Raw genomic sequence first — 61,011 nt, forward strand, 5'->3', positions numbered from 1 at the left:
AATGCTGCCAAATTATTCTAATTTTCTTTGAAATCAGTCTTTAGCCATTTTCACAACTTATTAATTCCCGATGAATTTCCTAAATGAATGTTATGACTGATATAACATAGCCCTCATGACTATTGGATCTAACTCCGATGAATTACTGGTAATAACGGAAAAGGAGTTCCCGCCTTTCACTACCATACTTCACAATCGCCGAATTCCTCTCTTTCGCAAAACCGTGTAGGCCAATGTCGTCCTAATTGATATCTACCTATAATTGACACATAGCCCTCATGATTATTGGATCTAACTCTGATGAAAAAGAGTTCCCGCCTTTCACTACCATACTCCACTATCGTCGAATTCCTCTCTTTTGCAAAACCGTGTAGGCCAATGTCGTTGTAATTGATATCTAGCTATAGGGAAATATTTTATTTATACTCGGTCGGCTCCTTATCAAATCTAGTCCATTTTACACATTAGCTGATATCACGAGCACCTGCTGGAAGCTATTGCTATTGTCTTAGAGACCAGTTTAGATCACGATTTATAGCTTTCATTGTAACAATAGGTTTCAAAGAGGAATTTCTCTAATGTTCTTCATAATCTAGATATTCTGTCTGGAATCTAGCCAGCATGTACAATATAGCAATCCAGCTAAATTTCGCAGAATCTAGCAAATGATAACGTTGAATGTTAATTACAGAAGTCCCTTTCATCATAGATTAAAATGGAATTGATTGCCACGTCGAAAGGCCATTTAGCAGTTCTTGGATCGATAAAAGGGTTAGGTTAGTTTTAAAGGAGAATGTGTGGTTGGTTTTTCAAACACATGTGGGCCCCTTTGTGATACCTGTAAATAGATTTAGAAAGATAAATAGGAATATGGAAGTTATAGTAAGACACAACAGTAGGAGACAAGGAAATGAGTGAAAGAGTTAAGAGATTAATAGTTAAAAGATGAAGGATGAAAATTGTGATAGGGGTTTGTTTCATCAAATCAGCTGCAATCTAATTTAGATAACTCTGAAGTGTCCTCCATAAATCGTTGTACCAGATCGGAGGCAGATGTCTTCACATAAAAGATGGCTGATTTCTCTTCTTCCTCACCTTGACAGCTTCTGCAGTAGTTATTGTAAGGTATTCAAAGTCTTATAGCATGGTTATCAAACTTACAGTGCCCTGTGATTAAAGTTTTCATTTTGGGAAGTTGGGATTGGCTTTGTTTCAGAAGATAGTCCGTGCGCTTCTTATAATGCTTTGACCATATCTTCCTCGTTTGAATGCAAGTTCGTAGAACATATTGTCTATGAGTCTTTTGCATACTCCTGAGTGCCACAGAAATGGTCTATGTCCCAATCGGACATTTGTGAACCTATTTTCCCGGGCTCATTTGTCCTCGTACCCATGCGAGTACGTGTTTGTATGTCCTGGACTAGTCGCAATGTAAAATATACACCTATCAGGGACTTGATTGCAGCTTGACTGTCGGCAGAGATTAGGATATCGCTGTTCAATATCCTATGATACCCGCACCAGTTTTCTGTTTCTTTTTATAGCTGATATTTCTACCTAAATTGGACTACAATTATAGTTAATTGTGAAAGTAGTTCTGATTCCGAATTCTGAAGTGAAAATAACCACCCTTCCCCCTGCTAATTCTCCTCGTTTAGAGCCATGGTGGAGAGCGACCAGTTCCGCATTTTCGAAATGACGAAACCAACGTTTCTTTGATGGAAGGGCTGGGGATGCAATAGTCAATATTATCCATAAGGTTAACTATCATATCGGTTATACTTACATACATGTCCTTAAGATCTGTACAACGATGCGTTTATTGCATTCAATCTGAATGTCGTTGTGAGTGCCATTATTCTGGTGAACAAGCATCGAAAATAGATATTTCGGCTTCTATTGGCAATGTTGTGCAATAATTTACATGGAATAATGGTCCATGAAGATATAATCGTTCAATGCTCAGAATCTCATTTTCCTGAACGTAGTTTCCAAGACATTTGTGATGACAAAGAAAAGATGGTGATGACAAAGAAAGTGTCTCAGATTTTCACTGCTCTACTATAAGTAGTCTGAATCCGTTAGTCCAATTTTATATACTATCATGCTAACCTCGGATTTGCTTATTCAGAGCATGTTTTCAATATGTTCTCGTTAGCGTCAACCAACCGATGGTTCATTCATTTTCAATTCAGCCCAATTTGTGTCGAACGCTTTTGCATTCATCAGGTTAACTTCCACGAAGATTTTCAATAGGTGGATCCAAAGCTCACATCGGTTAAGAGTTTTTTGACAGTTTAATGCAATGTTGGATTTAACCGTATTACCAGATATCGCTTTAATTGCCTTCTGGATAAGTTACCTGCGTTAGTGTTATATTTATTGAAATTCAGTTTACGCATTGCTGATTTCCGAGTTCTTAAATTAGATTACTAGGTTAGAATTCCCAGGATGTACACAAACTAACTAGCACAACCCAACTTTTAAAGTACTTAATTGGGATTATGAAAATTAGTTAGAATTGAGCTTATAAACTTAAAATTGACCAAGTATCAAACTCTTAAATATTTTGAAATGCTTAGTAGATATTTCATTCGATCGGTTTAGTCACATTCTAGACTTGATATATAGAGACTAAGCTACTTTTTACTACATAATAATCAAGAATTGTTATTTATGAAAATCAGATATTCAAATCGCAGCCAAAATGATAAATTATGATAGGGAGTTCTAACGATGGTTATGCAGATAAAATTCCCACAAATTATAATAACTCTTTTTAAATTATAAAACAAATATCTTGCGGAACGATTTAATTCCGTTAAACTCTGACTGTCTAATAAATAATACACACCAAAAGAAGGAAACTACTACTGCTGTTGGCTAAAATAATGACTGACTAACTAACTTGGCTGATTTGTTGGTTAAATGATGAATGGCTTGACTGAAAGACTGGCAGGCGTGCAGGCAGGCACAAAGAAAAACGACAGACAAATGTACGTTTTGCTATAAATGAAATGCTTCTGTGTAAAATAAAGAAACATAAAAGTTTGTTTAAGTTTTTCTTTCAACATTTGTTGGATGTATTTTTTTTGCGAATTTTCGGTGTAAAAGCGGATCTTTTTTCATGAATTTTGTTTTTGTTCATTCTACTGGTTCTTGAGTTTTCCTAATGAGCTTTTTATTCTACTGGTACTTGCTGTTTGAGAAATAATTTATAATGAAGAAATTAATTATATGTTTTCATATTTAAAAAAAAAGAAGAGGAATATTATGAAATTAAATAATTACTGATGTATAAATAATTCATGCCATTATAATGTTAAGAGTAGTAGTGGTGGCAGTATGTAAGTGTTGCTACTTGTACGCTTCATCCTACCCACACTCTTTCACACATACACTTACACTCACTCCTTCTGTTTGTAAATATTAATTTCTTTGGCTTAAATACGTATTTTTTTTATAAATATGTTTAAATTTTTCAGCCAAAAGAGGCTGAGGTGGGTAAAATTGCTCTTTAAAGCATAAACATCCTTTTAACTGCGTGTCGAAGCATAATTAAGCTGCTTTTATTTCTTCTTCAGCATTCTTCCTTTTATATTTACCATGCCATATCACATACAAAACACTTAAACATATTACCATATGTATATGTGAGTGTATACCCGGCAGTTCGTAGTGGATACAAATGATAGCTCTTACTTACTTTTAGATTCCTTAGAGACATTAAAGTGATGATTGATTTGCTGTTTGCATCACAAGGAGTCATTAAAGTCGTTTGACATTTTGAAATGATTCTGTGTAAAAGGAACGCTTTGTGTCCTTATAAAACTGCTAGAACTGTATTTCTGCATACATACAAAAAAAAAAAATACTCGAATATACTCATTTACACATATAAACAACTACAACACATAGAGAAAGAGTTTTTAAAACTTTTTTTCTCTTTTAAGTGCGTAGTTAACAGAAAATAAGTTTTACTACCGTAATGGAACAAAGTCGACTTTAAATTGTACTATTTTTTCAATATAAATAAAGTCTCAGTTCATCAAAATAAAACAATGGAGTTTATGCCCACAATCAAAAAATTGATTCACAAGAGATCATTGTAGATATCGTTTAAAGGGAAAGGGTTTCAATACCAAACAAACTTTAGCCTTAAGAAAATTTCACACCTTCAGCTTTTGTTTTCTTGAACCAGCACTCATCGAAAGTGAGAGGGAATGCCTGTGTAGCAATTCTGTCCGTCTGTATGTGGAACAGACTTGAAGAATGAAATTTCTCTATAAAGTGTTACGTGATCCACTGGCTAATCGATCACAAATGGGTATCGGGAACAAGTTCCGTAATATCAGAGGAACTTGTTGTGAATCAATAGAGTTGTATACTCTACTGTCACCAATGAGTACATTCGACCTTTCCTGTGCGCGGTCGAATAATAAAATAGACTTTGAAGCACCGGCTCATATATGGGAGTTCTATTCTATTTTTGGTCGATCATAAGTGATGTAAATATTAAGATCAGATCAGACAGAGTGAAGTATGTCTTACACAGTTTTAAAAACCTTTGACAATTGAGTGCTTATTTTGACAACTGAAAAATATGTTTAGTCCAGCGGATATCACACTGTATTCTCATGCCCAGAACATCAAAAGTTTCTGATTCCTTATTATAACACCACTCAAAAATATGGTTGGAAAAACAGCATCAGCTTTTTTAAGTTAAGACGCAACACTGAGTCTTACGGTCATTGAAATCGACTCTATTAGCTCGATAGCATTTAGTAGTGGTTGAGTGATAAATTCATGTTGTGCCTCATTGTCCCAATCTTCAAAGGGCTTGGTCTATAATTGAATGTATAAGGATAACAGTATGACGGGGAAAAGAGGTGCTACCAATACCTCAAGTCTGCCGGGACAATAAACTGGCGATGATCAAATGTATTCACGGCCTTTGCTTGGAGTGATTTGACATGCATTCTAACCATAGCTCCAGATAATCTGGTACTACGGGTGGCCAGTTGCCTGCACTACTTGTCGTAACAGGTCAGTTGGTTGACGTTCCTTCGGGATCCACGTAGTGGCTGCGGTTGAAACCAAACAAATTCGCGGGGAGAGAATGTTGGTTTAAGGATATATCGAAATGCCATATATATCTGGATTCTCTCTCCGCTGCTGTTGCCATCTCAACAAATTTCACTGGGTGATGTGACAGAGCAACTTATGCTGGATTCCTGAACCCGTTGAGTATCTCTTACTCTTCGCGTAGTACTTAGGGCGCCAGTATAGGTTGGGGAATTCTCAGGTTGACACTTGGTAGTTGCCTATCATTCCGGAGATCGTTCTTTATCGTCTGAGAATGGAACTGATGTAATTGGTGAACGATCGGAAATTATTCCTCTGGCCGACAGGAGACTAGTACTGAGTTAGTAGACCTTTTACTTTAGGGAAGTTTTTGGTGCTGTTGCCATCTCAATAGAATTCGTATTATTTCATTCTACGCGACTTCGAATTGACTTTGGAAATTCCTATATCCTGTGTCACATTATCTGATATATCCTGATTTATTGCCTTAATTTCGGACTACCAAATACGTCTCCACGAGCTGTTGCCGAATCAACAGAGCCATCTCAGTAGTATGGTTGAGCGGGCTTTAAAAGGTTAAGGAATACACTGGATTGGGTCATTAGTTGATGGGGATTGCATTTTAAATAATGCAATCTTTCATGACATCAGAAGGGTTACCACCTTTCGGTATGCCGGAAGATTGATTTCACCTGATGTTAGGGTAGTATTGACTTTACACAAGTGATTGCTTTTTCCTTGTCGTGGTTTGCATTGGGATTGATTTCATGCTGCCTGTCATTCCGCACGGGGCTACTGTGGCAAGAGATTAGATAGCTCCATGGACCGACTTTGTCATGTACAAAAATTGCCGCCTGAGTTCTTCATAGAAGGATTCAGAGGCGCGTGGTAGATCGTCGCAAGTCTACCCAGTGGATAAAAAAGAACACATTGAAATAAGGCCGTCAAATCAGGTGTTCACGTTAAGCACTTAGACATCTGGTACCCCTGAATTTATCTCGTTGAACTCGTTGAATGAAATCCCATCTATAACAAATCGTATAGTGCGATATCTAAGAATGCTCGAAATAAATCCCGATAAATTATTACTAACACCCAAATACAATTACATAGTTTTGAACGAAGTGCATTCTGTCGCAATCTATTGAAAACTTAGGGAATATCCAGAGGCACCACTTATATTCTCTTTTCCAAAATGGTGAATGGAGTAACACAATTTTCCGATAAGAATGCTAGATCTTCCTCTCCGAATGCTATACCCTCGATTGTTACTAAATTCTTGGAACCTAAATATTTGACAAGATGGAAATTTATCACACTTTCCATGACTTTGAAAAGTGCTGAACATATTGCAATTAGGCGGAAATTATCTCTTTTTAGGAACTGGCGTTACATTAGCAACCGTCAGGAAATTTGTCGCAAGATATATAATGCTAATAAGATTGGCTAATGGACCAGCTAGCGTCGAAAAGTACTGCAATCTGATACCTAAACCCCAGTGATTGGTCGCTTACCGGCAAGCAATAATTACTTTCGAATATTCATACGTATTGCGCAAAAAGGAGAGAACTTCTTGTGCCAGCGTGCTAAGACAATAAGAAGCTCTAAACAAGTAGCGTCTTACCGCAGTAAAACATTTGTGTCATTCGTTAAAAGTGTAAACGATAATGCTTCATTAAGAAATTTTTTAAGCGGATTTAGCTGAGTTGCGAATTTTTGGCATTGAACATTTCAACTAAAGAAAAACGATTCAACTAAATTTCATATAGCCTGTTCTAAAGTGATTAAGTATTTCGGTAGGAGTTTTATGCATAGATCGGGCAAAGTCTGAAGTGTAAGTTGGTTAAATATTTTAATATTAGTATTTCTAATCTGATATTAGACATGAATGTGTAAAATATAAAATGTTACCAAGTGGTGTAATGAAACCAAAATACATGACAATTTATGTTTAGCGAATTAATTTACACTGAAACAAATTCCCATTAAAACACATTGAAATAAACGTTTATAGACAATATAGGCAGCTCTTTATTGGATCACATGATCCGTTTTGTAGTCCTATGTAATTCAGGCATGGATCAATTTGAAAACAACATGGTCACTACCTGCATTACATAGGACCATTTTGCGGATCATAAACTCCCACAATGTTAGCGAGGGAGTAGTTTTGGGATTACTCCCTTCCTATGGTATGCATGAATTACGTGGTCCTTTGAGGAATACTCTTTAAACGTGTGTGCGAAGAAGTCTCAATATTTTGAGAACCTCCAAATCTAACTCATATCAAAATTTCTTAAAGTGTACTCGTATGACTACAGAGAACAACTGCCTGATTGTAAACTTTACTTAGAACAATTTCATCATTATTTTCATACTGACTCTTTATAACAATGTTTCCTTTGTTCAACCAACATTAGAGCCTTAACTTTTTATACTTTCTTCTTTTTTATTCCATTTTGCTAGAACAAAATTTCGAACAACACAACTAAAAGTTAAATTGTTCGAAAATTGTATTATTTACACATACTGATACATATGTTAACAAATAAACACAAACGCACTTATATAAATATATGTACATATGTATAAGTATGATTAATTAGCTAAAGCCCTTTACAAATTTAAAGGAGTTTTAGTCTTTAATTTATTTTTGAGATGAAATTTCAACAAAAATGCTCCTCAACAAGTTACAAATTTAGTTTTAAGTTTTTGAATCATATATACCGATTTTAGAGCGTTCTTTTGCTAGGTATTGGGATCATAATTCTGATTTTGTATCGATTTAAAACAATAGTGTTTTAAAAAAATTCGAATCTATTTACGAAATTTCATAAAGATCGGCCTATAATTGACCATATACCTCTAATACAATTCCTCTTACAGTTTATTGTTAATAAATAGTTTAATTGGTTTCAAATTCTGTAGATTTTGTTCCATAGCTCCCTGATTTATATACCTAGGCTCCATGGATATTACTCGGCTGGTTGGCTTGGTTTCAAGTAATGATTTGGGACAAAAATGCTGCTTGAAGCATTTCGGACTTGCAAAATCAAGGTCTCTCCGATTTATTTCGGATGGTACCCAATTCATAAAAGATATATCATAAATTTTTGCATTTTCAAGCTATACACCTAATAATATCCGAAATACGTTAGTAACACATCGAATTATTGGTTATAGACCCACAAAAGTATACTGGGTCCTTATTAAATTCTAAGACGATCTAGCCATGTCCGTCCGTCTGTCTGTTGAAATCACAGATTGAAAATGGGCAATATCGGCCGATGTTTTCACCGAGCCCCCATACAAGTGGCCCCCCAGATTATAGTTTAAGCAGACATAGCTATTATAAAAGAACGAATATTGAGACTAAATTCGACATAAATTAGTTTCGTATGACCAAAAATCTTTCTAGCTAATTTTATAAGGATCAGCTCATAATTAACCCTACCCCATATGAGGTCTACTTCAGAAAATTACTTAAACGCTCATTACTGAATTCAAAATACGAGTATAGCGACGAAATTAGACATAAATAAGTTTAATATGAAACAAGTAAGAATTTATAGTCGGGCGAGGCCGACCATATAATACCCTACACCTGTTACAAAAATAATATGTGATTTAGTTTTCATAATGAAGCATTTCAGTTGAATTGTACTTTGTCTCAGATATACATAAGCCATTCATTGTGAAATAAAATTGTAGACATTTGAGTGTAATTTTGAAGGGGGCTTTTTGTAGGGGCCCTAAAATTATAAAATTATAAAATTCATGTGGGTTATTAAGGCTAGAATAGAACATGGTTTTACAGCTTTTTGTCGAGATAGGAGTATATTGAACATAATTAATAACTTAAAAGGCCTATTCGGCTAGGTGAAATAATGGACCGATGTTAACCATTTTCAGTAGGCTTCGTTTCAGGTACCATAGAAGATCATGTACCAAATTTTCGTTGAATTATCTCCAAAATTGCGGCCTGAAGTTTGATTACAAGGTTTACAAGCCCTATTCGGCGGTTCAGTTGTATGGGGGTTAGTTGAAAAAATGGACCGATCTTAACCATTTTCAATAGGCTTCGTCTCTGGGACAACGGAAGATCATTGACCAAATTTCATTGAATTATCTTCAAAATTGCGACCTGTATTTTGATTACAAGGTTCACATGGACAGACAGACAGACAGACAGACAGACGGACATAGCTAAATCTCACTCAGAAAGTGATTCTAAGCCGATTGGTATACTTTAAGGTGGGTATAGAGCCAATATTATTGTGCGTTACAAACATCAGCACAAACCCAATATACCCTCCCCACGAATGTGGTGAAGGGTATAAAAAATCTCCTTCTTATTTTAAATACGAGAATAGCGATGAAATCTTTCAACCGAATTTTACGACAATCGATCTATAATTGACCCTAGCGGCCATATGTATATATTATTTATGGTTTAAAAATTGTACAAAAATGTTTTGTTAATTCGAATGAGCTAGGTTCATAATTGACTTAAGCCCTATTTCAAATACTGCCCTGATGTTTATAGGGGACATTCCTTTTACGGTATACGGTTTGATGGTGATTAAACTTATAAGAGTCGGTATAGCCGAATATAACCCTCTTACTCGTTACTATTTAAATATCTAGTCCTCAAGTTTGAAACCCCTCGGTTTTAGCCATATATGAGATGATTCAGTAGTGCTAGCATTCGGTATCTTAATACTTAGTTAAAATAGTATACTTTGGTTTCTGAGTTTATTTTTCTTCAAATTTTATTGTTAATAGTCACAGAATTCAAAACATAAAACATCTGTAACCACTGTAAACCACAAAACTTTGAAACAATAGCACAAATACCTAGCAAAAACTGGGTAATGACTTTCAGTTGTAATTACTTACCTATCAATGACTAGGTACTACATATCGTTTGGATTACATAGAAGTAGTCTGATAATGTCTTACTAATAATGTGTTATATAACTAATTTATAATTCAGTAGTAATCTTGCCAGTAAAGATATAGAAGCTGTATACGTTTTTTCATGCGATTTACAATGACTACTTTTTCTAATTACTTGTAATCGTTTGTGGTAAGTACTTGCCTCCAATGACTTCACAATGTTAAAATAATGACTTAAAATGCTATTGTGTAAGTGAATTTTAGCATTTTAATCCCTTACATGGTAATGAAAGTTTTTACTGGGTATGTATATGTACCTAATGTTATATTTGCTTCTTTTTAAGTATTTGACTACTTTTGTATTCGATTCATTATAAATTTTAACTTTGACATTTGACTTCGAACCATTATTTATAAAAAAGGCATATGTATGCATACATACTCTCTTATCTGGCCTTATTTTTACAAACATTTTAAGTCATTTATATTGTAACCATTATAAGAAAACATAGAAGATAAATAAAATATTCGACTCTAATACTTGTTTTTTAACTAAAAAAAATATATATAAAATACAAATTTAACGGTTAGTTAATTTTTATTATTTTCTAAATATTTTTTTTCTTGTAAACATATTACACATTGTTCAAATTTTAGGTTGTTGCCGGTTTCCTGTTGGTTTTTGGTGTTTTTCGTTTTTTTATAAAGTTTTGCCTCAAACAAAAGTGTTATTTGTAAATTACATTTATGGCTTCCAAAAATAAAAAAGAGGTGGAAAAAAGTAAATTAAAAAACGAAAATATAAAATATGGTTAATTAATTAAAATAACAAGCTTAAATGTTATAAATCATGTTTATGCTATAATTAATTGTTTTTGTATGGTTAAACAGACATTTGCATGAAAAATGTAACACATTTTATGCTAAAATTTGTAAATTTCTTCGTGTACTTTATTAATGTTGTTTTATTGTTGCTTCCATATGATAGTAAATTAATTAAAATTAAATCATAAGAAACATTTATTTACACATAAACATAGACAAAATATATAGAATATATAATATATTTAAATAAATTTAATTTCGGTGATAAATGATAGCAGAACTTATATGTTAAAATAAAACAAATTTTGTCAGGCAGATTCATATTGTAACCCACTGGTAAGGAACTATGTATTAAACATGTTAGTAATTAATCTTAACCAAATTTTTTGGCACTTTACATTGAGTGACTTTTAAAGAAAACTAATTACTATTTTGTTAGCAAATAGTTTATTATACATATTATTGTGACACTTGTTTGAAAAGTTTCAGAATGAAAAGACCTCAAAATGTGTTGTATACTATAATTAATATTGAAATTAATGTAGTCTTTTAAAATGTTCCCCAAAAATTCAGTCATTAGTATTAAAATATGTGTCTTTAGTTTTGTCAGCAACCCTTTATGGGGTTTTCGGTAAATTTCTTTATTTAACAAGTGAGAAATGATGGCTCGACCAATAATATCCTACACCAGTGGTTTCCAGAAGGCTATTCACCCCACACATAATTTCATAAAGTATTTGTATTTAATTTCATTTCAAAACCTTGGAAAGGATAGCATGGTCAAAAGTAGAATACAAGACAAAAACCTCAAAACTATGCAGCATGTTTATGAAAAGGATGTAAACAGCATTGCATGAATTTGTCCACTAGACAGGTGAATCATTCGATAGCAGACAGATACTCTTATCCAATCCATGGACCAGTTTTTATCTGGCCCTCCGTAACGGTATCAACTACATATGGATAAGTTGAGAGATGTACGTTCAGGAAAAGAATACTTCTCAGTACAGCACAGGGTGACATTTAGTCCTTTTTACTTGAGATAACCACCATTAAAAGCCTATGAACCCTAACATAGAATGGTCTAAAACTTAACGCGAACTGACCAAAGACGGTTATATGATAATCCATGAAATGTATACTGGACACTGGACACAGAACTTGTTGAGAACTTTAAAATACTGATTCCACATAGAATATAATGGTCAAGCAGAAGATTGGAGCGAATGCCCGTAGTAATGAACTGGGGTGTTAGTACTAGTGTCCTTTGCTAAGAAGTTGAGATGAGTTTCTCTCGCCATCTTCCCAACAACAGTAGAGAAGTACGATCAGGAAAAGGATACTTCGCGGTACAGCATAGGGTGACATTTAGTCCTTTTTACTTGGGATAACCACTATTAAAAGCCTATGAACCCTAACGTAGAATGGTTAAGACTTAACGCGAACTGACCAAAGACGGTTATATGACAATCCATTAAATGTATACTGGACACATTGGATCGCATATAAGACACAGAACGTGTCGAGAACTTTAAAATACTGATTCCAGATAGAATATAATGGTCAAGCAGAACATTGGAATGAACGGGGATGTTGGTACTGGTGTCCTTTGCAAAGAATTTAAGATAAGTTTCTCTCGCCGTCTTCCCAACAGCTGTAGTGCTTTCTAGGCTGAAACATTTGCGACAATGTTGGTCTGTAGAACACTATATGATCTCAATATTCGGTGCAATATAGGAATTTTTGGGATAGACAAGCGACATATCTTTCATTAAAACACCCTCCTCCTATTAGTCAGACAATATAAGAAGAATCTGCCAAAGCTGGGTTGTCTGTGTGACATTATCCTAATATGGGTCACTGCTTATAGGGACTACTTTGGCAATGAACAGGCAGATGAGCTAGCCGGAACAAGATATCTCCAACGCCGTTTTAGTAGCAACACCCATAGTTTCTATAAAACGTAGTATTCTCCGGTTATTTCTTCAAAAGGCTGAAAATATATGGAATAAGCTTGACACAAGTAGAGGGGCCAAGTTATTTTGTAGACTTCTTTCAATGAGAAACACACTAGACAGCTAATGAACCGGAATATGCAGGATATATCGAGATTACTGGCAGTAATAATGTGAAACTGGACCTTAGGAATACCCTTTAATGTCGCAGTTGCAAAGACTGGGAAAAGGAAGAAACGGTTTTCCATCTTCTCTATGAATACCCTGTTATAGCCGCCAAGAGAAATAGATTCCTCGAAAATTACTTTATATCCAACCTTGATGAGTTATCAAGGTTAGGTTGATAGGAGGATGTATCTACAGCAAATCCGAAGAAATACACGTATGCCACTACCGGGCCTATTGTGCGCTCCTTTTCATGGAAAATGTTTGTTGGTAAAAACAAAAACCTTATATAGTATTCACTAAATGTATTATCGTCCGATGTTCAGAAACTCAGTTTTCTAGACGTAATTCCTAAGAATTTTCTAATCAGTGTTAATGAGGGATATTATATCCGGAATAATGTCACTCTCAAGATATTTGGATCTAATTTCGGCGAAAGCCTGATAATGGCAGAGAAAGTGCCAGAGTTTCACTATCCTCTCTACATGCTCCACATTCGTCTGAATCTGCACATCCAATTTAGTATAGGTGTGCCCGTATTCCAGTGTGTTCACTCAGAATGACTTGTCAAAACGGAGTTTATTCAACTCTACTTGACTGTTGGTGCGCAGTGAACTACCACGTTAACCAATCAACAAGTAGGAATCCGTTGCTAGACCGATGGCTATTAACTGATCACAATACTAGCAACCTAGAATGAGTAAACTGGATTATAATATTTATGGCGCCAACAGGGGATAACATCATATGGGTACAAGGCTACTCGGAATAATCAGCAACGAAGAAACAAATGTACTTGCTAAGGAAGTTAACCACAAACACAACAAAGATTGAATTAAAAGTATGAATTGCCCCTCTAGAGATTGGGGCAATGAGGTGCAATGTGAATGAATCGCTCAGTCACGACTTGATAAAAATCTCTGAATGGGATCGTGTTAACAGAGTAGATTTTAACGCTCGCAAGACTCAATGTTGTTTTTTAACACATAAACGTATGGCAGATAATGCTGGTCCATCTATATTTAGAAGTGGTGTAAATATTAAGAAATCGGAAACTCTTGATGTTCTTGGCATGATGTGCGATGTCCGATGGACTAAACATATTTTTCAAGTGTCTCGGTTTGTTGAAACGGTGTAAGACATGCTTCACTTAATCTGATCTTCTTACTAATTACACCACTTATATCCGACCGAAAATGTAATACAACTCTCATGTATGGGCCAGAGCTTCGAAGTTTATTTTGGAGATACTAGACCGCGTACAAGAGAGGTCGAAGGTACTTATTGGTGACAATAGGGTATCCAACTCTATTGATTCATTGGAGCACCGTCGCAACATGGGGTGTATTTCACTGTTCTATTCAATACTATAATGGAATGTGTTCCTCTGAAATTAGGAAACTCGTTCCCCATACCCGTATATCTTTACGCAGCACACGACTCTCATCAAGAACACACCCATTTGTGGTCGATTGGCCTGTGGACCGCACCACACATTACAGGAAAAAATAATTTTTCAGCCGTACTATTTGTGTGTGGCATGAAAATACAGTGTGATGTCCGATGGACTAAACACATTTTTCAAGTGTCTCGGTTTTTTGAAACGGAGTAAGACATACTTCCATCTGATCTTCTTACTATTTACACAACTTATATCCGACAGAAAATGGAATACAACTCTCATGTATGGGCTAGAGCTTCGAAGTTTATTCTGGAGCTACTCCAACGCGTACAAGAGAGGGAGAAGGTACTTATTGGTGACAATAGGTATCCGACTCTATTGATTCACTGGAGCACCGTCGTAACGTGGGGTGTATTTCACTGTTCTATCGATACTATAATGGAATGCGTTCCTCTAAAATTAGTGATCTCATTCCCGATACCTGTATATCTTTACGCAGCACATGACTCTCATCAAGAACACACCCATTTCTGGTCGAATGGCTAGTGGAGCGCACCACACATTACAGGAAAAATTCATTCTTCAGCCGCACTATTTGTATGTGGAACAAACTTCCTGCAGAAGTATTCACAGCCACTTTCGATGTGAAAAGGTTTAAATCAAATGTCCACAAAACCCCTATATCCTCCCTCCCACAACCTATTTTCCTAGTTCCAGCACAATGCACTGCATGAGTAGGGGACATCCCCTGAGTGCTGGTCCAAGAATAAAAAAAGAGATTTCCTACAAGAGGCCAAATATGGAGATTTTGAAAAAGAAATTTCCGTCTACATCAAAGTTATTTATGTAGAATTTCATCGTGTTATTCGTGTTTGGAAGTGAATTTTGACCTTAAGTCATTTTCTGAAGGGGAGTTTGTATGGGGGCTACATACAGACAGATGGATGGACGTACAGACGGACATAGCTAAATCGACTCCCCACTATAGTGGTGTAGGGTATAAATATAGTCGAGAGAATCCATAAGGCAATTTGGAAATGTGAAACGGTGGGTAGATCCTATGGGTTTATCCTAATAAGTGGAGGACGTGAAGCTTCCTTAGAATGAGGTAGACCGAGGTTAATAATTGAAAGTAGAAGTATGAGTTGAATGCTAATAGTGTTAAGGTATTTTTACCCTGAACTAAGCACTTACAAAAATATCACTATGACATCAAAGTCTCAATAAATAAAGTGATTTATACAATTTTAAAATAGTCAAGAAACTTGAAATTTCAAAGTTTCAATCTGCATTTTTATAGCAACTATTACACCCACTACCAGTTAATTCATATAGAATTCTAGAATCATTCATATAATTAATTAGCACATTTTCAAGGCAGTTCTTCGTTGAACTGTTATATTAAAAAACTTTATATAATTATATAACACTTCAAAATGTCCTTATAATCTGACAATCCTTTTTAATATCATTTAATTAGCTAAGTATTTATATTGAAATAAATACATACACACAGTTATGAGAGTTTAGTTTAAAAGAAGTCGCTCCCTTAGTCATTTTGTTTCAATTATTTAATTCAATCAACCATAAAATCTAAAGAATTCAACAACATGAAAGAAGATAAAACTGCCACTACATAGAGACTACTTAAATCCTTTTTTAGTTTAAACCTGATCTTTCTTTTAGTCTTTCATTTCCTCGACTTTTTTGTTTTAGTTTTTTTTTTTTTTGTTTTGTTATAATTAAACGCGCTGTTAAATATAAATTCTAAACACACTAGTTTAGAAATGAGTGCGTGTGTATGGATAGATGAATGGTTGAATGAATCTATGATATAAATGATAGAATCAAGGAAGAAACATCTTTGCCAACATGCAACACGATTAGCAAAAAAATAAATATAACTATAAACTGAAACATGAACAAAAAAATGGAAAACATCAAAGGGATCCTAATAAAACTTAAGAACATTATTTAATCTTCACACTATAAAATTAAAAAAGGCGTGTAATGAACACAGAGAAGACACAAACAAACAGACAAACAATACAAAAAAAGTGGAAATAAAAAAACAGGAAATCATGTTAAAGCTCAAAATGACACAAAAAGCAGAGAGAGAAAATGAAAAGGGAAATAAACTGAAAAAAGGCTGCTCCAAAGCGTCAACAAGGCGGAAAATAAAATGTTCATGTGTTGCCTTTATACTATAGTAAGAGTCATTAAAAGGGATTGAAAGCGTTTGTTTTCTTTAGTTTTAGTTATTGCGTTGAAATTGACTTTTAAATTCATAAACAAATTTAATTATTTGATGGTTATCTAATGATAGATTTAAGAGCAGAATTTTATTTATAGAAGTTGTAAGACCTACAAATCTGACGAAGGGTATTACTGAATCAAGTGGATATAAAGACTTATAGGCTAATTAAAATAACGAAGAATGCATTTTTAGTCCTTAAGTGAAGGACTACTGGTCTTCAAATAATATTTCAAAATGTCCTTCGAATAGAATCCTGACAATAGACTAGACTATATTATATTCTATAATTTGGATTATAGTTTAGTACATTGTCTGGACTAAATATCAGACACTATAAATTCATTTCCCAGTTCAAAGATTTTTTCCCGAATAATGTTAGTGAAAGTAGGACCCTATTCAGTATCAATGGTAACATTATCTCCTATGATAGAATATAGAATTTCTCCTCATTTAAGTCTCCTGGGCCAGATGGTATATTGTAATTCCCTTGAAAAAAGAATATAGAAAGAAGACACGAATGTCGAAGTACTTTACGTGAACATCTGCCATTTTGGCCTATTTCACGGTGGTCTTTTTCAACCACTGGCTGAGCTTTCGTGACGATTCACCACCTCCCATTGTGCTTGTTACACGACGGTGGCAATTTACGTATATGGAAGTTCCGGTCCAGCATACCCGCACTTTGCTCATATATTTGAGCTATCTAATCTCTGACCATTACTGCACCGTTGCTTAACTTCCGAGATGTAAAGCATCACTTTCGTTTACAACCACGCAGACGAGTTGGCTTCTGTTGAGTCGGCAACAGCGCCTAGAGACGTAACCGGTAGACCGAAGTACGAATCCATCATATAAGAAGAAACTTTGTTCTTACTCACAGTGACACACTGTGGTCAGGGCTGCCAGATGAATTTTTGAAAAAATCGTCAATTTCCCGATAAATTTTTAAATAATCGTCATTTTGGTTTTAAGAAATCGTAAAGAAAATCGGAGAATATGAAAAGCTTAAAATTTTTATAAAATATTAAAAATATTGTAATATTTTAAGATGAAATATATTTAAAAATATATTATATTAATACATATTTATGTAAAATTTGAAAAATACGGAATATTATTGCTCAAGATTCAATAAACTTTGAGTTTTGAAGAATATTCGACAGTAATGTTAATTCTTTTCTAATGTTCTCATAATGTTTTCAATGTTCTGGCATTTTTAAAAATATCAAACATAAATACTGCTAAAATTACATAGTGTTCACATATAGTTTTTAGGTATAGAAACTTGTTCATCTTTTTCCTTAAATTTCTCAAAGTTTGTTGCATCAAAATATTGCTTGTTTTGGTGCACAAGGAATATTTTAATCTTTTTAAGCATAAAACTGTTTGTAAAATTTTTTAAAGTTTTCTGTAAACAAGTACTTATCCAACAAAAAATATTCTTGATTTGGAAGCAATAAATATAACTACTGCATCTTTAACTCCTTCTTCTAATGCATCTTAAAATTATTGCCTTACAAAAAAGATTTTGGAAGGCATAAATTCAGCAATTATTGTTTGTGGTGTAGAAATTTGCTTCTCAACAGCTCTAAAATCACGTAATTTTTGCATCTTTCTAAATTTAAATCAATGTTCAGTGTTGAAAAATAATATTAATTCACTGAAATTAGCGCAATTTCAACAATATGAAATATGCACATTTTGGATTCCTTAGGCAGAGCCTCTACGAGAGGAATCCCATATAAAAATCATATATTCTTTTATAACAAGTGGAAGCAGTAACAACTGCTCTCTGCCTTACAAATCTGCTTCAGAGGATGCACTATTTTTTGCTGGGTAGATATAAAAAGAATAAACTTGGTGAGATTTCTTCGTAAAATTTAGTTCTTTTACAAAACTTGTTTGTACTGGATTTAACTTATACAGTGTGAAAATTTGGTTCAGATCTGTTGATCTCTTCAAAAGTTATAAGAAATAATGTACATAGCATACACATTTAGATGTAAAATATGTTTAAGCTTTGAGAGCTTAAAACTCAAAACACACTTTTTCGACTTGTGAATGTTTTATAATATAATTTAACTTCTAGTTTTCATTATAATATAAATTCTATTTTTACTGAATTCCAAGTTTAATATTAATTTCCTTTTTTTCACTGTAAAATAAAAAAAAAATAAAATCTTTAATTTTTTTAATTTTTCAGAAATCGTCAGTTTCAAGGAAAAAATCGTCAAATCGTCACTTTGCTATTTTTGAAGCGAAGAATCGTCAAAATGACGATAAATCGTCAAATCTGGCAGCTATGACTGTGGTAATTCTGGTAACAACAGAGTTTACTCTGAACATGGAACATGGTATCATTTGTACATGTCATTCATCCGACACACTCATAAGAGAACAACATACGACACACTTATTCTAGGTATACGGGTGGGTCGCATACCCCCACATTCATCACGTATCATATGCAATTAACACCAACTCATTTCCAACGCTTAGTCCCACACTCACTCCTTAGTGGGCTATCTGTTGTCTTTTGCAACAGCACCGAACTTATCCCGAATTATAGACTGCATCAGTCCTTTAACCGCCACTTACTCTCCCCGCGTATTTTGGGTTTAAACCACAGTTCTCTATAGGCCCCAATTTCGTAATGACTCCTACTAAAGTACTTATACTCTTCATGTCGAATTCTTATATTGTTTTTGAGTTTAACTTTGACCATAGAGTCTAAGAAATCGTGCAATACATCCTACTGTTCTAGAATAGGTTGGTAGAGTTTTTGAATTTCCCGGAGATTAGTCTATAATAACAGATAGGAGGTTTCACAGACTTACATTTACTAATAAGGACCAGATCCGAACCCTATCTGGTCAATTCATCTGCGATCTCCTGTACATCACAGTGTCGCGTTAACCAACAAAACCTAATAGTGTGTATAACCCGACTAGCACTTCCAGGGCCCTTCTGCAGTTAGTTATCATGCAGTAATGAAATTTAAGACAATTTTATATCGCTATTAACCAGATAAACTCAGGCCCCTGTGACGCATTCAATCATGGATGCATCATCATTCCTACTAGAAAACACTATTAAAGGTGTAACTCCTTGGACCGAGGTCATAACCAAATTGTAAGAAATACAATCTGCATTTCCTTCAATTCCTGTTAGATCTACGTCATACAGTATTCTAGTGTGGCTACCCGCTTTGACCTTATTGGAGCTAATTCACACAATCTAGACATATTTCTCAATGGGAAGCAGATTTAAAATAATGTCATTGTCGTGCACACCTTTGAGCCTTATTGCGTATTAGTTTATAGCTGCGTTTCCTCATTGGTACCCACCACATGGTACAACCATAGGTAATGTGATAGGCCTTACTAGCGGCGTGTAAATCCAGATTACCATATCTGGTAGTAAATTCCAATTCTTACAGAGTTTTTATACTTTTAGTATGCATTGGGATCCTTTTAAGCATATCCTGTATATTTTTGCCTAGATGCTTGGCTTCTTCTGATAAAATCAGTCTAACACCGTTTAATTTCCGCAAGCTACTAAAAACTCTTTACTTTATATTTCCTAGTGAAGATAATTGATTCACACTCAACCAAATCCATCACATTCCCATTAGCCCATCTTGATAAAACACTTAATGCTATCATCATGATTTCACTGATGGTCGGTAGAAATTTACCTGATAAACATTATCCACATAAGCGACTATCTTCCACCTTTGGATGTAAAGATTCTGAGGGTAGAGTTAGGGGTGATAAAACTCTACCAATTGTTGTACCCCTGGTAACATGTTTTCAAATCCTGAAGTCCTCTAAGGTTGAGTTTATAATTCTCACAACTCACTAGGAAATCCTGAACCCTGAGTGCGACTAGCGACTTCCTGATGGCCTCTATTTAATGCCCTCTATGCGAATAAAGCAACCACCTCATGTGGCGCACTCGCAACCGTCTTACCCATAAGGTTGAGTATTGCTAATAAGCCTTTACTGCTCCTGATATAAAGATATATCAAAAGCTCTAAGGTCTTAAGTAGAAAAAACGATGGGCTGATAGACCTAAATTCCATTGGTTTTGAGTGGTATTCCTTCCGGCCATTAGAATAAAGATTGCTCTGACCTCTTACCAACTTCTAGTTAGGTATCCCGTAAGAAGACACTTCTTGAAAATAACACCCAAAATTGCTTATGCGTCTTCAAGAATATTGCAGAGTATGATCGGAAAAATACCACTGGGCGATTTATATGAGTCAAATGTGTTCAGCACCAAGCTCAATTTATCGATGTGACTAGACGAATAACTACAATCCCCAGGTCGTTAGACTCCTTGTATTAAGTCCCTATCATTTATGTCAGCATAACCGAAGAGTTAGTTTCCATAAGCAAGGAGAGTGTCTCCGTGGTAAACTCCCGTCCATGTTTATCCATATCAAGGGGCCTCAAAATCTCTGATTGATCCTGATTGAAGAGTTTTATTCAGTTTGTTTTCTTAACTCTGGAGGTTGTATCAAATATATAAGCAACGAATAGAAGGCCCAACCTGCTCTCTCGAATTTATCCTGAGAGCCTTCCTAGATAGACTAGAAGGCCTTCAATATCATTAGTAATTCAGCAAGCTTTTAATTAACAGGATGCTGAAGAGCGCTTTAACAACTGGTTAGTATCAATGTTGAAAACAGGATAAGTTATTACAAATCTTGGTAATAGCTTTAAGTTTAAGAAATTGGAACTTGACACACCCTGCTCTAGCTTGCTGACTTCACTGATTGTCGGGAGAAATTTAACTGATTAACATCATCCACATAAGCGACTATCTTCCTACCTTTGGATGTAAAGACTCTGAGGATAGAGTTGACCGCTAAGGTTGAGTTGATAATTCTGCTATCAAACACCGATACTATCCAACTCACTAGAAAATCCTGAACCCTGAGTGCGACTAGCGACGTCCTGATGGTCTCTATAGAATGTAAAAAAAAATTGACTTGATGAATAACTACAATACCCAGGTCGTTAGACCCCCTTTATTAAGTGCATATCATTTATGTCAGCATAACCGGAAAGTTAGATTCCATAAGCAAGTAGAGTGTCTCCGTGCTAGACCCCCGTCCAAGTTGTCCCTTCTTCACGTTGAATGTAGCCTTAGGTCTTTGGCTGAAATTCTACGGGACCTAAACAGTTTATACACTCACCCTTTACCTCTCTCTGTTCATAAGGGTGGGACCAATGGTGTTACAAAGTGCAAAAAGTATATGATCACTAGCTTCATAGAATACTGACGCTTAGCTTCTTTTTTTAATCATGTTCAGGCGCAATGGGGAAAGGTTAAGGTAATATTCATTCCCAAAATCGAACAAAAGAAATCATGGGAATTCAAAGGATTTCCATCCAATTTGTCTTTAGTCTTCTTAACTTAAAACTCTGGAGATTGTATCAAATATATAAGCAACGAATAGAAGACTCAACCTGCTTTACAGAAACAACTCTTCCTGAGGTTGTCAGAGTTATAAAAAGTTCTCTCGAATTTATCCTGAGAGCCTTCCTAACCTATCTAGGAGGCCTTCAATATCATTACTACTTCTGCAATTCAGCAAGCTCTTACTAAACAGGATGCTGAAGAGTGCTTTAACAACTGGTTAGTATCAATGTTGAAAACAAGATAAGTTATTACAAATCTTAGTAATAGCTTTAAGTTTAAGAAATTGGAACTTGACACACCCTAGGGCAACGTGAACTCTGCTCTAGCTTGGTTCATTATTGTAATTTCGATTCTTATTGAACTGGTGATATTAGTTCAGGAACAAAATTAAAATGTATATGTTTTATTTAACTGAATACTCTCCCAGAGGTAAGGTTCACATCATATGGGTACCAGGCCACTCGGGAGTAATCGGCAACGAAAGGGCGAATGTAATAGCTTTAAAGGGAAGGGAGCTCGATGTAGTTAACCTGACAAACACAAAACCATTCGACGCAACAAAAGCTGAATTAAAAATATGGATGAGAGAATCTCATAAGGCCTCTTGGAATAATGAAACGGTGGGTAGAACCACAAAGATTCTATGGGGTGACCCTGATGAGAGCAAGACGAGAAATCTTCTCAAAATGAGCAAGTCTGAGGTTAGTATGATGGTACGTATTCTCAGTGGACACACAGGATTACGAGCACATCTATACAAAATTGGACGTGCGAATTCAGACGAATGTAGAGCATGTGGAGAGGACAGTGAAACTCTGGAGCACTTTCTTTGCCATTGTCAGGCATTCGTCGAAGTTAGATCCAAGTATCTTGGAAGTGATGTTATTCCGGAAATAACATTCTTAACCAACACCGATTGGAAGATTCTTAGGAATTACGTCCAGGAAACTGAGTTTCTGAACATGGAAAAATAATACATTCAGTGAACAATTTTTTTTTTTTTTTTCTTGAATGGAGCGCACAACAGGCCCGATAGTGGCCTAGGTGTATTTCTTCGGATTTGATGTAGTATACATCTTCCTATCAACCTAACCTAACCATATGTTTTATTATTGGGAGAAGTTCGTATTTAACGAACTTCAAGTTAAACAGCAGTATTTCAAAATTATTTTTTAAAGTTAAGGCAACTTTTCACCTAGAATTTTATAATTATTTAATTAAACTTTGTTAAATTCAGATATACATACATATTTAATTTATAGGTATAATAAATCAATATGAACATTCTATGTATTTTAATTATAATGCTCTCTCGCCCATCGATTTGTTTTCGAAATTGTGGGAAATATTGAAAAATACACCTGTTTTAAATGCAATGTAACAAAATTGAAAAAAAAGTTATAAATTAATATTCATGATAGTTAAAAACAGCACGTTTAAGTTTATATTTATCTTTTCAAAACCAAAATCTGTGAAATGAATCTATGAAATCTATTTGCAATTCTAAACATGAGTGAGGCGATTTTTTTCTCATTTCTTTCTAAACATATTTAGTTGTCGTACATAAATACATAAAATTACTATTAAATGTCAATAATTTAATTAAAGGTATTTAAAATAAATACATAAATATTTGCTCGTACACATTTTGTTTAGAGAGAAAAACAAAAATAGCAAAACGATTTTAAATGACCAACTTTGAAATCCGTTAGTTAATCTGTGTAAACATCTTTAGAAAATTAAAGCCAAATGAACAGCAAAATAACCAGTCAAGTCAGCCAGTCAGCCAACATCCAATACGAGTATATTTTCCCACCATGTTGTGTTTCAGCAAGTTGCCAATTAATTTCTATGATTTCTGTTGGTTTGGTTTTTTTGTTCACATAATTATGCCAATACATAAATTAAGAAAAAATATATATAAATTTATAAATTAAATAACAACAAATTTAACATAAAAAAACAACATAGTCTGTTTTTTGCTGTGTGTAACGAAAAACATGATAAATTTATGTGGGTTTGTAATATTGGCAATGATAAAAATATCTAAAAAAAAACAATTTACGAAAAAACAAATAATTTATTTAAAAAGACAAACAAAAACAGCAGCAATCACAAACAAACAAAAAACAGATAAATTTGACTTAAAAACTCTGCGGGTGAATTCTTAACTCTTTTTTTTTTTGGAAATACAGTTTTTTTATTTAAATCTTATTTTACAAACTTAATTGCAAACAATTCACATAAATTCAAATTTATTTTAAATTTAAACTGAATTTTCGATTACAAATAGCTTTAAGAGAAACTTATCAGTTCTAGTGGTTCAATTATGAAGCGATTCTTACAAAATATTTAATGTAAAACTAATATTGTATTTCAAAGATTATAAATTACAACTAATTAAGAAATTTTATTAGCATATTAAGGAGTCTATCTAGTCTAGTCTAGTCTAGTACATCAAATCCGAAGAAATACACCTAGGCCACTATCGGGACTGTTGTGCGCTCCTTTTCATGAAAAAAATTGTTCACTAAGTATATTATTCCTCAATGTTCAGAAACTCAGTTTCCTGGACGTAATTCCTAAGAATTTTTCAATCAGTGTTAGTCAGGAATGTTATTTCCGGAATAACATCACTACCACTATAGTTGGATCTAATTTCGACGAATGCTTGACAGTAACAAAGAAAGTGCTCCAGAGTTTCACTGCATCTCCACATGCTCTACATACATACGTCTGAATCCACACGGCCAATTTTGTATAGATATGCTCGTAATCCTGTGTGTCCACTCAGAATACGTGCCATCATACTAACTTCAGACTTGCTCATTTAATTCTAAGACGGTCTAGCCATGTCTGTCCTTCTGTCTGTCTGTTGAAAGCACGATAGAGTCCGAATGGAAAGAGCTAGAGCGTTGAAATTTCACATAAATATTTCTTATAGGTAAGGTTTGTTTGGTATTGAAAATGGGCAATATCGGTCCACGTTTTCGGATAGCCTCCATACGAGTGGCCCCTCGAAAAGCAGCTTTAACAGCCATAACTTGTTTAAAAATACGAATATAACGATGAAATTCGACATAAATAAGTTTCTTGTGATCCAAAATCTATGTTATGAGGATCGGTCCATAATTGACCCTACCCCCCATATAAGGTCCCCTTCAGAAAATGTCTTTAACGCTCGTTACTGGCTTAAAATACTAGTATATAGATGAAATTCGACATAAGTAAGTTTCATACTAGTCAAAATCTATCTAAAAAATGTTATGTTGATCGGTCCATGATTGACCCTACCCCCCATATAAGGTCCCCCTCAGAAAATGACTGCAACGCTCATTAATGGCTTAAAAATACGAGTGTAGCGATGAAATTCGACACAGATAAATTTAATACGAACCAAATTCTATCTACCAAATTTTATGAGGATCGACCCATAATTGACCCTACCCCCCTATATAAGGTCCCCTTCAGAAAATTACTTTAACGCTTATAACTGGCCTAAAAATACGAGTATACAGATGAAATTCGACATAAGTAAGTTTCATTCGAGTCAAACGAGGTTTGATGGTGGGTATATAAGATTCGGCATAGCCGAATATAACACCCTTACTTGTTAATTCAGCTTTTGTTGCGTCGAATGGTTTTGCGTTCGTCAAGTTAACTACCTCGAACTCCCTTTCCTTTCGTTGTCGACTACTCCCGAGTGGCCTGCTACCCATATGATGTAAGCCTTACCTCTGGAACAGTATTGAGGTAAAACAAACTATGATAGTTCATGACCCCTTGTGCTAAAACAATCCATAAAAGAAGAGTAAGGTAGCATAAGAGGTAATAAAGGTCGCCCTTGTCCAGAGCAACTACCGTTAGTTCACGGTATCTGCAAAAGGACAAAAGGCAAAATTTTATATATTTTCTAATCGAAATACACACCATTACTTTTCCTTTTTGATATTTTTGATTACATCCTAAGAGGGTTCCAGGAAAAAGTTGTACTATGTACAGATTCCAATCCTCGGGTGTCGTCATTAAAATGCAATTTTTCTTAAGCAGTCCATTATGGCTTAAGGTGGCGTGTCATAATGTCCATAGACCTTATGACACACTAAATTGAGTCATAATGTTCATGGACATAATGACAATTTCAAAAGTGTCACAATGTCCAAGAGCAATGCGACAGAAAGTCCATGGATTTGAAAGAGTCCATTTATCAATATTGAGTGCAGAAAGTCTGTTCTTCAGTCATAAGTCTTTTGTATTTCTATCCTCTTTTCGTTAAGGTATTAATATCAATCTGGAGCTTTAGCAATTAACGCTAATCTTCAATTTTATGAAATCTTCGGCCATATTCTGATTCGTTTAGGTTGTGCTGACCCAAGCTTCTATATGTGATAAGAATGTCCGTGGTAAATTTCTGATAAATTAAAGCGCTAGTTCTCGTACTTAATAGAATTAATTATTTCCTACCGAAGGGGTAGTCAGTGCCATCTTTCAAGTTCAAACTGTCTTGTCTAATCAGACTACAACATCCAGACGCTCATAGCATATGAAGATTAGAGCTGGATAGTGAGGTAACTAAGAAACCTCGTTTGATATAGGGAACACACGCCACTTAGTCAAGTTTAGAAAGCGAAGAAAAGTAAAGGCCAGACGTTATGAATTAAATCAAGAACACCTTGAAATAGGTCGAATGGCCAACCACAGGGTCAGCTTTAGACGACTCATCATCGAACCCTGTAAAGAATATGTAGGTTGCAATTTGTGTACATGCGCAAGCTCTTAGTTCTTGTACTAGAGCTATCTAGTCCCTGACAATTGTTTATCTTCCGAGATGTAAAAAACATCAGTTCCATTTACAAGCAATCAGATAGATTTGTCTCTATTGGTTCGGCAACAATTCCTCCTAGAGTCGTATTCGGACCAAAATGCGAATCATTCAAATAAGTTATATAGAAGTTCTTGCAGACAGAGAACACACTGTGGTAAGTCTGGTATTGACAGAGTACCCTACCCTAAATATACCAAGTCAAGGAATGGAAATTTAATTGTGTCACTTTTATAAGATACCATTAAATCCAGCACACTTCTAATTTGTCCGACACATTCATTCTAGGTATAAGGGAACCTAGAAAGCTGAAAAGCTGCCCTGCGGTCTACCGGTTCACTTAGTTCCAGATAAAATAGGTTCGACGCCAGGTAAAATCATTCCCAGGAAAGGCCGATGATACATAGTATGACCCCACCAGTTCATAATCCCGATAGATTAGAGATACTGTTAGCACCTTTTTAACCCGAGAATTGCAATCACTTCAAGAGGGGATAAGTTGTAAGATTGTTAAACTTCTTTCTATAAATGGAAAGATGCCATTGATTTAATCGAGCATATGAGATATGGATTAGCATTTTTCAATTTGATTATATTTTTGCAAAAATAATGTAATAAATATTAAATTAAATTTCGCTCACTGTAGACATATTTTTCGCTTAGAAAATATTATTAAAATGCTTTTAGACTTGTTTTTACATTTTAATAAACATCTTTTAATAATCCATCTATATTAAAAATACGTTTACAAAGCATTTTATGACTCTTCTACGTAGTATTGCCCGTAGTTGTTTTCGGTGCCATAATAAAGTGCTTGTTTAATATTGGCTGTGATTATGGAGTATTTGCTATTGTTGCTGTTCAAGGAGCAACTATTAAAAGCACCTAGACTTTATTGCAAACAACTGAATAATAAGAATAGTGTAAATACACAATAGGGTGGTAACTAGTTTAGCAAAACAAAAATATGTATTTCAAAATTCGTTGGTGTTAATTTACCTACTCCTGAAAAATGGGACTAGTGTAAAGTTTCTGCTAAGCTTTCTCGATTCTATTAGAAATCCCAAAAACGCCAGAGCCACCTTAATGTGCAACAAGCTTATGCATCAAAGTTGTATCAAAAGTAGTTTGTGTAAGAAAACCAGTTTGTCAAGAAAACTTTATGGTTTTTGTTATTAATTTCGTTGCAACCTGCCTCAATAAAAACCAGACAGACAGATTACTTTTTTTTTAAGAATCATTAGACAACAATAATAATAATTAAGTTAGTGTTATTGTTACTATTAACTGAAGTTTAACCCACTAATTGTTCAATAACATGTTTGTAAATTTATGGAAATTATTAGTTTTTGCACAATCACTAAAATAATTTCAAAACAAAACGATATTTTGAAGAAAACTAGTGGTATTGAAGCAAAGTATGCTAACTCCTTTTTCATAAAGGTATCTTATTACTTATATAGAAGGGCCAATACCAAATTCTTTTTTAGTCAAGAGAATGGTCAAGCCCTCTTGGCATAGTGCATATTAAAACGATAAATCTCAGATATAGAAAATGAGACCGTGTGAAGTTTTTGAATATCCAATTTTGACTATATCATGAATCCTGGGGTTGAAAATGAAGGCTCCTTTTTGGAGCACCACGCAGCTTCTCTAATCTACATAAGTGAATTAGTCAGTTCCATTTTTAGTATGAGAAAATTTCCGTTAAACTCTATAAGTCTACAGCGCAAGATGGTATATTCTCAGCACTACTCCAAAAATCGATCACCACCATCATGCCATGGCTAACTATGATATTTAGGAGCAGCCTGGAAAAAGGATATATCCCTAAAGTAAGGAGAGAGGTTACAGTGGTATTTATCCTCAAAACGGAAAAAGTGAACATTGGTCGACATCCATGTCAGGAAAATGGGATAATTTCTGTAGGACACAACGCGCATACCTGAAAGGGAGGTCGGTTTGGGCATCCTTACATGACGTTGTCGGAACTATAGAAAAGGCACTTGACATAAAAGAATATGTTATGTCATCTTTCTTAGACATTGAGGATGCGTTTAACAAAGTGAACATATCCGCAATAGTCGATGCACTGGATGACCTAGGTGCTGATCAGCGGACAAAAAGTTGGACAGAAAACATGCTTAAGAGTTAATGGCCTTACTCTAATATGGGTATTGGCAAGGCAAAGAAAGTTGTGACAAGGGGCACACCACAAGTTGGTGACATCACTCCACTCCTGTGGAGTATTGTCGTAAATAAAATCCTATTCAGACTCAGTAGGATGGGCTTCAAAACAGTCGCATATGCTGACGACGTTGTGCTTCTTATTCAAAGGAAATTTCTTCCCACAATAAGTCAATAGGCCAAGAAAAACAGTCTGGGTGTCAACCCGGCCAAAACTGAACTGGTTCTTTTCACCAGGAGGTATAAAATTCCAGAATTCAGAACTCCGCATTTGGATCGTACCATTCCGAATACCTCAAGCGAAGCCAAATACCTTGGCGTAATCTTAGACTCTAAGCTCACATGGAAACGTAATGCTGAGAGTTGAATGAAGAAGACATTATGTGCCTTCTATATATATGTAAGAAAACCTTTGGGAAAAGATGGGGTCTTAAACCATACATTGTGCAGGTCAAAATAGGTTTGTTTGGTGGAGAGCGGTGGATACTAAGACTTACCTCTCTATTCTAATTAAGGTACAAATATTAGCATGTCTTGCAATCCTGGCTGTTTGAGCTCCACCTCTCAGGCTAGTGTAGAGACGATGCTTTCTGCTAATGCATTTCTGCTAAATCTGCTCTACGACTTAAAAAGTCGAAGCACGACCGCATTGGTCATGGCACCATCCTACAAAAGATGGACAGGCCAATCATGGGGCTATCTACACTGAATTTTAATAGGTCATTCAAGACCAGAATACCGACAAGGGGTGATTGGGCCGCGAACACTGTCTTAAGGGACGACGTGATCTCAATTTATACTGATGGCTCAAAGACAGAAAGGCGCGATATTATTGAGCCATTCTCAACATCTTTCCAGCTAAATTTTCATTTGAATTCAGATTTCAACAAAAGTCTAGTCAAACCACTGAAAGTCTAGTTTAATTTCATAGAAACATTTAAAAACAAATATGAATGTATAGTTGGGCATGGCTGAACATATGATACCCTACAACACTGAGTATGTTAAAAATTTGGATTATTTTTGATTTTTACTTTAATTTCGGAATATTATTACAAATTATCTTGAAAATTGCGACCTGTAGCATCGCACGGACAGACTGACGGACGGACATAGCTAAATCGACTCTGAATGTGAGAAAGAGCCGATTGGTTTACTTTAACGTGGGTGTTTTCGGTTTTACAAACATCAGACCAAACGCATAATAATTTCTTCTCTATAGCAGTGTAGGGTATAACAACAAAACATTATATTGGACATATTTATGCAATCAATATAAAAGATTTAAATCAGTAATTGACTTAAAAATGTGTAGGTTAATATCTAATGGTTCTTTTTTTATTAATTTAAAAATATTAACAACAACATGTATACTTTTTATACAGTTCTCATAAACAAATCGAAAATTCTACTCATGTTAAAGATTTTAACAAAATATAAAAAAAAACTGCTGATTAATGATTTTGTATTTTGTGACAACAATGCCATCCATACCTGACCTAAGTTTTCACAGGCACACATGTGACGGCTGACGTGTGTAGGTGTTCCTGAACGCGTGCACGGAATATTTATGAACATATGGATAATCTACATTTGGATGTGAAAAAGATAAAAAAAACATTTAAGTTTGTTAAGAGATGATTGTTTTTTACTAGAAACTACACAAAAAATATAAAATAAAAGTGTTTCTCAAAATATACATAAAAACGAGTTAATCAGGTATAATTCTGGAAATTTTGTATAAAGATAGTTAACTTTAAGTTAAAGTCAGTAAAATTATAAATTTTTCTTGTTTAAAACAATAACTATTTCAGTAGAAAATCTTTTAATCTTTTAAAGGCGTTAACATTTTTACTTTTAAATATTTGATACAATTGCTCATAAGGTCACAATTGGGCGATTTTGGGAATACTGTGGTACTCGAGAGAAGCAACCGGTACTAACAAATGTAATTAGTTATGTAGTGATATATCTTTGAGATAGTCCAGTATAACGTTACGAGATTTAAGTTATTGTTGAAAGGAAGATGTACAATACATCAATACGGATCCGAAAAATTATAACAATTTTCAGGGTTCAGAAACTCAGTTTACACAACGTTTATAGTTTAGGTTACGAGGGCAGCTGCTTCATAAGCAGCTCACTTGGGTTCATTTAAGTTGGTCCCGTTGTGTTACCTTTGTGGTCGCAGGAGTGTATTTTGATGTCACTCTCTGCTTCCAGAACTACTCCAACCGTTTCATTTATAAAGCATACGATATTCTCCAGACCTATGCCAGAAGGCCCCTCCTGCCTGACAAAAAGAGAGGTCCAAAATGATGTTTCCTGATATTAGTTTACGAAGGGCAATAGCAAAGTAGATGCGATATCGTCTCATCTTATTCCTCATTATGAAAACTTCTGCAGTAGTCATTATATCCAAGGCCTAATTTCCTGGCATTAAATTACTGACACAAGCATTCTTATCTGCTCTCTTCGAAAGCCTCTAAGCATTCATTATCTGAGAGCATCATATAGAGGCCAGATAGACCTTGAGATCTGACAAGTGGTTTCACTGAACCACCTGATTTCGGCTTTCCCATATAGTTCATTAAGAACAAGTTTCTTACAGTTCGTAAGAGAGATAACAGTAAAGGCTTCGACATGTTCCTCATCTAAAATCGTACCTTTTACTGCTAATTCATTAGCTATACAGTTACACTGACATTTATCATGACCATATTAGCGTTATCCTAGAATGTCTCGTTATCTCATTTAGAGATACCCGGCATTCTTTGTTTAACCAAGATGTCGTGAAGACACCCGCTAGATTTTTACTTATATCCCCTGATATGTGATAATACCTTAGCCAATTCGCTGCTCGTTTGATAGCAGATATTTCAGCCTAAAGAACACTACCGTAGTTAGGCTGTCTAAAGGATGATTTAATACCAAATCCTTCAATAAAGAAACCACCACCCACTTTTCCACTCCTCTTGATGATATCAGTGTAAACTCTCATTACACCTGGAAATCCTTTTGCGAAAGCGATTATCGAAGTTAGGTTTCGTAATGCAATAGTCAACATTTAAATGCAGCGATTTATAAGTCAAAAGTGCCCGTAATTTCTGTAACCAAACCACGAGCCACAGGCATATAGTCTGATCACAGAGTTAACGGCAAGTTGAACGGCGATTAAGTCAGCTGGTAACCAGTTCAACATGGTTAGCTGTGCTTTGGTAGGCGTTATGTTCATTGCTACTGTGATGAGGATGGTAATGTTTCTTATAGTGCGATCAATGGTTGCACAGTGTGAAGTATGTTCCATTGCTTGCCACCATACTATAACTCCATTGAATAGTATGGGTTTGACGATTGTTTTGAAAATCCAGTAAATACAATTCGGGTTTATTCTCCAGGTTGTACCAACTGCCTTCATACAGGTATATATAGCTACATTGGCCTTGTTAACCCGGTTCGGAATATTTAGAACCCAGGATAGTTTATTATCTAAGATTACGCCAATATAGTTTGCGTGATCCGAAGTTTTCAATCTAATATCATCCATGGAAGAATAATTTTAATTATCGCACTGCTTTTGTTGGTGTCATTCTATAAGATTTTAATGGTCCTACCCACAGCTCTGTTATTCCAAATGACTGTATGATTCTGTATTTCGCCCCCGTTGCGTCAAACAGTTTAACGATCGTCGAGTTAATTTCATCAAGTTTTATTCCCTTTATAGCAAGAACATTTGTTCTTTCATTGGCGATTATCCGCGAGTAGACTAGCAGCCATATGATGCAGCGCTATCATACCATCTAGCAGCCTTAACCCTACCCTTTCACGCAAAAAACTAAACCGCTGGATATGTTATGAATATGAGTTCACTACATGCTTTAATATGAGTTAAACATGCTTTTAATTTGATCATTTATTATGAAAAATGGAAATAAATCGCACTATATAGTCTTGATTGTACCCCTTGACTAAGCCAGTTGTAAAGATTGTATCGGTTCTCTGCGGTACCCGTTATACCAAGTGGGAAATGAGAGTACATAAGAAGTTTAATGATCTCTTCCATGTCCACCAATCCCTTGTGCATGTCATCGGGAATAAAATTTTTTCCAGGTTTCTCGTTTGGCTTTTTGAGCGATTTTCTTATCTTCATTCTATGCGATTTGTATGTTGTAACCGGTTGAGTTTGCGAAGGGTTTTCATAAGATTCGGAACTCCCATGTTATATCATAACAGATCTGCGCTATTTAGGGGGCTGCAGTCCTCGAACGATTTCAACAAGGTATATTGGCTTCTATATTCTCTATATCTCGTATCTTGTCGTGATGGGTTGATGAGTTTGTGAAGGGTTTTCATAAGATTGGGTTGGTTGGTTGGTTGCCCAGTCTCTTACTAGAGCAGATCTCTGCTATTTGGGAGGACGCACTCTTCGAACGATTTCAACAAGGTATTGGCGCCTATATTCTCTATATTTCGATAGTGATAGGCGGTCATTAGATTTAATTCCTGGATTCTGCTTGTATACATATCGATGACTTTGATTGATTGTTAATATCCTAATTCGGAAGATCGTATTAAATCTTGGTGTATCATATAGCCCATCTTCTATATATTTTGTTCATATCGCTTGCATCCCACTTTTTAAGTCTAAGAGCATATTTAGAAAAAAGGACAGCCTCGTCCGACATTATTACCAGAAGTTGATAATAATTTTGTGCATTTACTTAGTTTAGGATTTTCTTTGATTTTGGATATGTTATTCCTAACTTCCTAAATATTTTCGTTTTTAACAAAAATAACATTCATGTAAAGCGTTCCCTATTTGTATTAAATAAAATATACAGAAATTACTAACTATACATAAATATTAGTATTAATTCTAAGTTTCAAATATAATTGAAATCAGGTCCTTTAGAAAATCAAATATTCGTTTTATTAGAGCAAGATATGCTACAGTTTTTAAAAATATACAATTCGACATAGTGTAATACTATGTAAACGAGCAAGTCATTTTGTAGTTTTTTTTATTTTTAACAAATTTTAATTTCAATTTAATTATGTAAATTTTTATGCTGCTTTTTTATAGGAATTTTATTTTGCATTTAAGTTAAATCTCTGGAAAAATAAATGAAAAAAAGAAGAATTTCGAGGGTCCTAGAGCAACAGAAAAGAGGAGAAGCAGAAATTTTAACAACGAAATTAAAATAAAATAAGAATAAATTTGTACATTTCGGCATATAAACGATGCTATAATGAGCATTAAAGTGGCATTTAATGCATTAAATAATAGTGTCTTAAACTCATATATTATTCGTTAAGAACATTACAAATACATACATACATACTTACATATTTATAACGAACGGTATAAATTCTTAAAACTCTTACATTCATACAATAGTGAAAAAGGACTACAGGAAACACATCACGCTTACAACTTTATATACAATACTTAGACATACATGCGTATGAACGAAAACATGTAGAATAAATGAAGGATATGAATGAACAAAATTCAATGAAATTTTCAAAAGAAACATACCAACATGTAATATACCATTAAATTACACTATCAACATTCATTAATTTCTTCTTTCTCTCACTTCTTCATTTCTTAATTCATTTCAGTCAGAAAAAAGGGAAGTAAGAACAATTTATTTGATACTTAAATTTGAAGCTTATTGTAATTTTGTTTAATCCATGGATAGCGAAAAGATTGGATGTTATGAAGATCATTTCATTTTCATCGAATGTTGAAATTCTAGGAGAAAAGCATTTTTGATTTCAAATATTTGCATTGATCAGTCAGTTAATTTATCATTGAATAAATATCTGTCTTTACCAGAAACATATTTTGATGTTCTGACGACTTAATAGAATGTCCGAGGCTTGACAAACCGTAAAACCATAAAAACCTTTTGACTCGGATCGCATTTATCGAGATAATTGGAAAGATCGATTGATTTCTATATCAAAAATTTCCAGACTGCTTGTACCTTTCGCGAGACACAACAAATGGCGATGGGCAAAGCCAACGACAATCTTGACGGTACTATTGAGGAACTACGTAACTGGAAAAAATATGCACTGACATTCGTTACATTTAGATAAATACCTGCGCACTCGACACCTATGTATACCAAGAGCATTTCTACCGATATTAGGGTGCCCCACAGATCCAGTGTGAATAATAATGTGCTCCCCTTCAAAAGGCACCATTTTTCCAACTATATCATAGAATGAGCCTTAGTGAACTATTAATGGGGTCCAGAAAAACAATCTAGAGCCAAGGGCAAAAACCGAAGTGGTAATTTATACCAGAAGATATAAAATCTGAGATTTTAGAACTTCTTTATGGTTGTGGTTTATGTTAAAACATAATGCTGAGAATCGGATAAGTAAGGCTATCTGAGCTTTTTCATTAGACTTCAAGTCTATTTCACGGTGATCTTTTTCAATCCCTGGGTGAGGTTCTGTGATGACACACCACCACTCCATTGTTCATGGCTGTGCCGATCCATATACAAGCACTTTGCTGAAGTACTTGAACTATCTAATCTCTGACCATTGAACTATCTGATCTCTGATCATTGCTGCCCCGTTTCTTAACTTTTGACATGCAAAATAATCACTCCCATTACAACCTCGCATATACGATGGCCTCTGTTGAGTCAGCAATAGCACCTAGAGTCGTAGCCGATAGACCGAAGTAGGAATCCATCAAATAAGCCGAAGATTTTATTTTTACTCACAGAGAACACATCGTGGTAAATCTAGTATGAACAGAGTTTTCCCTGAATATACCTGGACAAGAAAGGAAAATTCAATGGTATCACTTGTATAAGATACTTTTCATCCATCATCATTCAAGCCTGCACACTCATAAGAGAACAACATACGACAGACTCACTCTAGGTATACGGGTGGATGAGATCCGTAACTTAAACATTCCAACGCTTAGTATCACAGTCACTCCTCTATGGGGTATCTGTTGTCATTCGGCAACAACGCCGAACTTATTCCGAATTATAGATTTCACCGTTCATCAGTCCTTTAACCGCCACTTTCTCTTCCCGCGAATTTGGGTTTAAACCTCAGTCACTACGTGGATTCCGAAGAATCCTCAACCATCTGACCAGCCACCAGTAGTACCAGATTATGTAGTTCTCTGGTTCAAGCCCATGTTAAATCATTCCGAGGAGTACATTGACATCACCAGTTCATAGTCCCCGCAGACTAGAGGTACTGGTAGCACCTCTTTACTCCGGGTTTGCAATACACTAAGATCGGGTCTTCATCAAGGAAAAATGTTCCTGGGGGTCATGGTGTGACTGTCTTAATGATAATGAATGAGCTGAATCCGAATGAATATACCGAAAACCATGGGTTTTCGAGCATTAGGAGAAGATATCTGGAAAAAGAAAGAAAATATGCAAGGAATACAACATTTGATAAATAAAGTTTTTTTTGTAGATTTTATGTTGTTTAAAGAAGAACAGAACACGACAGATTTCTGGGATACTCTTATAAGTAATACAACTAAACTAGATTAGAGAGGTGACTTTCATAATTTTTGGAAAAGTATTAACTTTAATGTTGGTTCTATGGACATCATATTTAGTTGAGATAAACTTGGAGTAAAGGATATACAGTGTTCTTAATTTATAGGGTCATTGGAAATAACTTTGGACTTAATTCTACAATTTAAAATTGATTATGTGACAATTGCCATATCAATTATCATCATCAATGAAAATTCTAATAAAAATTCTTCTAATGTGTACTTCCCTTAAGAGTTTTTTTGCAGCAGGCATTGTACTTTCATGAAAAACTTATACTTTAATATATGAGGAAGCTTAAGCCTTGTATCTATTAAGATTTGTTTTTTTTTTTTTCGTTGTACAATATTTTTTACAGTTTTTCATTTGAAATTGGATGGTATTACAAACTACTCGAATGTCGATTTAAATTGATGGTTTCGTTGCTTGTTTTTTTTTTTATACTTCTAGCAGTTGTATACACTTAGTGTCAAAAAAAAAAAAAAAACGATGCGGGTACAAAATATTGGCGTTATACTGCAATCCAACAACCATTTATTAATTTACGTTGTAGGATGGGGACTGGCCCAAAACTAATCTAAATATAAGAACAAACGTGTCCATTTAACGGTCAGAAACACGTAATCCACACATCCAATTAAACAACTCTCTTGCTACATTTATAGAAATTTTCCAAGGAAGGGGAATTTCAGTCTAGTCTATAGTCTAGTCTATAGTCTAGTCTATAGTCTAGTCTATAGTCTAGTCTATAGTCTAGTCTATAGTCTAGTCTATAGTCTAGTCTATAGTCTAGTCTATAGTCTAGTCTATAGTCTAGTCTATAGTCTAGTCTATAGTCTAGTCTATAGTCTAGTCTATAGTCTAGTCTATAGTCTAGTCTATAGTCTAGTCTATAGTCTAGTCTATAGTCTAGTCTATAGTCTAGTCTATAGTCTAGTCTATAGTCTAGTCTATAGTCTAGTCTATAGTCTAGTCTATAGTCTAGTCTATAGTCTAGTCTATAGTCTAGTCTATAGTCTAGTCTATAGTCTAGTCTATAGTCTAGTCTATAGTCTAGTCTATAGTCTAGTCTATAGTCTAGTCTATAGTCTAGTCTATAGTCTAGTCTATAGTCTAGTCTATAGTCTAGTCTATAGTCTAGTCTATAGTCTAGTCTATAGTCTAGTCTATAGTCTAGTCTATAGTCTAGTCTATAGTCTAGTCTATAGTCTAGTCTATAGTCTAGTCTATAGTCTAGTCTATAGTCTAGTCTATAGTCTAGTCTATAGTCTAGTCTAGTCTAGTCTAGTCTAGTCTAGTCTAGTCTAGTCTAGTCTAGTCTAGTCTAGTCTAGTCTAGTCTAGTCTAGTCTAGTCTAGTCTAGTCTATAGTCTAGTCTAGTCTATAGTCTAGTCTAGTCTAGTCTATAGTCTAGTCTAGTCTATAGTCTAGTCTAGTCTAGTCTATAGTCTAGTCTAGTCTATAGTCTAGTCTAGTCTAGTCTAGTCTAGTCTAGTCTAGTCTAGTCTAGTCTAGTCTAGTCTAGTCTAGTCTAGTCTAGTCTAGTCTAGTCTAGTCTAGTCTAGTCTAGTCTAGTCTAGTCTAGTCTAGTCTAGTCTAGTCTAGTCTAGTCTAGTCTAGTCTAGTCTAGTCTAGTCTAGTCTAGTCTAGTCTAGTCTAGTCTAGTCTAGTCTAGTCTAGTCTAGTCTAGTCTAGTCTAGTCTAGTCTAGTCTAGTCTAGTCTAGTCTAGTCTAGTCTAGTCTAGTCTAGTCTAGTCTAGTCTAGTCTATAGTCTAGTCTATAGTCTAGTCTAGTCTAGTCTAGTCTATAGTCTATAGTCTAGTCTATAGTCTAGTAGTCTATAGTCTAGTCTATAGTCTAGTCTATAGTCTAGTCTATAGTCTAGTCTATAGTCTAGTCTATAGTCTAGTCTATAGTCTAGTCTATAGTCTAGTCTATAGTCTAGTCTAGTCTAGTCTAGTCTAGTCTAGTCTAGTCTAGTCTAGTCTAGTCTAGTCTAGTCTAGTCTAGTCTAGTCTAGTCTAGTCTAGTCTAGTCTAGTCTAGTCTAGTCTAGTCTATAGTCTAGTCTATAGTCTAGTCTATAGTCTAGTCTATAGTCTAGTCTATAGTCTAGTCTATAGTCTAGTCTATAGTCTAGTCTATAGTCTAGTCTATAGTCTAGTCTATAGTCTAGTCTATAGTCTAGTCTATAGTCTAGTCTATAGTCTAGTCTATAGTCTAGTCTATAGTCTAGTCTATAGTCTAGTCTATAGTCTAGTCTATAGTCTAGTCTATAGTCTAGTCTATAGTCTAGTGTAGTCTAGTTCTAGTCTAGTCTATAGTCTAGTCTAGTCTATAGTCTAGTCTAGTCTAGTCTATAGTCTAGTCTAGTCTATAGTCTAGTCTAGTCTAGTCTAGTCTAGTCTAGTCTAGTCTAGTCTAGTCTAGTCTAGTCTAGTCTAGTCTAGTCTAGTCTAGTCTCGTCTAGTCTAGTCTAGTCTATAGTCTAGTCTAGTCTAGTCTAGTCTAGTCTAGTCTAGTCTAGTCTAGTCTAGTCTAGTCTATAGTCTAGTCTAGTCTAGTTAGTCTATAGTCTAGTCTATAGTCTAGTCTATAGTCTATAGTCTAGTCTAGTCTATAGTCTAGTCTATAGTCTAGTCTATAGTCTAGTCTAGTCTATAGTCTAGTCTATAGTCTAGTCTAGTCTAGTCTAGTCTAGTCTAATCTAGTCTAGTCTAGTCTAGTCTAGTCTAGTCTAGTCTAGTCTAGTCTAGTCTAGTCTAGTCTAGTCTAGTCTAGTCTAGTCTAGTCTAGTCTAGTCTAGTCTAGTCTATAGTCTAGTCTAGTCTGTAGTCTAGTCTATAGTCTAGTCTATAGTCTAGTCTATAGTCTAGTCTAGTCTAGTCTCTAGTCTATAGTCTAGTCTAGTCTAGTCTAGTCTAGTCTATAGTCTATAGTCTAGTCTAGTCTATAGTCTAGTCTAGTCTATAGTCTAGTCTAGTCTAGTCTAGTCTAGTCTAGTCTAGTCTAGTCTAGTCTAGTCTAGTCTAGTCTATAGTCTAGTCTAGTCTATAGTCTAGTCTAGTCTATAGTCTAGTCTAGTCTATAGTCTAGTCTAGTCTAGTCTATAGTCTAGTCTATAGTCTAGTCTAGTCTAGTCTATAGTCTAGTCTAGTCTAGTCTAGTCTAGTCTAGTCTAGTCTAGTCTAGTCTAGTCTAGTCTAGTCTAGTCTAGTCTAGTCTAGTCTAGTCTAGTCTAGTCTAGTCTAGTCTAGTCTAGTCTAGTCTATAGTCTAGTCTAGTCTATAGTCTAGTCTAGTCTCGTCTAGTCTAGTCTCGTCTAGTCTAGTCTAGTCTAGTCTAGTCTAGTCTAGTCTAGTCTAGTCTAGTCTAGTCTAGTCTATAGTCTAGTCTAGTCTATAGTCTAGTCTAGTATAGTCTACTCTAGTCTAGTCTAGTCTATAGTCTAGTCTAGTCTATAGTCTAGTTTATAGTCTAGTCTAGTCTAGTCTATAGTCTAGTCTAGTCTAGTCTAGTCTATAGTCTAGTCTAGTCTATAGTCTAGTCTAGTCTAGTCTAGTCTAGTCTAGTCTAGTCTAGTCTAGTCTAGTCTAGTCTAGTCTAGTCTAGTCTAGTCTAGTCTAGTCTAGTCTAGTCTAGTCTAGTCTAGTCTAGTCTAGTCTAGTCTAGTCTAGTCTAGTCTAGTCTATAGTCTAGTCTAGTCTAGTCTATAGTCTAGTCTAGTCTATAGTCTAGTCTATAGTCTAGTCTATAGTCTAGTCTAGTCTAGTCTAGTCTAGTCTAGTCTAGTCTAGTCTAGTCTAGTCTAGTCTAGTCTAGTCTAGTCTAGTCTAGTCTAGTCTAGTCTAGTCTAGTCTAGTCTAGTCTAGTCTAGTCTAGTCTATAGTCTAGTCTATAGTCTAGTCTAGTCTAGTCTATAGTCTATAGTCTAGTCTAGTCTAGTCTAGTCTAGTCTAGTCTAGTCTAGTCTAGTCTAGTCTAGTCTAGTCTAGTCTAGTCTAGTCTAGTCTAGTCTATAGTCTAGTCTAGTCTGGTCTAGTCTATAGTCTAGTTTAGTCTATAGTCTAGTCTATAGTCTAGTCTATAGTCTAGTCTATAGTCTAGTCTATAGTCTAGTCTATAGTCTAGTCTATAGTCTAGTCTATAGTCTAGTCTATAGTCTAGTCTATAGTCTAATCTATAGTCTAGTCTAGTCTAGTCTATAGTCTAGTCTAGTCTATAGTCTAGTCTTTAGTCTAGTCTACAGTCTAGTCTATAGTCTAGTCTATAGTCTAGTCTATAGTCTAGTCTATAGTCTAGTCTATGGTCTAGTCTAGTCTATAGTCTAGTCTATGGTCTAGTCTATAGTCCAGTCTATAGTCTAGTCTATAGTCTAGTCTATAGTGTAGTCTATAGTCTAGTCTATAGTCTAGTCTATAGTCTAGTCTATAGTCTAGTCTATAGTCTAGTCTATAGTCTAGTCTATAGTCTAGTCTATAGTCTAGTCTATAGTCTAGTCTATAGTCTAGTCTATAGTCTAGTCTAGTCTAGTCTAGTCTAGTCTAGTCTAGTCTAGTCTAGTCTAGTCTAGTCTAGTCTAGTCTAGTTTAGTCTAGTCTAGTCTAGTCTAGTCTAGTATAGTCTACTCTAGTCTAGTCTAGTCTAGTCTATAGTCTAGTCTAGTCTAGTCTATAGTCTAGTTTATAGTCTAGTCTAGTCTAGTCTAGTCTAGTCTAGTCTAGTCTAGTCTAGTCTATAGTCTAGTCTAGTCTAGTCTAGTCTAGTCTAGTCTAGTCTAGTCTAGTCTAGTCTAGTCTAGTCTAGTCTAGTCTAGTCTAGTCTAGTCTAGTCTAGTCTAGTCTAGTCTAGTCTAGTATAGTCTACTCTAGTCTAGTCTAGTCTATAGTCTAGTCTAGTCTAGTCTATAGTCTAGTTTATAGTCTAGTCTAGTCTAGTCTAGTCTAGTCTAGTCTAGTCTAGTCTATAGTCTAGTCTAGTCTAGTCTATAGTCTAGTCTAGTCTATAGTCTAGTCTAGTCTATAGTCTAGTTCTATAGTCTAGTCTAGTCTAGTCTAGTCTAGTCTAGTCTAGTCTAGTCTAGTCTAGTCTAGTCTAGTCTAGTCTAGTCTAGTCTAGTCTAGTCTAGTCTAGTCTAGTCTAGTCTAGTCTAGTCTAGTCTAGTCTATAGTCTAGTCTATAGTCTAGTCTATAGTCTAGTCTATAGTCTAGTCTATAGTCTATAGTCTATAGTCTAGTCTAGTCTAGTCTAGTCTAGTCTAGTCTAGTCTAGTCTAGTCTAGTCTAGTCTAGTCTAGTCTAGTCTAGTCTAGTCTAGTCTAGTCTAGTCTAGTCTAGTCTAGTCTGGTCTAGTCTATAGTCTAGTTTAGTCTATAGTCTAGTCTATAGTCTAGTCTATAGTCTAGTCTATAGTCTAGTCTATAGTCTAGTCTATAGTCTAGTCTATAGTCTAGTCTATAGTCTAGTCTATAGTCTAGTCTATAGTCTAGTCTATAGTCTAGTCTATAGTCTAGTCTATAGTCTAGTCTAGTCTAGTCTAGTCTAGTCTAGTCTAGTCTAGTCTAGTCTAGTCTAGTCTAGTCTAGTCTATAGTCTAGTCTAGTCTATAGTCTAGTCTTTAGTCTAGTCTACAGTCTAGTCTATAGTCTAGTCTATAGTCTAGTCTATAGTCTAGTCTATAGTCTAGTCTATGGTCTAGTCTATAGTCTAGTCTATAGTCTAGTCTATGGTCTAGTCTATAGTCCAGTCTATAGTCTAGTCTATAGTCTAGTCTATAGTGTAGTCTATAGTCTAGTCTATAGTCTAGTCTATAGTGTAGTCTATAGTCTAGTCTATAGTCTAGTCTATAGTCTAGTCTATAGTCTAGTCTATAGTCTAGTCTATAGTCTAGTCTATAGTCTAGTCTATAGTCTAGTCTATAGTCTAGTCTATAGTCTAGTCTATAGTCTAGTCTATAGTCTAGTCTATAGTCTAGTCTATAGTCTAGTCTATAGTCTAGTCTATAGTCTAGTCTATAGTCTAGTCTATAGTCTAGTCTATAGTCTAGTCTATAGTCTAGTCTATAGTCTAGTCTATAGTCTAGTCTATAGTCTAGTCTATAGTCTAGTCTATAGTCTAGTCTATAGTCTAGTCTATAGTCTAGTCTATAGTCTAGTCTATAGTCTAGTCTATAGTCTAGTCTATAGTCTAGTCTATAGTCTAGTCTATAGTCTAGTCTATAATCTAGTCTATAGTCTAGTCTATAGTCTAGTCTATAGTCTAGTCTATAGTCTAGCCTATAGTCTAGTCTATAGTCTAGCCTATAGTCTAGTCTAGTCTAGTCTATAGTCTAGTCTATAGTCTAGTCTGTAGACTAGTCTAGTCTATAGTCTAGTCTGGAGTTGTTTTGGTATTACCTAAGTGGATCATGTACTCCAATAATTTTTGCAAGGTAATAGTCATTGAGACTTTTATTTGTCGTTAACTATATATTTAAATGTAGTCTATTACAGTGTGGAAGCATCAGCGATAGCTGTGGCAGTACTATAAAATTGGTTAGAGTTTTAATGTCTTTTTTCCTTTTCCTTTTAAAACTTCCTTTATTTAGCATTGGAGTTTGGTTTGATTTGATAGTAACACGAATACACACACTTTAACACTTTTTGTAGATACAAAGTGTGTTTCGGTGTTAGTACTACAATGGTTGTATAGTCTCGGTAGTGATGACTTTGGTATTATTGGCGTTTTTTTACAATTTTTGCATTGGTTAACATTTTACGGAAATTACATTAAAATTTATTAGCACTTGTAGAGAGGAAAACAAACAGGACACGATTTGTTTTGGTTTTTGAAATGTAACGAGAAAACTACTAAATAAATAAATATAAAATACAAAAACAACAACGGATAGCTAAAAAATTTTTAAAATTGAATTCGAAATACTACGAGGTTTGTAGATGATGCTGTTATAGATTTAAAAATTTTTCTTTCTGAATAAATTGAAAAATTGAATAAGTTGAAAAAAATATAAATTTACACGAGAGCCTTAGCAACTGCACATGATAATATTGGAGTTCCTTTTAACCATATTTTATATGGTTATATATATCGTATATCTATTGTAACATACACATGAAGGTAATAATGTTCAATTCAAAATCGATTTTGAATTGTTGTTTTTGTTGTAACTGTTCGACTGTGACCGATTGTTCTTTCCTGGGGAAAAACTTTCGGTTGATACAGTTGCCGCTAAGTTGGCGGAGTAAGACTCCGATCGTTTTGGAGCGAGGATCTAATTGTCATGGATCTACGTCATTGAACTGTAGTATGTGATTCTTTAAAGCATGTTAACTTGAAGAATATTTTCTCATCTTGGTGTTATTGCAATCCGGGAAAATCGATGCTAACAGTATAAACTGGTGGGGTCAAATGTATTCTCGACCTTTCCTTGGAATTATTTGACTTGGGGTCGAACAAGAGCACCTATCTTATTTGGTACTACGGGAACCGGCAGCCCGCAGGATGTAATGGACTTTGTCTTGTTTCGGTTATTGGAGAGAACAATTCCGAGTGCACAGAGTCGCTGTGATTTAAGTACCAAATCGTAAGAAGAAAGAGAGAGACTGAATCGTGAGAAGAAATAACTGAGACTGCTGATGCCGAATCAGCGGAGACCATCCCATCTGATTGGTTGTTAACGGAAGTGAAGTAAACATATTTCCTCATTATTTAAGGAAATACGTTTACCCGTTTGCGAACCAATTTATTTCACGGACGTTTCGTTAATTGGGAACTAATTAGCATTTTTATTACACCAAAAGAACTTAAACCCTTGTGAATGGGAAGATAATTACGTAGTAGTTGAGAGCCTTCCTGCTGATACATATTTTGATTCTAAAATTTTATTCATAATGTGTGTATGCAGTCTGATCCCCCCAAAATCGGCTATGATCATTCTGGTCCTGTTCTTTTTCATCCACAGGGTGAGCTTTATCTAATCACTGACCATTACAACCACGCATATGTGATGTGGAAACAGCACCTAGAAACGTAATGAGTAGACCGCAAAACGAGTCCATCAAATCATCAAGCCCACAGTCACTTCTCTGTAGGTTATCTGATGTCTGGGAAACAGCACCGAACTTATCCCGAATTATAGACTTTACCGTGTATCAGTTTTTTAACCAACATTGTCGTCGCCCGAATTTGGATTTAAACCACAGCCACCACGTGTACCTCGGAGAGACCTCTCCAGTAACTGGTACAAGACAGAGTCCGAAACTATGACCTGTGGGCTAACTGTTCCTGTTGTACCAGAAAACTTAGAATCCAAGGTAGACTAAATTTTTTGAATTTTATACCTTATGTAAAAAATACGAATTCGGCCTTTGTCGAGATGATCCCTACATTGTATTGCATCAGTTTTGCTAGCTCATCATAATATTTCTCACAGGTTCCGGTTTCTGGATTTCTGAAAGAAGAAGAAGAAAAAATATAGCAATTAAACAGTAAAGAAATGGTTCACTAGACAAGGACTTCAGATTAAGTTCATACAATTACTTCCCTAAATATTTGTCCTATAAATATAGCATAAAATTAAACGATCAATACAATACCAGATGTTACAAATGAAATAAGAAATTTATATGCATATAAAAAAACGTCACCACCTTTTGATGAAGGGTAGCAAAAAAGAAAAAAAAAAATACAAGAAAAATAATTTTTAAGATTTCTAAAATCGTATCTGTTGGATAAAAACACTTGCAAATGTTTTTGGGAAATGCAACTGTTTATTACCATTTTCCGCTTTATGTGTTGAGGGCGTATTTTTTTCATTAAACCATATTCCGTACACAATCTGGGACATCCGTTTGTTTATGTTCGTTCCTTAGTTGGGTTGGTTGTTACTTTATTATTTCATTTTGTTGCAATGTCGTCTCTCACATCCTTAACAGCTATAAAGTGTTTCTCATTTTCCGTTATGTTTTTATTATTTATTTTTTTTTTGTGTGGCTTTGTCTACTTATTCTTCTTCATACATTAAATGACAATTGTTTTGTTAGTTTTCCCCAAAATTTGTCAAATATTCGTCCTTAAAGTTTATAATTCTCTGGGGGTGTTTGTTTGTATTTGTCTTCCTTTCATTGTATTTTTTTTATCATACTAACGGAAGTAAAACATTTTCTGTTCTGTTATCAGTTTACCACTATCAGTCGTTAAAAAAGTCATCCTATGCTCATTTTATTGTATTGAATTTTATTACGTACATCTTTTTCTGTTTAACCAAACACGAATTCAATATTTAAGCAAGGAAAAACTAAAGGACAGGGCAACAACTAAATGAAAAGTATGACTAAATTGGCATTTAAGGCTTTTCTAATGCAAATTTTATTGCTTTGAATTTGTAATCAATAACAGGCGAGAAAATCCCTTTCCCTTTTCATGGCTGGCAATAAAACACACAAATTGATGGGTGAAGAGTTTAAAAAATTTTCTTCTTTGAATTTTTATTGTCGAACTGTAAATATGCCCAGTGCTTTGCCTTGTTCTAAACTTAAAAATCTGCTCTACAACTTAATCACTTCTTCTCTGGTTTTATTTCATTTAAGTACTCATACGTATTTCTTCGTATGGCTGGGAACGTTAAAGACTTTTATGGCGTCTTTTTATGATACCAATGTATCTGTATCTTTGTGTTGATGTAAATAAATATGTAGATGTACTGATGCACATATGAAACACAACTGATGATGTTAAATTGCCAATTTTTATTACATTACAGCAAAAAAAAAAGGCAGACAGTTTCATTCGTTAGGACCACAAAGAAAACGAAAGATGTAGTTGTATATGTATGTAATAATCATATGGAAACTAAAATTTATTCACACATTTATCTTACGCATACATCGGTATGAATGTATGTATATGGGTGCCACAGACCTACATTATTAAATGAAAGTAAATTTAATGTTTTTTTCAATTTCAGTCAATCAGTTTGCCCATATGTATGTGTGTACGTTAACTACATTAGACTGCTCCAAAAAAAAATTAATTTGGGCAAGATAATAAAAACTGTTACAATTCTCCATCATATTTCCTAATCCCGTTTTTAGGCTGACATTTACACCATCGATATGTTCGATGTTGTGAAGACGTTCGAAGAAAGGAAAATACAAAAGAAGGCGCAATAATTGTCTTATCTTGAGAGTTATATAAATATCCCTCACGAATACTTTCAGGAAACTGAGATTCTGAACAACCGAGCGTATCCCCGGGTGGCGAAAAGGGGGATGTGATGAATAATCTGTCTTCTCCCAGCTACAGTTTCATTTAAGCTGAGGGAGGTCCACCATCTGGGAATCTTGTATTCCCCACGGACCAAAAAAGTAGAAAAAGACAAATATGAAAAATTCAAATAATAATAATATAAAAGTTGCGGTGCGGGGCGACATGTGTTGATCTGCTCGCGAGTTATTTGCCTCGTCATCCTGCAATCGTGAGCAAAAGAAAACTATGGAGGTGGGTACCTTAGCCTCCGTGGCGGACAATGCTTCAAGTGTCAGCATGGCCAAAACATAGGGGTGAGAGATAAGGATGTACTAGGAAATCAAAGTGAGTCAATCTCACGACACTCCAAAAGAAAAATCTGATTCTATCTCAATACCTAAGGCAAAGAGGAGTTGACCATCATCTAATATACTGTCCAAGCCAAGTCCTACCACACACAAAGGAACCTTAATTCAGAATCCTGCGAGTAAGTGAGGCAACGCCAAGCAAGGTAATCGGGAAACGAACTCGTCGGCGAAATGAACTCCGAAAACAAGGAAGCAGAAGAACAGTGGAAAAGGAAAAGAACCGACATCAAAATTGGGAAAGCTCCAATTCAAAGGGCTGTCATAACATACAGGGTCACTAAAATACTTAAGACGATGCCCAAAGTATCATTAGCCATTATTGGAAACGTTGAGGAGTCAGATTTTAAAAGCTAGCAGAAAATCACTTACTCGCAGCAGACAGAACTTTGGTGCTTTCTAAAATGTGGAAGGTTCCAAATAAAAGGTATGCTAGACCTGATAAGGACACCGCAGTGTGATCAATAGTACATACTGCATCAATAGCTATTACCCTGAGGAATCAAATCCAAAGAGCGAGGAGGTGATCACGAACTCGCTGGAAGACAGTTGAGTGGATGACCATGATTGAGATTATCCAAATAAACCTCCATCGGAGCGACACGACTTCCAATGCTCTGATGGCTAAAATAAACACAGGTAAGATAATATAGCTTCAATCCAGAAACCTTGGACGATTCGCAACAAGGTTTCTGAATTAAATCACGTCAATTTCCATCTTTTCAACCGCCAACGTCGGATCTGATGAAACTGGTTGAAGAGGCACAAAGAGGCCAAATACCACCATGTAGCTTGGGGTAGAACAAATGTCAATCACAGGGGGCAAGCCCTCATGGATTTCAATACTGAAGGCTTGATAACATTGAACTTGGGTAATAAAGCTTCTTTCTTCAATAGAATCAGAGAAGTATTAGATATAACTATATATTCAAAACAGCTTATATCAGAAATTCAGGATTGGAGAGTTTCGGATAAGCACTCCTTTTCAGACCATCGTAACTAATTGAACAATGTTCGGAACCTTACAAAAGAACCGTTTAGGACAGGACACTTTTCAATATCAAGATAATGAGGATATAGACGCCGAAGTAGAAAAGTTCACAAGTGTCCCGGTTGAATCGTTCGAGGACAGCTCCCTTCTACGAGAGCGGAAATCTGCAGGAGAAACCCTGGGTAACAGGCTACATCCAGAACCATGGGAAGACTCTTCGCAAACTATTTAACCGGGCACGTCGTAAAAAGACCGCAGTATACTGGGATGAGTATCGTAGTAAACTTGGTGAATATAAGAAAATCGACCGAAAAGCCAGACGAGACTCCTGGACACATTTCTGTAAACAGGTAGATAGCGTAAATGCCGTCTCGAAAATAAAAAATGCCTATCCAAAACTCATGTCCCACCGGAATCTATGATAGATGACAAGGGCAGGAGGCTAGAGGATATAGAGGGGACAATGAAACCCCTAATTACCTCTTATGTTAAAACCAAATATGATGGGAGTGATATTATTCCTCACGAACACTGATTGAAAAATTCTCAGGAGTTAAGTCCATGAAACTGAGTTTCTGTATTTCGGACGATAATACATTCAGTGAATACTAAATAAGGTATTTGTTTTTGCGAACAAACATTTGCCATGAAAAGGAGCGCATAACAGTCCCTATAGTGACCTAGGTGCATTCCTGATATAGATACATCCTCCTATCAACCTAATATTTACCAACAAACCAACAGGAGCCCAAAACAAGCCCGATAGTGACCTGGGTTTTTTATTAAAAGTGAATATGGCACTCTTACGTGTTTATAGGTAATGTTCTTTCAAATTCGCATTCCCGCTTAGAAACCGTGTTGGAAAGTAGCAAAACCTCCAACCTGCTCCTCTCTCAAAAATTATGGAAAACATAATTAACTACAACTAGGGAAGTCATTCGTACTGGTTGTTCTACTGGCGACCTAATAACATTTCTATATGAACAATGGTATCGATGGTGAAGTAAGATAGTTAAGTAATATTGTTTGAAGTTGGTAACGAATATCCCCTTTTTTGTTGTATCTCAATGCCCTTAAACACAATATTGTCTATTGACACAAGATTTATGAGTCACAAATGACTAGAGTCTCCACTTTTAACAAACCTATACATGGATGAAGTATACACCAATACATATTACAACCTTTTAATCTTGAGGTCCGATAGATGACTATTCTATCGAAGGAAACAATTAAGGCTGTCTGTGATGTTGAAAACGTTTCTCACCATATTAAATCTAATTCGTATTTATACTTCCTATAAATTGAACATAATTCCCACGTATGGCCTAGAACCGCAAGGTCTGTCCTTGACTTGTTGGACCGGATCCAAAGAAGAGCTTTGGCCTCATAGTAGATTGAACTATTAATAATTCTATTTATTCATTAGAATAACGATGTACAAACGATTGTTTAAAAGAGATCGTTAAGGGTATATGCTTACATATAGACCGTTTAGAGTGTTCAGTTTATTTGATGACAAAATTTTGGATCAGTCTAATATATATACATAGATACACATATTGATGTACAAATAATATTTGAAATATATATTTTTTTATTATAGAATATTAAACAAAATCATTGATTTCCTTTTTGCAGATGTATGCATGTGTGTGTGTATGTTAGTACGTATGTATGATTGTGTGAAATTTCATGTTGGAAATTATTTTTTACGACAATCTTTGTGTTTGTTTATATTTTTTAATGTTCTCTGATGATTTTTATTTCCTTTTTTTTGCTTTTTCATTTTTAATTTGATCCTTTGAGGCGTTATACATTTATATTTAACTAGCTATACCCAGTGTGTTTCGCTACTCCCATCGTAATGAAATAAAATAAAAATTATTGTAAATTTTCAGTCAGTCAATATACATTTAGGTCCCTTTTAATGGTTCTCATTAACTCCGAACTCCAAATGCTTAATATCATGTTTCTAGGATCATATTATAAAAAACACAAAAAGTACCAGTTAAAAAACGAAGAAGTACCAAAAAATAGTCCTTTGTGCCGGAGTTCCAAGTAACACTCCATTGGTATATTTAGTGTTACTAAATCTATCATTTTCTCCAAATTTATTAAAATTAGGTCAGTGAGTTTGTTTAAAATCAAATTTCCCCTTTTTCCCCCTTTTGGTACTTTTTTCTCTCTAGTGGGAGCCCATCATTAAGTATTCATTCACATGTACAAATCAGTACATAGGAAACAATGTTTTATAAAAAAAAGAATCAAAAATATGTACAATTTTCACCCCTTAAACGTCCGAATATCCAAAAAGTACTCAATTCGTATTTTTATTTTTTTGTCAAGTTATAAAGGAGTCAAAAATATTGTTTGAATTTTCGCTGGTTTAAATGATACATGGGGTGCCAAAAAAGTACCAAAATACAGTTTTTACCCGTTTATTCTCTAAAGGGACCGAATTTGAAAAAAGTACCAGACACCTGTCCGCTTATTTTTTAAATGAACGACGTTAAGCTTGTATCTTTTCTAGTATAGATACAAGCTTAACGTCGTTCGTCGTATTTTGTATCTTTTCTAGTTTAGGAGATATGAGGTTACCGAATTTACCCGTTTTTATCCCCTTCTACCCCCTAAACATTCGAATTTCCAAAAATCTTAGAGGCGGGAGACCAATAGTTTCCAAGACTTTTATGTTTTCACTCAATAAATCGATTTTTTTGTGAGAAATATAAGTGATCACAGATTTTTACTGTTTTGGATCTATCTCTTATAGTTTCCAAGATAAATGGACTTTTATGTTTTCAATCAATAAATCGATTTTTGGTTAGAAATATAAGTGATCACAGATTTTTACTGTTTTGCCTCTATCTCTTATAGTTTCCAAGATAAATGGACTTTTATGTTCTCAATCAATAAATCTATTTTTGGTTAGAAATATAAGTGATCACAGATTTTCACTGGTTTGGCTCTATCTTTTATAGTTTCCAAGATAAATGGACTTTTATGTTTTCACTCAATAAATCGATTGTTTGTGAGAAATATAAGTGATCATAGATTTTCACTGTTCTGGCTCTATCTCTTAGTTTCAAAGATAAATGAACTTTTATGTTTTCACTCGATAAATCGATTTTTTGTTAGAAATATAAATGATCACAGATTTTCAGTGTTTTGGCTCTATCTCTTATAGTTTCCAAGATAAATGGACTTTTATGTTTTCACTGAATAAACCGATTTTTTGTGAGAAATATAAGTGATCACAGGTTTTCACTGTTTTAACTCTATCTCTTATAGATTCCAAGATAAATGGACTTTTATATTTTCACTCAATAAATCAGATTATCACTGTTTTGGCTCTGTCTCTTATAGTTTCCAAGATTAATGGACTTTTATGTTTGAGAGAAATAATATTTTGTGAGAAATATAGGTGATCACAGATTTTCACTGTTTTGGCTCTATCTCTTATAGTTTCCAAGATAAATGGACTTTTATGTTTTCACTCAATAAATAGATTTTTTGTGAGAAATATAAGTGATCACAGATTTTTACTGTTTTGGCTCTATCTCTTATAGTTTCCAAGATAAATGGACTTTTATGTTTTCACTGAATAAATCGATTTTTGGTTAAAAATATAAGTGATCACAGATTTTCACTGTTTTGGCTCTATCTCTTATAGTTTCCAAGATAAATGGATTTTTATGTTTTCACTCAATAAGTCGATTTTTGGTTAAAAATATAAGTGATCACAGATTATCACTGTTTTGGCTCTATCTCTTATTGTTTCCAAGATAAATGACTTTTATGTTTTCACTCAATAAATCGATTTTTGGTTAAAAATATAAGTGATCACAGATTTTCACTGTTTTGGCTCTATCTCTTATAGTTTCCAAGATAAATGGACTTTTATGTTTTCACTCAATAAATCGATATTTTGTGAGAAATATAAGTGATCACAGGTTTTCACTGTTTTGGCTGTATCTCTTATAGTTTCCAAGATAAATGGACTTTTATGTTTTCACTCAATAAATCGATTTTTTGTGAGAAATATAAGTGATCACAGATTTTCACTGTTTTGGTTCTATCTCTTATAGTTTCCAAGATAAATGGACTTTTATGTTTTCACTCAATAAATAGATTTTTTGTGAGAAATATAAGTGATCACAGATTTTCACTGTTTTGGCTCTATCTCTTATAGTTTCCAAGATAAATGGACTTTTATGTTTTCACTCTTTGGCTTTGGCTTTATCTCTTATAGTTTCCAGGATAAATGGACTTTTATGTTTTCACTGAATAAATCGATTTTTTGTGAGAAATATAGGTGATCACAGATTCTCACTGTTTTGTCTCTATCTCTTATCCTTATTCCTCTTTCCCAAATAAATGGACTTTTATGTTTTCACTCAATAAATCGATTTTTTGTGAGAAGTATAAGTGATCACAGACTTTCACTGTTTTGGCTCTCTTATAGTTTCCCAGATAAATGGACTTTTATGTTTTCACTCAATAAATCGATTTTTGGTTAGAAATATAAGTGATCACAGATTTTCACTGTTTTGGCTATATCTCTTATAGTTTCCAAGATAAATGGACTTTTATGTTTTCACTCAATAAATCGATTTTTTGTGAGAAATATAAGTGGTCACAGATTTTCACTGTTTTGGCTTTATCTCTTATAGTTTCCAAGATAAATGGACTTTTATGTTTTCACTCGATAAATCGATTTTTTGTGAGAAATATAAGTGATCACAGATTTTCACTGTTTTGGCTCTATCTCTTATAGTTTCCAAGATAAATGGACTTTTATGTTTTCACTCTTTGGCTTTGGCTTTATCTCTTATAGTTTCCAGGATAAATGGACTTTTATGTTTTCACTGAATAAATCGATTTTTTGTGAGAAATATAGGTGATCACAGATTCTCACTGTTTTGTCTCTATCTCTTATAGTTTCCAAGATAAATGGACTTTTATTTTTTCACTCAATAAATCGGTTTTTTGTGAGAAATATAAGTGAACACATATTTTCACTGTTTTGGCTCTATCTCTTATAGTTTCCAAGATAAATGGACTTCTATGTTTTCACTTGATAAATCGATTTTTTGTGAGAAATATAAGTGATCACACATTTTTGGGAGGTGCCGCTCCCCCCATTGGTAGTCGCCAATTTATTACCCAAAATGTTTACACGGATGTTAAGGTTCTTCGTGCAAAATTTGAAGTTTCTAACCCTAATAATTTCCAAGAAAAATGAATTTTTGTATTTAATTTATGTGGGAGGTGCCACGCCCCCTAATGCTAGTCCGCCCACTTTTTGTTCTAAATAATCATATTGACACTAAAGTGGCTCCAACAACATTTGAGCACTCTAACTGTTATATTTTCTCAGATATACTAATTTTATGTTTTCTTAATATGTAAGGTGCCAAGTTGTTCCAGACATACAGGAAGACGCTGTGGAAATTTCAGGAAAATCGCTCCAACCTTTAGCAGTATATAAAGTCCAAACAAACATGCAAACACACATTCATTTTTATATATATAGATTAATTTTGCTATTCTTTTGTTCGTAAATTTAATGGTAGTTTCATATTTTATTGTATATTTCATCATTAAATTGTGATTTATAACAAAATTTTTATTGAAATCCAAATTTTATGAATGTTAAAATAATAAAAAGTAACTGCAAACATAACATTAAATAATATCTAATCTTAATTTATTTTATTTCACTATGAAAATCTATGGAATACAATTCTGATCTCATGCATTTATACATCGTTTTTTTTTTATGTGGTTAATTCTCATAGATATAAAGTAATAATAATTTTTGTTATGTTTTTTTATGTGTGAGTTGGAAATTTATTCAATCTGTTAAATATTAAGTTACAAAAGAACATTTTTGTTTAGTTTTATGTTAATAAGCAATGTTCTTAAAATTTATGAGTAAATTTATTGTTGTAGTAGTTAAATCTTTGCTTGATTCAATAACAAATATATTCAATATCTTACCTTCATTTATGATATTATTAGATATCTGTGCTCTAGGCCTAGTTAATGTTAATATTGAACCAAATTTTGAATAGTTAGTCTTTAGATCCGTAAATGCCTAAATCCCAAAAATAACCAGCTAAGTTAATAGCTGATATTGTACACCATTGCTATTACCCCTTGGCGGAAAAATAGTTGAAAAAAAAGGATTGTTGAATTTCTACTTTAGGCGATTTTTAATTTAACGTCTAGACTGTGTTAAAAACAATATGAAAAATGAACAACAGAACTAAAGTAAGTACATGCAAACAGACAAACAAATATGTAGTTATAAATTGAAACAAGAAGTGTACAGAAAAAAAAAATCCAGCAGATACTTTTAATTTTCGAGTGGACAGCAAAATAATCGATTTTCAAGTTTTGTTTTATTTTGGCACTTCAGTCTATTAAAAAAATGGCAAAAAAAACATAAAGACAAAAATAACGAAAATAAAAAGTCAGCAAATGATAAAAAAATTTGTTCAAATACTCGTATTCCTATCACTTCCATTTAAGTAGAGAAATACACATACAAATGGCATGTGTTTGTTAGTATTATGTATCTGTGTGCATTGAATTATTCAAGTGTTAAACAAATAAATGACAAACAATGTTGTGTTGATGTCGAGGGTGATGATGATGCTCTGAAGCAAGTAATTGATACGTTTTCATCAGAAATTTTACCTTATTTTAGTAAATGTGACAATTTTGTTTTGCTTTTATTTTAGTAATTAAGGATGTTATAAAACTAAAAGGAACAAGTATGGGTGTTATATTCGAATAAGCTGCCTCCAGACTCAACGCCCTTATTGCTACAAGCTTGATCTATATATATATATGAGTTCCTCTAACTCCCACTGGAGCATAGGGCGCCAATAACAGCCGACCGCCAACAGACCCGATTATTTGGTTGGTTGTTCATTTCGGATTTCGTGGAACGTCACCATGTGTTACATTGTCTACCAGCTTGCCGACCTGACTGGTGAAATGGGTTCCATCTTAGTACATGCTTGACCACGTTGTCATCATCCCTACGTATAGTATGTCCAATCCACTGCCACTTGCCTTCACGTATGACTGTAGCTATGGGTTTTTTGCCAGTTTGTGATAGTAGCTCTGAGTTTGAGATGGTTTTAGGCCAGAATATGCAGAGTATTCTTCTGAGGCAACGGTTCACAAAAGTTTGTAGTCGGTGGGTCATGCTACCACTCACTTTCCAGGTTGTACATCCATAGAGAAGTATTGACTTGATGTTTGCTTCAAAAATTCGTAATTTAGTGCGAATGCTGATCTTGTTACTTTGCCATATTGGGGACAATATACAAAAGGATGCTCTTATTTATCCCTTTATCAACATCCAAATCGGAACCGGCATCATTATCTAGCTCGCAGCCCTGTTATTCTCCTTCTATATAATGCTGACCATATATAGTCCCTATTAATACTGTCAAATGCCTTCTCGAAATCAATAAAAAGTAGATGAAGCTCGGAGTTAAATTCCACACACTGCTCAATAACTATACGTAAGGTATTAGTGTGATCCGCAGACGAATATCCACTGCGAAAGCCCGCATGATCATGAAAACTGTGCGTGTATCGCCAGAGGCAGCGGCTCTTTCCGCAAGGATATCAATGTGTCTCCTTCTATCCCTACGTACTGCGCCCTGCACTGTTCTGTGGAGTGTCCGATATTCATTCTCCAGATTAAATTTCTCCTCCGCGTGGGTGGCGTAGTATCTCACCTTAACTTCCTTCCGCACAGTTATTTTACTCCAAGTATCCATCCACACTTCTCTTCCTTTAGAGGCTGGTCCAATGGTCTGATCCGCATATAATCTTATTGTGTCCCTAATAATTTCCCACTTAGCGTCGATAGAGGAAAATGCATAGTCTTTATCATAATCCCGATATTGGCTAATGTCAGCACGCCTCTTGCTACGAACATCAAGAAGGAATTTCCTAAAACGGCCTGGTGCCTATCCGGTGATAGCCAAGTTGCCTTTTGACAATCCTTATGTTGAAAGAGAATTCCACCGATTACAAGTTTCCTAGCCCCTTCTGTGGGCTACTGATGATGTTAAAAACTGATATGTTTCTAACCTTAGATACGAAACGCGCAAGGATAAGTCTGTCCGACACTGGTCTCCTGGCTGGATCTAGTAGTACATTAATACACACTCCCAGCAGTTCGACAAAGAGTCAATTTGTTTGCTCTAATTCGTCGTTACAGATGTACTCTTTGTAAACGAGGGTGAAGATAATCGTTACTTTAGTATCCAGTTTGTAAGCGAGGGAATGTACACTTATAAAACAAACTTAAGCTGTTTGTGTATCTCTTCGTAATCTATATTGTGACGGTTGACTTCCTCCTATTACAAGTTGTAGGTTAAATAGGTAGATCAGGACTGTCCGACCAAACTGCTGGCCTATGATACATTTACCGAATGGTGTGGTCTTCTCAAAAAACTCTATTTGACCGTTTGTGCGTAGTAAACTGCCAAGTTAAAAAGTCAACCTTTGTATTCGGCTATTCCGAATCTAATATATCCACCATTAAAATATGCTTTTTCTATTTATCAAACCAGCCCCGACCATAACGAAAATTGGCAGTATCATTTATCATATCAAACGACTTACATTGAAAAGTAAAAATCCAAAAATTATTTTACACAATAGCATTTTAAGTCATAATTTTAACACGGGGATGACTTTGGAGGCAAGTACTTTCCACGCTCGCTTACAAATATGGAGTGAGGTAAGTACTTACAAAAATAGCCTGAAAATAGGGTGTCAAGTAAGTAGTTTTGTTGCTGAGAAAAAAATTGTCAACGAGGATACTTCCACTGCTTATGTTATTAGTTTTCTCAAAAAAATTTACTATTTATATGTTATTACTAGACACTAAGTAATGCAGAAGATATATAGTAGTCATTGAAAAGTAGGTTGTTAATTAAGTACAAGTCATTACCAAGTTTTTGCTGTGGAACTTGCGATACAAGAACATTTAACTTAAAAATGAGGTCCAGAGTCCTAAATGGGTGTATGGTTGTATGTGGGCTACAGAGGTAAAATACTGAACCGTTTTCTACTATTTTGAATATGTTTCGTACTTGGGTTTAGAAAAGAGCAAATGCCAAATTATCTTGAAAATTGTGACTTGTATGTATATGCATACAAAGTTTACATGGATGTACAAACGAACAGACGACATACATAGCTTAATTGACTCCGAAAGTGCCTCTGATTCGAATGGTATACTTTAAAGAGGGTGTAGGACCAATAAATAGTGGTGTATTGTCTTCTTATCTCTGACCATTGCTGCCTCGTTGCTTAACTTCCGAGATGTAAAACATCACTTCGTTATCCATCACACAGATGGGACCGGTAGACCCAAGTACGAATCTGTCAAATAAGCCGAGACCTTGTTCTTAATCACAGTGGCACACTGTGTTAAATCTGGTATGAACAGCACAAGGAAGGAAAATTCAATAGTATCACTTGTATAAGATACCTTTCATACATCATCATTACATCTGTCTTTTAACCGCCACTTACTCTTCCCGTGAATTTGGGTTTAAACCGCAGCCACTACGTGGATCCCGAAGGAACCTCAACCATCTGACCAGCTAGGATATAGTCCTGCGGGCAACTGGCCACCCGTAGCACCAGATTATGTGGTTATCTGGTTAGACCTCATGTCAAATCATACCTAGAACTTGCCGAGCTGAAAAGAGGTAACACCTCTTTTCCCCCGGATTCCAATACACCAAGATGTGGATCTATCATCAAGGAAACATGCCCGGGGGGCAGATGAGGAGTATATTGCTTTTGTCAATACGAAATATTTGTTTATGACCCATAATGAAATATATACTCTGGGTCCTTATTACATTCTAAGACTATCTAGCCATATCCGTCTGTCTGTATTTTGAAAACGCGTTAGAGTCCAATCGGAATGAGCTAAAAAGCTCAATTATTTTTGATTGATTCAGTTTGGTATTGAAAATGGCTAATATCCACGATTTCACCTAGACTCCATATCAGAGCCTAATCCGGAAATTTCTTTAACACCTATAACCCAGGCTTGAAAAACCATGTAAGCAATGAAATTCCGCATAAGAAAATTTAGTCCATAATATACCCTACAGAGTCCCCCTAAGAAAATTACTTAAACGTACGCAACTGGCTTAATACAATGAGTATAGTGATTAAATTCGACATGAACGAGTTTTATAGGAACTAAAGTCACTCTGTAAAATTTTATGAGGATTTGTCTCTATGTGACCATACCCCATATAAGGTCCCTTTTAGAAAAAGCAACAAAATTCAACATAAACTAGTTTTATATGAACTATAACATTTATCTTTCAAATTTAATGAGGATCAGCCTATAATTGACCCCACTCCATATATAAAATCCCCCTCAGAAATTGACTTTGACGCTCATAACTTGCTTTGAATTTCATATCAAGCTACGAAATTAGACATAAACAAGTCTTATAGGTATTTAATGTCAAATTTAATGATGATCCGCCTATAACTGACCCTACCCCCTAAAAAGTTCCCGTCATTAAATGACTTTAACGATCATAGAGCCTAGCTTTAAAATACTAGTACTATATAACGAAGAACTAGTTTTATGGGAACTGAAATCTTTCTCTCAAATTTTATGGGGATCCTTATGATTCCAACACTACAGATACTGTAAGCAAATTTGCCGGCTATAGATACACTTTTCTTGTTACTATGTAATTTGATACACAAAACGATAAGTGTCTTTGAAATAACTATAAATTTCATTAATAAAACAACTTATTTTTATCGAAATTTAATATTTTTAATTGTTTCTAACGAATAATTCGAAAGTAAAACAGAAATCACTTAACTATAGTAAATTTCACTTATTTAAGTGGTTTGCAAATTACTAATTAAATACTTAATGAAAATTGAAATAAAATTATCTTTAAAATTAACATTTGATAAGAATTACAAAGTATTTCCAATTAAATTAATGCTTCAAAATTTATTACTATAAAAATTGCAAAATTGTTCGTTATTGGAACAGTCGTAAAACTTCCATACTCAGCATTATATTTGAAAAAAAATATAAAAATCATGGTTAAAGGTAAGAATAATTTGATAAAAAGTATAAAATTTTAAATATTTTAATTTATTTTTTTAGTTTTAGCTGTAGTGACATTATTGGCGATAAGCATTAGCTGCGTTTTGAGTTTGGATGTTTGCGAACATCAGATTGATGGCGCAAGAATACTTTATCCAACTGATTGTTCTAAATATGTTGTATGTAGATTTGGTAAAACTTATGCTATAGAAAAATGTGCCCGCGGAAAGCATTTTAATCGATTGACTTCGCAATGTGATGAAGCAACCAAGGCTGCTTGTGAGGTTGCTGTGGTTAGGAGTTATAGTCTTGATAGCGTTGATTGTGACAGTTGTCGTACAGCATGTGGATGTTTGACAGAATCTGACTGTCCAGCAACACCAGCTCCAGCTACTCCTGCACCAGCAACACCAGCTCCAGCTACTCCTGCACCAGCAACACCAGCTCCAGCTACTCCAGCACCAGCCACTCCAGCACCTGCCACTCCTGCACCGGCAACACCAGCTCCAGCTACTCCAGCACCGGCAACACCAGCTCCAGCCACTCCAGCTCCGGCAACACCAGCTCCAGCCACTCCAGCACCAGATACTCCAGCACCAGCAACTCCTGCACCAGCTACTCCAGCACCACCTTCTAACTCACCTTGTTCCAATAACTTGACAATCTGTGTAGGACAACCCGATAATAGTTCTGTTTATGTGAACCAAACTTGCAGTCAATATGCAGTTTGCATTTCACAATGTGCCATTGTCTTGTCCTGTCCAAACAATCTGCTATACGATATTGCAACTAACTCCTGTAACTATCCACAAAATGTAAATTGTCCCTATCCTCATCCTGCACCAAGTGGTCCTTCGGCTGGACCATCAGGTACCACATGTGAACAGCATGGTAAATGCGAAAATCAACCGGATGGCACACAATTCGCTGATGATGCTTCAAATGGTTATATTGTCTGTCAATGTGAATGCGAAATAATTCGGCCTTGTCCAGCTACTTTGGTCTACAATGAAAAACTTAAAGTTTGCGATTATCCATCGGAAAATTAAAAATTAATGAAATATCATTGTAAAACTTTTAAAAATAAGTTTTATAGTGGGACCGTCTATATTTGAAAAGTGCTAACCTAATAAAGTGTAGTTTTCGGGAAAGCAAAAACCTGTTTAATTCGCGAAATAGTGATGAATTTACTAATTCCTATTTATCATTTTCGAACGTGTTAGTTGGTTAGGCCTAAAAATTTATTGGGCCTTGTTACCTAAGTTTATATCTTCCATTTCAGGCCATAAAAAATCCTCAATTGTGGCCTTCTTGGTGTCGAAATGGCATTTACAGGAATTGTGTACTATCGGTCACAGAGTTGCCCCAAAGAAAACCAATCTGATGCGTTCAGATTGATAGAAGATAGATAGATAGATAGATAGATAGATAGATAGATAGATAGATAGATAGATAGATATAGATAGATAGATAGATAGATAGATATAGATAGATAGATAGATAGATAGATAGATAGATAGATAGATATAGATAGATAGATAGATAGATAGATAGATAGATAGATAGATAGATAGATAGATAGAGATATATAGATAGATAGATAGATAGATAGATAGATAGATAGATAGATAGATAGATAGATAGATAGATAGATAGATAGATAGATAGATAGATAGATAGA

At 34.8% G+C, this 61,011-nt stretch overlaps 1 protein-coding gene and 1 long non-coding RNA gene across 2 annotated transcripts; one reads left to right on the forward strand and one right to left on the reverse strand.

Moving 5' to 3' along the window:
• Positions 1-36,015: 36,015 nt before the first annotated feature.
• Positions 36,016-54,369, reverse strand: LOC119600997. The gene is made up of 3 exons (XR_005231171.1): positions 54,191-54,369; positions 44,923-45,032; positions 36,016-36,435 (listed from the first exon to the last, which is right to left on the reverse strand). It is a non-coding gene; the product is annotated as an uncharacterized LOC119600997 (long non-coding RNA).
• Positions 54,370-59,255: 4,886 nt separating this feature from the next.
• LOC119600998 (sulfated surface glycoprotein 185-like) lies at positions 59,256-60,488 on the forward strand. The gene is made up of 2 exons (XM_037951609.1): positions 59,256-59,333; positions 59,391-60,488. Exons 1-2 carry the CDS (start codon positions 59,324-59,326, stop codon positions 60,377-60,379), a joined length of 999 nt encoding a protein of 332 aa, XP_037807537.1. The 5' UTR covers positions 59,256-59,323; the 3' UTR covers positions 60,380-60,488.
• The last annotated feature ends 523 nt before the right edge of the window (positions 60,489-61,011 follow it).

The sequence above is a fragment of the Lucilia sericata genome, unplaced genomic scaffold (genome assembly GCF_015586225.1).
Source record: "Lucilia sericata isolate MDLA Ls3-8-SP2 unplaced genomic scaffold, ASM1558622v1 Contig000133F_arrow, whole genome shotgun sequence".
Lineage (NCBI taxonomy): Eukaryota > Metazoa > Arthropoda > Insecta > Diptera > Calliphoridae > Lucilia > Lucilia sericata.